The sequence below is a fragment of the Diabrotica virgifera genome, chromosome 7 (genome assembly GCF_917563875.1).
Source record: "Diabrotica virgifera virgifera chromosome 7, PGI_DIABVI_V3a".
Classification (NCBI taxonomy): domain Eukaryota; kingdom Metazoa; phylum Arthropoda; class Insecta; order Coleoptera; family Chrysomelidae; genus Diabrotica; species Diabrotica virgifera.
In genome coordinates, this window is record NC_065449.1 from 61756450 (window position 1) to 61817397 (window position 60948).

General features: G+C 31.1%; 1 protein-coding gene across 1 annotated transcript; it reads right to left on the reverse strand.

Moving 5' to 3' along the window:
* Nucleotides 1-35657: 35657 nt before the first annotated feature.
* Nucleotides 35658-47747, reverse strand: LOC114328725 (endoglucanase). Its single transcript, XM_028277667.2, has 3 exons — nt 47580-47747; nt 43184-43501; nt 35658-36097 (listed from the first exon to the last, which is right to left on the reverse strand). The coding sequence occupies exons 1-3, from the start codon at nt 47617-47619 to the stop codon at nt 35715-35717; spliced, it is 741 nt and encodes a 246-aa protein (XP_028133468.2). The 5' UTR covers nt 47620-47747; the 3' UTR covers nt 35658-35714.
* Nucleotides 47748-60948: the final 13201 nt, after the last annotated feature.

Here is a 60948-nt window from a genome sequence, read left to right on the forward strand (position 1 = left end):
AACCCATGGAAATACATCCATATAAATAAATCATACCTACTGCTAAATGTATGTCTGCCTTGTGTGTCTCCGCAAATCAATTCATTTTTGCAACTGCTCTAAATATTTAGAAATTTAGAAGTGGGTAGTTTTTTACAATAATTTAAAAAATATGTTTTAAGACTGATGTCCCTCTAGTACCCTTAAATGGTTTATTTTAAGCCCAATAAATTATAGTTAAATGTATAGTACATACAGTAGGAAAAATGAAAGAATACCCATGAACGAACATATAAAACACGATGTATTTTCCTGTCACCGTGTCACACCAAAAATTGACCACCGCAAGTACATGTAATAATTATTGTTACATGTACTTGCACTGGACAATTTTCTTTGTGACAAGGTGAGAGGAAAATACAGCGTGTTTTATATGTTCGTTCATGGGTATTCTTTCATTTTTCCGACTGTATCTTCGTTACATAATGCATTTAATTACAATCTTAAAAATCAAAACATCTTACCCACTATAACTGCAGCAATGCTGAATTTGCAAAATACCTGTTTATTTCGTCTTCCAAGCCAGCTATAATTAGTTGCCAGTTTATTTGTAATTAAGGTACCCATACACCTTTTAACAAAAGTTTATCTCTGCTTAACTCTGTCATATCCATAGTTTTATTATCTAAACTAGTATTATCACTTTTCTCTGAAATATTAAAACTAGATATTTTTTACATATTAATTTCCTTAAATCGTTTCAAATGCTTTGTAGCATTTTTGTAATGTTTACTATTTGATGACATGTCTAAACTTTAAAATAGATACCTAAATGAATTAATTGCTAAAATTACCTATTTATTCACCAATATGAAAAAAAAATCATATTTGAAGTACAAAAACAAGCAAAACTTAAAGTTTGCCAAATAGTTTTGTTTTAAATATAGTTATTTTTTATTTAATAATTTATTTATCTAACTTCCTCACCCACAAAATACATTTTTCAGTATGACTATATAAGTTAAAATACACTCGACTGAATAAGATAACAGGAAACCACACTATATAAGCACGAACACCAAAAATAAGTAAAAACTATCTAAATGAAACTGTCTCGCAATGAATTATCACATCAAAACTGTACTCGAGGTGGAAAATTCCTAACCAAATAAATTAGGTTAGATTAACATAACATAATAAATATGCTTTATCTCTTCTTTCTCATGGTACATACTTAAGACGTAATAGTACGTACTCTTCTGTACATACTGGTATGTACCCCGGTGTACGTACTTAAAACGTACATTTTACATCATGTACGTACAGCACCAAAATTGTACGTACTCAAAACGTACTGTGCTGTTTGGGATACTTGACGACGGGATATTATCAAAAATTATCGGGTATAATATCACAAGAGAGTGAGAATAAATTGAAAATAATGCGACAGTTTTCCGACAATTTGTTGTCTGGCAATAGACACGAGAACCCGCAGGGCTCGAGTGGCTATTGCCCAATGACAACAAATTTGAGTAAAAATGAAGCATTATTTTCTTATTTATTCTTACTGTCGTGTGATATTCGTAAGATTATTTTTTAATACGTATATTATGGATATTTTCTAAAATGTGACAGTTGTCAAAACTAGGAAACTGGTTGCCATTAAACAGAAACAATCTAGTTGAAAAATTCTATCGTTAATTTTCTACAGTAGATAATTCTCAGTATAATTTTAATCTGATTGGACAGAATTAAACACGTGATCAAATATCTTACTATACGATTGGAAGTTAAAATAATTAAAAAATAATCAGTTTAATTTTTATTTCTGTAGCTTTCTATTGGTCAGAATCTCCTATGAGTGAAATAATCAAATAAATATGAACAAATCCTTTACATTATACGGGAATTCTGATGTAGATACAATAATTTACGACTAAAAAGTAGGTAGGTATAAACAAAAATAAAAAATTTAAAACTAAGGAAAAATAATATTTTTATATTTAAATAGAAGCAATTAACCACACAGTTTCATCACTCACATTTATCTTTTATTATAACATTTTGTATATTAATTGTATATTGTTTTGTTTTTGTTTGATTTATTTTTTAATGTCAACGGAATTTAAAACTGGCTTTACGTTTCGTTAAGCAGTTACAAAAACTCCCTAATGATTGTCAACGATGGATAATCTGCGAGGGTACAGAAAGAAAAAGAAGCATAGCTTCTTGACACAACGCCCTATGTTACGCTTATCACTGTAATGATGTTCCTCTGAGACATTCCTTGCTCTACAAGGTCAATATTATTCCCCCTTTGTAGCTACGTCCGTTAACCCCACATAAGACAATATTTTCGTTTTTGAAGGCAAAAATTAGTTTATTTATTTTCTGTTTTATCTGATTGTCTTATTATTTTATTTTCAATAAAATCTTTAATTCTTCCTCAAAGTTTTATTCTGAAGTGCAAGATAGTGATTTTAAAAATAAATATTTTCAATAGTATTTCAATTTCATCATCGAAGCGGATTAAGATATCTTTTTATGGATTTAGTCCAAATCTGTGTGAAATGGTTAACGAAAATAGATTCCTAAAACGTGACTACAATCGCTTTGGAAAATTACTAGCCACTTTTGTTTCTAATACTTCAATAAGACTTCGTTAAATCACCGATTGTTCTGATAAATCGATCCGTGCCAACCGCAAACCGAAAATTCTAGAACCCTTTACGGTTTGGGAATCTTGATTATCTGACCCTCTAAAATAATTATTGACTTCGTTGGCCTAGATTCTCACTTCGATCTGTATATTGTGTATAAGCTTATTTCACAGCTATGGATTTATTTTTATTAATAAAAGACCTTATCTACGTCCCAATTTATACAAAGTTATCAGCACAATATTTATCAAACATAAATAATTGTTTCGTTACAGTAAATGACATTTACAGAAATAAAAACACAACCATGATATTTTCTATTGTATTTTTCTAATTACACTCCGCCAAAAAAGTATCGCATCACCTTAAAAATGGAAAATTTTTAATGTCTCATATTTCCTAAACCTGTTGTTAGATTTTAGTGATTTTTTTGATATGTTATAGCTTTATTCTTCAAGAATATCGGTGTAATAATATTGTTGCTAAACAGATAAGTGTCATTGTATACCGGGTGTATCAATGATAGTGTGTTTCTTCCTCAAAGTTTGGAACACCCTGTGGAATATTCTAGCTTATATAAAATATTGAAATTAAAACAACTCAACTGTAACTTTAGGCCATCTTAATATTTTGCTTTTTGATTCATTCGCTTATGTTGGATAATAAAAAAGTTAGGTACTTTTACATCTAGCAACGTTCTTCATCAATATAGGGTGTTTCTAAATAAGTGCGACAAACTTTAAAGGGTAATTCTGCATGAAAAAATAATGACAGTTTGCTTTATACAAAAATGTCTGCAAATGCTTCGTTTCCGAATTTATTTATTTTTCTAAAACCGGAATGAAATTTGGTAGTTTTTAAGAGGTAGTTATTACGCATTTTTTGGCATAAAATTAAGAATTTTATATTCACCATTGACGTGCATACGGGTAATATGACCGGGTAATATGACCCGTATGCACGCCAATGTTAAATATAAAGTTCTGAATTGTACGTCAAAAAATGCGCAATAACTACCTCTTAAAACCTACCAAATTTCATTTGCATATCTCAACCGGTTTTAGAGCAATAAATAAATCGTCAGTTTGTAAGAAAAAATTCAACATCATTTTGTAAACGGTCATTATTTTTTCATGCAGAATTACCCCTTAAAGTTTGTCGCACTTATTTAGAAACACCCTGTATTGATGAAGAACGTTGCTAGATGTTAAAGACCCTAACTTTTTTATTATCGAATATAAGCAAATGAATCAAAAAGCAAAATGTTTAGATGGGTTAAGGTTACAGTTGAGTTTTAATTTAAATATTTTATATATACTAGAATATTCCACAGGGTGTTCCAAACTTTGAGGAAAAATCACACTATCATTGATACACCTGGTATACAATGAAATTTATCTGTTTAGCAACAATATTACTACACCGATATTCTTGAAGAATAAAGCTATAACATATTAAAAAATTCACTAAAACCGACCAACAGGTTTCGGAAATATGAGACATTAAATATGTCCCATTTTAAGGTGATGCGATACTTTTTTGGCGGAGTGTATAAACAGCAGTTGTTGACATACGTTGAATAAATAACTTGGCTTATTATCTGTTTACTAGCCATTCATTTCCAATTAGTTGGAGTTCTTACAGACCGTGTATTTCAATACTAAGTTTACCTACGATTTTATCCATTAAGCCTTTTTGTATATGGGGGTCCTACAGCAACTGCCGCATCCCATATTTCGATATCCACCTTTCTCGGTCCGTCCATTCCTCCTCATTTATCCATTTATCTGATTACTTTCTCCATTATAATGCTGCTCTTCCTCTCCTTCTATTCCGTGGAATATAGTTTAAGGGCCGTTTTGGCCATCGTTCATCATTCATTCGCATTACATACCCGTACCATAAAAGCTCTTTGGATTCTATTGTATCTAAGGTATTTTAAATCCTTTCTGTTCTTCTTCTTGTTTCTTCATTTGGGATTTGATCAAGTTTGGATATCCGACACACTCTTCTTAGATAGTCCATTGCTACTACTTCCAGTTTTTTCTTCTCTTTCAGACATTTGCCAACATTCAGAACCGAACGTCAAAACTGGTTCTACAACCGACTTGTAAATTGTCATTTTGGTCTGTAAACCAATTTTAGGAGTAGTCTAGTAAAATAAAATTACACTACATGCAAATCAAAATGTAAATTCGTACAGGTTGAAACAAATTTTATACCAAAGTTTAGGTGGGTACAAAAAATATTTTCAAAAAAGTATCCAAATCATACAAATGGATCATTGCTTAAATAATTAAACAGGGGTCATTTTTGCAAAAAAATATTTTTTTAACTGCTGAAGTCATTAAATTACTAATGAAGGTCAATAGGATCATTTTCTTCAAAGGTGAAGGGTAAGTCTTTCACATAAGACTTACTAAATTAAATAATATTTTTTGAGATATTGAATTTGTTTATTAAATGTTACTGTATTTTCAATTGCAAAAACTCGGTTCTTGCCAAAGAAATATTCACCTGTATTAAATCTTATTATTTTATTTTTATGTATATTTTCGATAAATGTATTGACAAATTCATATTTCAATTAAACTTCCCCCTAAAATGGCATTTGAAAATTATTCAAATTTGTTTATAATTTTTTTTTAATAACGTCGCGGGGATTAAATATTTTGAAATGCCGTTTAGATAATTGGGTTCCTGGGAATTTTTCACTAATTAACAATTTTTTTTGTTTTTTTTTCCTCTTCTTTTTTTTTTCTTTGAGTTATATTACTACAGGCCCTTTTAGGGTTAAGTTTCATTAATAATTTCGAATCTCTAAGTTGTAGATTCTGGACCTAAAAATATTAAGATTGGTCTAAAATCACTTAAATAAAATGTGGCTACTTACTGTACTATAAAGTACTTAAGTACTTTCAAACTATTTGACGTATCCTTATCATACTTGGCAGAAAGTGTGGGTACTATACAGTCTATTAAATTGTGATAAATAACAGTTTTTAGCTACTACCAGAGGCGTACGACAGGGGATAGTGAATGGTTGACCCTTCCCAAATTCTACGCCACTGAGGGAATTACTATTTTAGCGGAATTTTTAGCGTCTCCAATACTTTCTATGTAAATAATATGCTTCTTACTGGTAACGATTAAGTCATTAGTTTTCGAGATATTGGACGTTAAAAATGAAACGGCATAGTTATTTTGATTCATTCATTCATTCATTCATTTTAAACTTCCAATATCTCGCAAACTGATCGATACCAATAAAGTTATTTACATACAAAGTATTGGAGAATCGAAAAATTTCGCTAAAATAGTAATTCACTCAGTGGCGTAGAATTTGAAAAGGGTCAATTATTCACTATCCCCTGTCGTACGCCTCTGGCACTAGCTAGAAACGTTTATTAATCACAATTTAGTAGGGTGTATAATAGCCACACTTTGTGCCAAGTATGATAGAGATGCGTCAAATAGTTTTAAAGTACTTGGTAACAATAATTTTTAAATTTTTATCTCAGTAACTCAGTAAGTAGCCACATTTTATTTAACCCTTAAACGCCCAAGGGTGGGTAAAAAATGTCCACCTAATGCGTATTCCCTTGTAACATATTTATTACGTGTTTAAAAATTTTCCAAAAATTATTTATTGTTAAAAGACAGCCTTTTATCGAAATTTAAATTGGTTCTACCGATATTTTTGAAAATAAAAGTAATATCTTGAGTTAAATATGGGTGGGCATAAAAAGTACACACTTGGTAAAACTTGTTACTAAAGGTTCCTATTTAATTTCTCGTTGGTACGAACATAATCCATATAATTATGGACGTATTATTACATAATCCACATAATTCTCCGCCAATGAAGAGGCTGAAAGGAAGAATGTGGAGAAAATCGACAAATCTGAATTACTGGCTTTTACTGGTATGATAATTTTGATGTACATTTTAATTTTGTTTTAAGGTTTGTAAATTGTTTATATAAATATTTTAGCAGATGCTGGGTTTATTAAGCATAAGATTCTTAAGTTTAATCCATTTCCAACAACTCTCAGTAAATATAGTAGCTATTTTCGAGGTGGACATTTTTTACCCACACTTGGGCGTACATGGAAACTAAAAAAGGTTGGGCGTTTAAGGGTTAAGAGATTTTACTTAAATCTTAATATTTTTAGGTCTAGAATCTACAACTCAGAGATTCGACATTCTTAATGAAATTTAACCCTAAAAGGGCCCGTAGTAATATAACTCCAAGAAAAAAAAATTTTTGTTAATTAGTAAAAAAATCCCAGGAACCCAATTATTGAAACGGCATTTCAAAATACTTAATCGCCGCGACGTTATTAAAAAAACAAGTTATAAACAAATTTGAATAATTTTCAAATGCCATTTTAGGCGGGTGTTTAACTGAAATTTGAATTTATCAATATGTTTATCGAAAATAGACATAAAAATAAAAATAATGAGATCTTATGCAGGTGAATATTTCTTTGGCAACAACCGCGTTTTTGCAATTGAAAGTATAGTAACATTTAAAAAACAAATTCAATATCTCAAAAAATATTAAATATTTTTCGACCAATTTTTTTTTGCTTAACAGTGGTAACATTTTCTACGCAACTTTGTCTGCAAAATAAGACATTTTGTAGTGCTTATTCAAAACGCTAAAAATAATTTTTTGAAAACTTGTTTTTAAAGTTTTACATACAATTATTTAAATAAATAGGAGGTCAAATTTAATTTAGTAAGTCTTATGTGAAAATTTTACCCTTCAACTTTGCAGAAAAAAATCCCGTAGATAGACCTTCATTAATAAGTGAATGACCTCAGCAGTTAAAAAAGTATTTTTTTGCAAAAATGACCCCTTTTGAATTATTTAAACAATGAGCCCCTTGTATGATTTGGATACTTCCTCGAAAATATCTTTTATACCCACCTAAACTTTGATATAAAATTTGTTTCAACCTGTACGAATTTAAATTTTGACTTTTTTATTTCATTAGGCTAGAGACCAAAGTAATGAGTTTAGTGTTTTATACCACATTTTGACTCTGTTGTATTTCCCGCTGGATGTCCCGTTTTGATGATCTTTCTCTCGCTATCACTGTCCCTAGGTATTTAAATTCTTCGCATTTTTTTAAAACTCTAATCGAGATAGGTTGTGGGTCTCTTTCTTCTTCAAAAAATAAAAAGCTTGTCTTGTAAAAGGTATATTTAAAATCCCTAAAAGGGTTATATCACAACAGAACGTTTTGGAATTAATATTCCATCATCAGTGTTATCACAAGCTTACATGTTTGAAACCTTTTACAAGATTAGATTTTTATTTTTTGTGATTTATGGTATACAGCCCGTTACAGGAATTTTTCCTTGAGATATTTCTTTTTTCTTCCCTTATTTTAAGATATTCTATTTTGTTTATATTGATTATAAGTCCCCAATTTTCGTATTCGTCGGTTAACTTTCGAATCATATAAGTAATCCATGTCTTCTTTATAATTTACCATAAATGAATAAATAAATTTTATTACAATACTAAAATGAGGGTGTTGCTGTCAAGAAAACTCAAAAATTACTCCTGAGTTTCGACCAACCCTATACCAAATTTAAACTTTTTTAAAAAACTTGATATTTCAATAGTTTTCAAAAGGAAATATCGAGAAGAATCCAAAAAATGTAAAAATATACAGGGTGTTCCATTAAAAAGATAAGTTTGTTTCGCCCTGTATATTTAAAAGTATTTTTAAATTAGTGTCCTATCTATGCCGCTATTTTTATATAAATAATTTTTTTCTCTCTTAGGACAAACGAATAATTGAACTTCCTCGCACTATTGCCGCACCCTGTATGTATCAAAAACTGTTAACGTGTTACGGCGGCATTTTTTATTTAAAATTTAGTTACTTTATTTTGTTTATTCTATTTTTTTTTTTTAATTAAAGCTCGTATTATAACAGTATTTGAATTCAGTATTATGTAATAATATAACAAATAAACAAACAAAAATGTAAACAAAGAATCTAACAGAGCCTATTCGTCGTATATTTAAAAATAATTCTCTACTATACAAAGTAGTAAGTAAATAGTATGAACTATTTTCATTTCGCACCATTTACCATTTATTAATAGCACTTGGCTATGCTAATTCACAAGGACTGCTGTCCCTGTTCACTGCAGTATCCTCCCTTCTCTGGGTTGGGCTGTTTCAATAGGTAATTTAAAAGCAGATTGCTGCGATCGCTGCGGGTTTTGTATATATTTTGCTTTTTCGTAGTAGAATGATGTACAAATACGATATTAAAATACTTGTTATTTTGGTTACAATTTAAGGGGAAACAAGTTAGCTAGTATTTTGTTTATACAGAACTATCTACATACAGGGTGTTTCATTAATAATTGGAAATATTTTAACTGTAGATTTACGGGCTCAAAATATTAAGATTTAACCCAAATCAATTAAATAAAATGTTTCTTCTAAATGAGTTACACGGTGTCTTATTTAAAACTTGAAAAATTATTTGTACTCAGTACTTTAAAACTGTTTGACATATCCTTGTCATACTTGGCATGAAGTGTAGGTACTGTTCGCCCTACTAAATTATGTTAAAAAACGTTTCTGTCTACTACCAGAGGCGTACGACGGGGGAAAGTCATTGGTTGACCCTTCCCAAATTCTACGCCACTGGCAGAATTATATCATTTACATAGGAGTATATCATTTATATAGGAAGTATTGGAGAATCCAAAAATTGCACAAAAATATAAATTCCGCCAGTGGGGTAAAATTTGGGAAGGGTCAACCATTGACTTTCCCCCGTCGTACGCCTCTGGTAGTAGCCAGAAACGTTTGTTAAACATAATTTAGTAGGGTGTACAGTACCTAGACTTTCTGCCAAGTAGGCCAAGGATATATCAAATTGTTTTAAAATACCTACTGGGTACAAATTTTTTTAAAGTTTTAAATAAAACACCCTGTAACTCAGCAAGTAACTTAATTAAGTGATTTGGGTTAAATCTTAATATTTGGAGCCTAAGAATCTACAGTTAAAATATTTCCAATTATTAATGAAACACCCTGTGCACACAGTAGGGATGGGAAAACCCTAAGACCGTTTGTTGATTCCACAATAATCGGTTTTTCGGTTTGTTTTTTTTTTTTGTCCCGGTTATGACCGGTTTTATTAAGTAATCACCGGTGAAAAACTGGATTATTGAAGAATTGAAGTTACCTCTGAGAAAAATGATGAATGAAAAATGGTGAAATTTTTTGTCCCCGCGGGCGCTAAGAGAATTTTTAAGATGACCAAAACCGAAACCGATTTGACAATACCTACTGATGACTCATTTCTATTTTTGATCATAATTGGCTAGTTCCAACTTACAGTTCCCCTTCTCCGTCCCACTGTGCAGTACGTTGACGCCGTTTACATCTTCTTCTTTTTGATATTCCTATCCGTAACGAATGATGACGATCATCATGGCAATCTTAATGTAATCTGCAGAAGCGCGGAGACGCTGCACATTATGTTGTGTTGAACCAGGTTCTGAGATTTTTTAACCAGGATGTTCTTCATCTTCCCGAACCCCGCTTTTTCCCTCGCAGATACAATTATTTGGGATGTGAACTAAATGAACAATGGGACCGCAGTATTATGCAATCGAAAACTCGGAATAGAAATTAGAACTAGAATATAAAGATGCTATGTATTCTCTGTTCTTTTATGTGGAATTGAAGCCTGGACAATTACGGATGCAACTGAAAAAATATTTGACAGCTTTTGATGTGATATTATCGAATAATGTGGAAAATATCATGTACACAACACGTAACAAACACGGAAATATTAAGAAAGATGAAAAAAGAAAAAGATGAAAAAAAAAAGAAACAAATACCTACTGAACACTATGAAGGAAAGAAAAAGGAGCTACTTCGGTCACATACTAAGAATGAAAAATATGAGTTGGTGCGATTACCCAAGTAGCAATTTTTCGACGCATTGGTTGTCAGTACAAACAAATGCACTGTCTACAACGTTGTCCGAGAGCATTTTCAGTTGTTTCGGCCAACGTTCCCTACCCCGACTGGCATTACGATGTTACAGCCCTGTAGTTATACCACAGTTATACGGGCAACCAATTTATTACCATTGTGACAACTACAACTACATATCACAGTTCAGTTTTTTCAACGTTTGCGGCAACTTCTAGAGGAGAAAAAGAATTTACTTTATAACCTTATTTTTTTATTATTATATATTTTATTTTGATGGAAATTTTCGATTTATTTAACAACCTGTTTATTTGTTTTTTATAGCTGGTTTCCATTCCATTGTTTTATCAGTAGATTTGAGATTTGATAACCTAATGTATCTGCTTTGGTAGACAGGGTTGCCAGGTCAGTTTTTACTCTTTCAGTAGTTTTGTTTTCACAAAATCAGTAGATTCTTTTTAGGCCATGTAAATACGGTAATACAGTGATATGATACATACGGTAATACGGTAATAAATCAAAAACTAAAATATACTTAAGGATTTTTGGGATATATTTGGGATTTTTTATGATAAAAACAACAGCTAACTTAAGGGGATAGGCGCAAAATGTCGTCTGTTAAAATGTTCAATGTATTTTAAATGTTTTCATTTTTTGCGAATCCTTAGAAAACTAATATGTAAGTATTTTTTAAAAATTTAAACGCACAGAGAAAGATTACGTTATTACCGAGGACCGAAAGTCCCTGAAAACTTCTATAATGTTTATTTTAATACGTTACAGGGGTGAAAAAAAGAAAAAATTTAGTGTGACTTTTAATTACAAATATCTCGTTCAAAAGAAACGTTTTGGTTTTTCTAAATAATGCAGTCTTTCATTCTGCTCTTAAATTTTTCAAAAATACTTATTACAGTTCCCTCATGATTCGAAAAAAATGGATCAAATTCTGTTGAAATATACCAAAAATCTACTAAAAAATATTGCCTACTAGAATTTTTTTTAAAATATCAAAAATCTACCAAAAAAGTAGAAATCTACTAAATGTGGCAACGCTGTTAATGATAATGATACACTTTTGACACTGGTCACATGACCTCTGTGACCCAATAAGAGGGTGCGTTCTAAAATGGTTTTGATAGTCGGCGCGGCCGGGTTTGGTTGGCGATTGGACTTCTAAGTTGTCTTATCCGTCTAAGGTTGGTAATAAGGTGTTTTTTTAGTAATATCGGTAATTTTGTTTAATGCGCCATTTTGGTTTTACTTGAGATTTTTGGGATGTAAAGAAAATGAAAACACAGAATATAAAAAATGCAGGCATTTTCTGATACCTTTAAAAGCACCATCAATACATTAAATTTATACAGAACATCTTTAACATAAATTTTGACTTTTATATTAAAATTTGATTTTTTAAATTTGCATATTTTTTATCAAAAATGTCATAAAAAAAGGAGCGCGTGTGTTTTTTAAAGGTGAAATATCCATATTTGACGGTAATCTGAGATGCGTTTATAAATTTCACACCAGGTAATAAGTCCTTTATGTATTTATATCAATTTAAATACCCAATACGATGTCAAAACAGTTTACTTGTTGGTTTTCGCATTCACCATACAGGTGTTTTAATATAGGTAAAAAAACATAACTAGTCTGACTCCTTGAGCAACCATTGCACCCATTTTTATAGTCGCTTCAGTTGTCTTATGCAACGTTTACGAAACGATGTTGCTTAAACAGGAGGTTGCCTAGGCAACGTCAAGACAACTCAAAAATCGTCCACCAAATCAGTACAGAATAGGGTCGTCTTCTAGGCAATAACAACGTTGTAAGAAAACATTGCCACGCGGTAGACAACGTTGTCACGTCGACAAATTGCTACTTGGGTAGTTATACAAGGGGAAGTGGAAGGAAAAAGAGGACCGGGGAGACGACGCACGTCCTGGTTGAAAACTTTAAAGCAGTGCAGTGGCAAAACATGATGATCACCAATATCCTTAAAAGATGACGCACATAAAGAATAAGAAGATTAATATATTATATTTATTGTTTTATACTTTTTGGGTAATTTTCTGGCTTTTCATCTTTGGTCCGTTTATATATCGATTCATTATTTTTGTATCGATATATTCTTTCGACAATGTCGATATTGATAATATTGATATCGATTCGAATGAAGTATCGCAAACTAAAAGCAATGAAAATGTAACATTATAACCTATTGGTTATTGGTTATTATAACCTATTGGCGTTTTGTCAACAACCGCCCTCCCTAATACAGGGGCAATAATTATCTAATAGTTTCTCAAACTCATAAATAAATCGTTCAAATAAACTTAACAGTAAAAGTTAGCACCACTAAAAATTATGCTCATTTTAAAGATTGATTTTCTCGTGGAAAGGTTAACAGACTTTGATAATTTTTTTTAATATTTCAGATTTTTCTTTGTTATTTACACTGGGCAAAAGTTTACTCAAACTTCTCTTTTTGGGCTTATACCGGCTGGAAGAAAAAAAATTTATTAGGTAAGTTTGATATACCCTTTAGGGAGGACAAAGTACAAGGGTGGATATGGATATACATTGGAATCATATTGTAGTCTAATGTTTTGTGAACTTTTGTTTTTAATTTCCCTGATATCTTTAATAACAAAATACACCACAGCGGAAGGTCATAATGGTTATGTTGTATGAGGCACAAATCGTTTCATTCTAGCTCAAATATCGACCAATAATAGTCCGTGCTTTCATCATTGGTATCGAGACTTTGAACGTTAAAAACGCCATATCGCTACCTTTTGTTACATATTACATATTTGCGGATGTATTTGATGGATTTCACTTAATTGCAAATGGACACGTTGCAGTGAGTCCATTTTGTATTATTATAACAAATTATAACAAATTTGTGTATACATTTTCGCAGAATTTTTAAAATAATCTTTTTTGAGAACAGTTTCCAAATATAAATCGAAACATTAAACTTTAGTTAATTAAAAATGTAATTTAACTGTCAAACTAACGTCAGAACGTGTATGTATCGATCTGTAGATTGGTGCCGAAATTTGTAATTATTACTGTAAATACTAGTTATCACTAATAACAATTGTGTTACCTGTTAATCATCAAGAGCGAGCTGTAACTTCGGTCAGTAAGAGATGTTTTACTTAATAATCTTCTAACTTAAACACATTCAGTGTCAAACCGTCAATAGTTTTTCACTGTTGCTATCCCGTCCCAACGGACGCCAACGGTTAGGCAACCAGTATTACAGTGATGTATCCAAGGTTACCACTTATTTCCAGACATCCAAAGCGTTAATATAAACAAATTCAAGTTACTTTTGACTACATGAGTAACAATTTAAATCAATGTTCCCCCACTGTTAGCAACACCATGTCTGGATCCAATTCTTCCAGTAATCTTACTAGTTCATATGCAACTGCTACTATGAGTAAACAACGTCCGAAGTATCCCAAGAAGACCAAAGCAATTTTATAATTAGTTGTACGTCTCTATAGTATCCAATGATTGTATGTCCAATTTTTTTTCTTCATAATTTTTACCTAATGTTATTAAAGATTTAGAAATTAACTGTTATAATATTTAGTTTTAAGTGCTTATTGTAATTAATTATTGTATAACCAATATTGTTTGTGTCAATGGCCATTACTGCCGAGACACATAAATTTAAATAAAAAAAATGTAATTTTCATTACAGTCAATAAATGTGTGTTAATCCTATATTAACATAATATTTAAATTAGAGGCCACAAGAAAGTACTTTCAGAATCTTAAGGCTATGGGTACATAATTCACAAATATTTTACGTGTATCCCTACTTTATCTGTCTTTACACGGCAAATTACGTGTAATAAAATTCACACTGGTATGGATATGTAAACAATACTAGAATGTCATTCTACTTGAAAATGTCATCATTAATTTAAAGAGATGGCTTTTGAATGTTTTTGGATAACTGTTATTTTTATAATTGCAAATTATTAATTCAGTTAAAAAATGTGATAATTTTTTCACTAACTATGTATAGTATCTTCCTCTATTTATAGCAGTTGTTATGTAATGTTATATGTAGTTATGTCAGTTCATATTTTTATTAGTTGTCAAAATATATTTATCGAAATGTTCTACTTATTCAATCTGCAGATATAACAAATTGGCGACGAGGTAAATCATTGAATAACCAGATTTTTAAACTACATATCAAACATGGATCCAGATCAATTTAAACAATTTATGATGGTAAACCAGGAAATTTTAAATCAACTGCATAAAAGTTTGGCAAGTACTTCAAATTCAAATAATACTAATAATTTTATACCTCTATTCGAAAATTTTGATGAACAAAAAGAAAACTTCAAAATTTACATAGAACGTTTCGAAAACTACCTTAAAATCAAACACGTTTTCGATGACAAGAAATTTGCTTTAGACTTACTATTGAATTCTATTGGCTCTGCAACTTTTTCAATGCTTTCATCTTTAGTTGCACCTAATAAAATTAGAGATTTTGATTACAACACCATTGTAAAGAAACTTGATAATCGCCTGAATCCAAAGAAAACTATTTTAGTGTTGCAGCATAAATTTCTTTCCTTATATCAACAAGAAAATCAGTCAATTTCCGAATATACTACTGCTCTAAAACAAGCTACTCTTGAATGTGAATTTATCTCTACGTGCGAATGTCAGGCAAACATTTCTGAACATTTTTTACGAGCTCAGTTTATTCGAGGCATCAATGATAACTTAATTAGAGAACGTCTGCTGGAATCCAATGAAAAATCATTTGAAAAATTAGAAGAAAAGGCTTTAATCTTAGAATCTTCAATTATCGACAGTAAAGAATTTTCATCAAGTAACAATTCTTTAAATATCAACCAAATCAATCAATCTAGACAGAGACCAAATTCAGCGTCTTATAATAGGAAGCGTTCCCAGTCTAGATCAAGAATCAATTTTCAAGAGTTGGGGATAGACAATCGACGTTTACGATGTGGTTAGCAACATCTTGTTAAAAACTGTAAAATCAATCCTAAACGACTTTTTTGCAAAGGTTGTAAAAAATATGGTCACGTCATTTTAGTCTGTATTTCAACGCTTTTAGCAAACAAAGATAAAACTAACTCGACCCATCATCTAATTAATGAATATCAACCATCAACCAGCGAAACAGAACCAGAGGATACTTTTGGCATTAATAAAATTGTAGATATTTATGAAAATCAATCTTACACGGATGCTCAAAAGTTTTATGTGACAGTCCTTATTAAAAACAAACCGGCAACATTTGAAGTTGATTCTGGAGCAGGAATTACACTCATCTCAGAATCAAAATTTAAAGAACTAGATCTTGATTTACCACTTCAAAAATCCGATATTGCCTTTAGATCATATACAAAAAACGTATTTTATCCCCTAGGGAAAGCAAAAACATCAATACAATATCAAAATAAAATTTCAACAGAAGAATTTTACGTAGTTCCTGATGAATTAGACTCCTTATTAGGGCGTGTATGGATAAGACATTTAAACATTAACCTTCAAGACATCGATAGCTCAACATGAATCAGACAAATCAAAAATATACCGGCTAATGAAGAAGAATTTGTTCAAAAATATTCAGACATATTTGAAGAATCAATTGGACTTGTATCAAATTTTAAAGTAAATTTTCAACTGCGTAAAAATGCCAAGACAGTCTATTTTAAAGAACGAGATGTACCGTATGCACTTAGAGAGAAAGTTGAGAAAGAACTTGACAACTTAGAAGCTCAAGGAATTATATCGAAAGTCAACCATAGTGATTGGGGTTCACCACTGGTTGTTATTCCAAAAGCTGGTGGAGGTGTGAGACTTTGTGTAGATTTCAAAATTGGTGTTAATGAGAGAATTGTGTCCGCAAACTATCCAATCAGAAAAATCGAAGATATATTGAACAGCTTAAAAGATTCACGATATTTTTGTCGATTGGATCTGTTCAAAGCATATCTTCATCTAGCAGTAGACGAAGAGAGCAGTATTATCCAAACTACATCAACACATCGAGGAACATATCGAATGCATCGACTGTCTTTTGGAATTAAAACGGCCCCTTCAGAGTTCAATCGAATTATTGATCAAATTCTATCCGGTCTATCAAAAACTCAATCATACTTTGATGACATAATTGTTGATGGATCCAGTAAACAAGAATGTCGACAAAATCTTGACGCATGCCTTCAACGACTAAAAATGTTCAATCTACACCTTAATCGCAAAAAGTGTGCTTTTTTCGAAACCAGTACAGAATATCTTGGTCATCTTATCAAGCACAACGAAATATTAAAGTCTCCAAAAAAGATTCAAGCTATTCTCGACATGCCACGTCCCACAGATGTGGATGGAGTTCGAAGGTTTCTTGGTATGGTAATGTATTATATCCGATTCATTCCTAATGCTTCAACTAAAACGTACCCTCTACGGAAACTTTTACAGAAAAGAGCAAAATTTATTTGGAATAATTCATGTGAAACAGCTTTCAACAAATTAAAACAGGAAATTGCGAGTGATCAAGTTCTAATTCCATATGACCCAAGTTTGCCCGTAGTATTGGCTTGTGATGCAAGTCCAACCGGTGTTGCAGGGATACTGTCTCATGTTATTGATGGAATCGAAAGGCCTATCGCATTTGCTTCAAGATCTCTTACCAAATGTGAACAAAATTATAGTCAGTTAGAGAAGCACTTGCAATTATGTTTTCAGTAAATCACTTCTTCATGTATCTTTTTGGGCGTAAGTTTAAACTCATCACTGATAACAGCCCTCTAACGAGAATTTTTCATCAAAATTCAAAATTACCTTCAATGACTTCTGCTAGACTACTTCGATATGCATCATTTTTATCAGGATTTGATTACGAAGTCGAATACAGAAAATCTTCTGATCACGTTAACGTCGACTGTTTTTCTAGAGCTTCTATCAATCAACCTTCATCTTCTTTAGAAAAAATTCTCAACGAAGAAATTAAATCTATCTGTCATGAGTCAATAAAAGAAATTTCAACATACGCTCTAACCTATCAAAATATCAAAGATGCCACAGACCAAGATCCTATTTGATCAAGAATTAAATCTGATTTAAAATCACAAAATCAAAATGAACATGATTTTATTTTAGAAGACGAGATCCTTTTTAAAGGTCAGAGAATTGTTATTCCAACTCAACTCCAACGACTGGTCCTATCGGAACTCCACAGAACTCACATAGGTATTACAAAGATGAAACAACTTGCAAGAAAGTATTGCTATTGGAAAAACATTGACAAAGACATTGAAATTATGGTCGTCATGTCAACCTTGCGCTGAAATTCGAAAATCACCTTCAAAAGCTCCACTGCACCACTGGGATACTCCAACAGAAAATTGGGACCGCATCCATATTGATTATGCGGGTCCATTCCAAGGTTTTTATTTTTTTTTGTTGTGGTTGACGCTAAATCACGCTGGGCTGAAATCAAAATTCTTAGGGATGCGCCAACATCAGAAAAAACCATCGATCTTCTGTTAGAGATATGTTCTACTCACGGATATCCTCAGGTTATGGTGTCAGACAACGCTACAATTTTTGTAAGTGATCAATTTAAAAAAAATTCAAAAACTCATGGTATTTTTCAAAAGTTTATTGCTCCTGGTCATCCTGCTACAAACGGCTTAGCTGAACGGAACGTTCAAACCCTAAAAATGAGACTAAAAGCTATGTCTACTGATCGTTTACCCATGAATAAGAAAGTACAAGAAATTCTTTTAAAATATAGAGCGACACCACTTTCCTGTGGAAAATCACCAGCTGAAATGTACCTGAACAGATGTTTAAGAATCAAACTCGACGCACTACGTCCACCAAAACTTAGAAGATCATCAAATCAACCCAATGGTGCAAGACAATTAAATGTGGGGGAGAGAGTACAAGTACGGTATTACCAAGGTAACCAGGAACTTTGGAAATTTGGCACAATTGTTAAAAAGTATGGATTGTTACATTACGAAGTCCAACTTGATGATGGGTATTGTTTAAAACGTCACATTGACCAAATTCGTAAAACCATGGTACCTAAAAAGAATGTAACCTTTGTAAACGAACCAGAAGTAATTCATTATGAGCCACAGTATCAAGAACTCCCCCTGCATCTTCTGCCATCTATCCAACCTCCAGTCCATTTACATCCAAATCCAATCAACGAAAATGTAGATCCAATGATAGAACCTGATCATCCCGATAATGAACTGGTACCCATGAATGAACCTGCTGCGGTACCCATTAATGAACCTTCTGCGGTACCCATTAATGAACCTGCTGTTGAAGAACGTAATGATCTTCCACAGTTAAGAAGATCTGAACGGATTCGACTTTTCAAGTCAAGATTTTAGATTTAGGTTTTTAATTCTTTTCTATTTTTTTAAGTTCAAAATAGCGTGGGAGATTATAGTATCCTCCTCTATTTATAGCAGTTGTTATGTAATGTTATATGTAGTTATGTCAGTTCATATTTTTATTAGTTGTCAAAATATATTTATAGAAATGTTCTACTTATTCAATCTGCAGATAAAACACTATGTATTCAGTGATTGTAATAATTTATTTGTACAACAAAAACTAATACTCAATCGGGAAAAGAGGAAAAGTGTTAAAGTGATTTTTTAATAATATATTTTTATGGAACGCTTACAATTTTGAACATCTGTAACAACAAAATACTTGGATCACAGAATATATTATTATCCTGATGTATTTTCTGCTTGGATCTTCCACAAATAATGCACAATAAATAACTTTTTATTAAGTTCACGTATTAAATCAATTATTTATCAAATACACTATATATCAATAATATTTAATCAATAACTTAAAATATTCCCGATCAATGTCAAATATTTAAAATTGTCGTGATTGTCACTGATTGTCAGTCTCTGACTGACAATACAGCTGGCAACATTATATTCGGCTGAGTGCGTTGTAAGACAGAGATAGATTTGGAAAATATTACCACGGCATTGTGTTCATTTTTTTCGAATCCTGAAAAAACCAATAAATATTTTTGAAAAATTTAAACGCAGAATGAAAGACTAAATTATTACCGAGGGCTGAAAGTCCCTTAGAATAAATAAAAAGTTTATTTTGAATGAGATATTTGAAATTAAAAATCACACTAAATTTTTTCTCAGTTTTTCACCCCTGTAGCTTATTAGAATAAACATTACAGAAGTTATCAGGGACTTTCTGCCCTCGCTAATAAGGTAATCTTTCATTCTGCGTTTAAATTTTTCAAAAATACTTATGAGTTTTCTCAGGATTCGAAAAAAATGAATCCCCATTTGAATAGCATTGCAGCCGAAAATACGTACCGATCCTCTTAATAACTGTTAGATGTGGATAACTGCTTGTTTTTCCAGTATCGATTCAATTAATGAAAGTTGGCTATAAACATTGCGCAAATACGTCTCTATCTTCTGTCTTTCTTAAAAGCGTCTGCGTGTTTAAACCGGTTCAATCGCGAATGTTTTTCAGAGAGGATATTTGTCGTCTGCCAGGACCTGTATAAATTGTGTATAAATTGTGTATAGTTGTGTCATCAGCATTTCATCCTATACATTATAAATAAGCAGCCTACCATAGATTGACAAAAATTCCCATGTCAAGAATATCTTCGAGACAGAATTAAACATCATTACGCAAATAGTAGTAATCAATGGGTATAACGAACAAATAATTAACAAAATTTTAAACCTAAAACTGCATCAGAAAGTCATGTAATTAGTCTTCCCACCACCAAAGAAAAAACCAAGTACTTTCTGCTACATAACATATTCAGGCAATTTAATCAACAAAAATAGCTAAACACATATAAAAGAAAGGAATAACACCAGCTTTCAGAATAAACAACAACTTGGGCAAATACATTAAGGCTATGGGTACATAATTCACAAATATTTTACGGCTATCCCTACTTTTTCTGTCTTTACACGGCAAATTACGTGTAGTAAAAGTCTCACTGGTATGGGCACTGCGGATGTAAACATAAGGTTGACAGTGACATTGTCATTAGAAAGGTAGAGATGGCTATTTCGGTTTCGTTCAGTTTTTGAATGTTCTTGGATAACCTTTACTCGTATAAAGGATAGGATTATTTTTTCACTAATTATGTATTCAGTGGTTGCCATTATTTATATACTATACAAATAGTCGAAAAAGAAAAAAAGTTTATTAGCGGAAACAGAAGACCAACTTAAGATATGAATGAACATATTATCAGAAGAAAGTCACAGGCTGTTAAAGTTATTCTTCAGAGTTCCCAAAGCCGGCGTTATCGAAATACCTCCCACTTTTTCAGGTAATAATGTTCATACATGAAATACCTCCCAGGTACAACCAAATGCCTCCGTTTCGCTAATCACTTAGACTGATATTTTGTCTATTTAATCTCTGTATAATGACAAAATGTTGCCGAATCTTAATTTAAATAGGTAGTATCTATCTATTTTGATTTTTCTAATTCTTAATGCAGTGTACATAAAATTTGTTTCTACATAAATATTTCATAGTATGACATATTACTTTTTAGAAAAGAAAGTTGTTACCCGACAATCTAGTATCCAGCTTTTCTGGGTAATTCCAATTCCGATTCTAATCTCTCTTATATTCATTATACCATTTTCCATACATTTTCCAAATAAGTTTTTTGTGATGTTATTTTTAATAAATCTATAAAATACTTATTATGTTTTTCCATTTTTTGTTAAATTATTAATAACAAAAAATAATGGTTATTATAAAATATATTATAATGGTTATAAAACTAATTACATATGTATAAGTTAGTTGAAATTTATAAATACCGCCTAGTGTCAATAATGTTTAATACAATAAAGGTTGAAAATAAAATAAATTAAATAACAAAATACCAATTTTGCCAAAAATTTACAAAGGGACGAAGATGTGGCAACGTCTCACCTTCACATAAAGATTAGAAGCATTTAATTTATTTAAAGTTTGGGAGGCAATTCCTGTATGACTATTTTAGCGACAGATAAGAAATTCTTTTTCGGGAGGCATTTCATATGCGGCCCCCAAAGCTTCATATACCTGGACAGAGAGCTAAATACTCAACTAGACCACTGAAAAGAAATCATAAGACGCATTGAAATAGCAAGGTCTGGTTTCATGAACATGCGTAAAATGCTCTGTAACCCCAAGCTATCAGTCATAATAAGATTAAGAACACTAAAGTGTTATGTGTGAATGTGTGGTCTCTATTACTATATGATTGCGAGACCTGAACATTAAAACAGTATGCCGTTAACAAATTGAATTTATTCGAAATGTGGATGAACCGCCGAATGTTAAGAATAAGCTGGGCCAGCAGAACCACGAATGAAAAATTTCTGAAAATAATAAACACACGTCCTCATCTGGTCAATACTATAAAAATTGGATAGACCTCATATCTAGGACACATAATGCGCCATAGGGAATTTGAGCAGCTCCGGGTAATATTAAATGGCAAGATCGAAGGTAAAAGGGGTTAAAGAAGAAAGAAAAAATCTTGGCTCCGAAACATCAGAGATTGGACCCACACAACAGGAAATGACTTAATTCATCAAGCCCAGAATAGAGATAAATTTGCCATATTGACCGCCAACCTCAATAGAGAAGTCACTTAGGAAAAGGAGCCGAAAATATCATTTTATTATTTTTCTTCGAGAAAAAAAAGCGTTAAGACTCTCCGTAAAAAGCGAAGCCTTTAATTGTAAAATCTTAAAATCATCTTTATTAAAATATGAAGCCAACATTTAATAATTCACTCAAGAAAATGGGCGGAATGCATAAAACGTAGTAGTTGCTATTGCTTCAGCAAATAGTCACTACTTTGTAGCATTTTCTTTTACATAAAAGTAGGTGCGTTTATTGAGAAGAACTTACTACACAACAGAAGTACCTACTACTGACCAGAAGTATCTACTAAAAAGCGTAGTGCCAGCCATGTCTGCATTACACCAATCGTGATGGAATTAGTTTTCCATGTACTTGTGATTTGTGAATTCACATTTTTACGTACCAAATTATTAGAATTGTACATGAGTAAAAATGAGTGACTCAGATCCGAAGCGACAAAACAGTTACGCGAGGATAAAAATGAACAATTGTTATTTGTTAATCTTTTTCACAATTATTAAATTTTATTTGATAAAAGAATGACCCAAAAATTAAGAATCTTCTTCTTAGTTTGTAAATTTTTCTATGAAACACATTCATAAATGCTGTCATATTGTAACAAAACAATACCTACGCCGAAGACGTCCACCCACCAACTTCACTTAAACTGAAGCAAAACACTACTAAACAAGCACATATGTATTTCAAAAGCGTAGTACATTCTTCTATGTAGGCTGGTAAATAATAGCAAATACTACGGAGAAAAGCAAATGCTTTTTAAGTGTAGTGAAATCTTCAAAAATGTAGTACGTACTTGAAGCATTAGCATTTACTACATTTTATGCCACCATGGGCACTTTACTTTATAGCTAAACTCGTACCTATTTACGGTTATCGGTTATTTACTCTTATAAAATAATACTTTTATTTGAACTTTAATGACTTGAAATACTTGGATTTTTCATAAATAATATATAAAGAATAAATAACTCTTTATTAATTGTACGCCTTAAATCAATTATTATTTTTCAAATACACTATCAATACGATTTAATAAACAACTCTTTGATTGATTTTATTATCATCGTAAAAGCGTTAAGAAGCAGTAGCAGAATGAACTGCTGTATCAGAATAGCGGATCGGACACATCTCTACTTGTCACTGTCTTGAGTCTTGTCATAACATTATATTCGAATGAGTGCGTTGTATGACAAAGATAGCGAATGTTCTATTTCCACGGACATAGTGTCCATTTTTTTCGAATCCTGAAAAAACTAATAAATATTTTTAAAAAATTTAAACACAAAATGAAAGACTAAATTATTATCGAGGGCCGAAAGTCCCTTAGAATATATAAGATGTTTCTTTCGAAAGAGATATTTGAAATTAAAAATCACACTACATTTTCTCTTAGTTTTTCACCCCTGTAACTTATTAAAATATACATTATAGAAGTTCTCAGGGACTTTCGGCCCTCGCTAATAACGTAATCTTTCATTCTGCGTGTAAATTTTTGAAAAGTACTTATTAGTTTTCTCAGGATTCGAAAAAAATGAATCCCCATTTGAATAGCATTGCAGCCGAAAATACGTACCGATCCTCTTAAGAACAATAAGAGCCAAAAAAAAGCAATTACCGATTAGTGTATAAAAACTGACATGTGGGGCCTGTCCAAAAACTTACATCGGACAAACTGGCAGAACCTTTGACAAACGTATAGCAAAACACAAAAGATCTGTCAAACTAAATATAACATATATATAAAATATAATATAAACATATTCAAACTAAAGACCTTAAGCTCTCTTTATTAGAATCTATGAAAATGAATAAATTAAGAAACATAGATATAGCTCCGAATGACCAACTTGAGAAAAACACTCCCCACTCCTCAATCTTTTCAGCTAGAGACTTCAAGTGTAGACACCTAGTAAAATAAATTACTTCAGAAAGACAATCTACCGAAATAGCTGAAGTGACATTAAATTATAATAAATTTGTGGAAGCATTGAAAACAAAGTTTTTTAGTGTAGTTGTTAGATAAAATGAATTTCCATCAAGTAACGGTCAAATCCATCAATCAATTCTCTACAATTATATTACTGTACTGTCCTATAGTGAGGTATGTTTAGTGATGTGAGTAGGGAATATTTTCAAGCGAATATTCGCGAGCATTGGAAAGTTTCCGAGAATATTTCCAAGGACTTTCAAGAATGTTTCCGAGAGCTTTCAATAATACTTCCGAGAACTTTTCATAACATTTCCGAGAACTTTCCATAACATTCCCGAGAACTTTTGAGAATATTTCCAAGGGCCTTATTTGGGCATAAGAGTCAGTGACGTAATTTGAATTTACATGTAAATAGCGCTACTTAGTTCACACGGCCGACGATCCTATGCCACTGCCAAGTACAAAAGGAAAATTGTTTGAAAATTACCTTCATTATTTTTATAGTAAAAATGCCTAAAGCTATATTAAAATCACAATAAATATGCACTAAAAATAAACAATCCAAGAGACATTAAATGTTACGAGGAGTACTCCCGAATCATGATTTACAATGTATACATTTTTCAAATCATGATTTGGGATTAACAATGTACACACAACGCAAAAGTCTAAAGATATTTTAATAATTTGACAATACCAATGACAGAAATTTCATGACCATATAAATTTGCTTGTACTATAATTGTTGAAATAGACACTAACTTCTTATCAAAAAAAATTGTAGAATTGATAGCAACACGTATAGTCCTGTCGCCAGGGGGGGTACAACGGCCTCCTTAATTCAGATGGACTTACCCAAGTTTTTTTTATATATTTTGACCCGCAGAATACGAATTTTTTGGGTAACAGTTGATCCGGATGTCGATAAGATTGTTATAGACAAAGAACTTGAGGAATTACATAACAGCGATTTCTCGCAAAACAAAATATCTTTTTGTATTTCTTGGGTCATTTTAAGCAAAAAATATTCCTACAAGTTTTTTCGTAGAATGCATAGTTTTCGAGATAACCGCGGTTAAACTTTCAAAAAATCGAAAAATTGTAATTTTTGAACCCTCATAACTTTTGATTAAAAAATAAAGTAACAATTCTGCTTACCGCATTTGAAAGTTTAAGTCAAATTATATCGGTTTTGATTATTTGCATTGCTATAAATTTATTATTTTATTGTTAATATTGTTAATATAAAGCTATAAACACCTAGTATGTGAGTGATGTTTTCTATGATTTCTCATTTAAAATCGAACGAGTAGGTAGAGTAGCTACAAGTGCAAGCGAGGCAATTTCTACGTAGCATGCGTTAAAACGTATGTATTAGGCACGGGAAACACTATGTGTTTAAAGATTAGTTTAACTATAAAAAAATTAATTTTTAGCAATGCAAATGATCAAAACCGATATAATTTGACTTAAACTTTCAAATGCGGTAAGCAGAATTGCTACTTTATTTTTTAGTCAAAAGTTATTCGGGTTCATAAATTGCAATTTTTCGATTTTTTGAAAGTTCAACCGCGGTTACCTCGAAAACTATGCATTCTACGAAAAAACTTGTAGGAATATTTTTTGCTTAAAATGAACCAAAAAATACAAAAAGATGTTTTGTTTTGCGAGAAATCTCTGTTATGTAATTCCTCAAGTTCTTTGTCTATAACAATCTTATCGACATCCGGATCAACTGTTACCCAAAAAATTCGTATTCTACGGGTCAAAATATATAAAAAAAACTTGGGTAAGTCCATCTGAATTAAGGAGGCCGTTGTACCCCCCCTGGCGACAGGACTAGTATTTTAGAATGTTTTTTATAAGGGACAAAAAATCGACATTTTTATATTTTGTTTATTTTTAATTTTAGTAACTTTATACCATTCTTGCTTAATAGGTGAGTTAAAGATATTGTCTTTTTACCATGCAACGACAACATTTAACGTTGGACGAGATGAATAGAGCCGTGGGCCTCCTTCAAGCTGGTATGCGACAAACTCAAGTTGAGCGTCTCCTAGCTGAGTGTCTCCTAAAGCGTCGTAAGTCGTTTGTGGCGTCGGTTTAGAGACACTGGTAGTCCAGCCGAACAACATCCAGAACGTGGTCGCTCTACAACCGTCGCTCAAGACCGATATTTAATTTTAAATGCCAGAAGACCGCCAACAATCAAAGCACCCGAGCTGGTTAATTAATTACAGCTTGCACATAATGTAACAATTAGCCGCAGTACTGTGAGGAATCGTCTCCATGAAGCCAATCTTCGTAGTCGGCGACCACTGAGATGTCCACCTCTATCTAGAGGCAATCGCGCTGCAAGATTAACCTGGTGTCAAGAGTTTCAGAATTGGACTGGCAATGACTGGGCCACAGTTTTAATTAGTGACGAGTCTAGATATGGATTTCATCCAGATTCTCGTCGGACAAGAGTTTGGAGACGACCCGGAAATGGAGAACGATTACGACATCTTCAAGAATTGTATGCATACAGAGGTGGTATGGGGCGGAATCATGATTGACGGAAGAACTGACCTCATTTTCCCTCGTGGCTTTCTCAGAAGTCAGCAATATTTGGACACAATTCTTGAACCTGTTGTGCGCCCGTTTGCTGCTGCTGTTGGAGAAAATTTCTACTTTATGCATGATAACGTTCGACCATATGTTGCGCATATTGTAACAAACTGGTTGGATAACGAGGGTATTGAGGTATTGCCGTGGCCAGCACAATCACCAGACTTGAATCCCATTGAGCATGTATGGGACATGCTCCAACGAAGAATTACTCCACATATGGCCAATTTCTACAATGAGTTTCAACTAAAAGAGCTTCTGAGGGAACAATGGACACAACTACTTCAAGCAGACATTAACAATGTGATTCGGAGCATGAACAGTAGATGTAGAGCTGTGATAAACCAACGTGGTGGCCATACTTTATTTTAGTGGTGGCCATAAGTTTATATTTCGTATTTTTGACATTTGATGTTGGTATGTGAAACATGAGTGATTTGCAATATATTTTTTTTTTATGTTCACATTTTCTTTTTTTCCAATTTATGGTTTGTGACATATTAAACAACAATTTAAACTACAAATTGTGTTTTACTTTTTTAAGTTGATTACAGATAAACAAAATACGTCTATTTATAAAAATATCCCTAGATTTTTGCGTTGTGTGTACATACATTTTAAATCATGATTTGGGAGTAATTTTGAGAGTGAAGAGCATATTAGCTATGCAGTGTATAGACAGGATATTAACCAATCATCCCAAGTTTATTGACAAAAAAAGGGAACATTTTTACAGAACTAGCAAAGTTCTGTGCAAAAGCAGACCTTTGGTCAACGGATATTATTTGGCTTTGAGCACGATCAGTAGATTGTATAAACTGGTGACAAGGAATGTGCACCAAAACTCCTTTAAAAGATTTGGCAATTACAATACTGGGGTTACCAGCTTCCTACGCCGAAACAGAGCGTAATTATAGCACATACTTTTTCATAGATAATAATAGGAGAACTAGACTATAGATAGAGCAGGAAAGTTACTATATAATAGCTCATAATGAATAACTCCTAAAAGATCATAAACATGGAAAAATGGTATGTGATGAGAGTCTTTCTATAACTCATCTGTTGGAACTAGGGCAAGACTCTAAATCCATATCAGAAAATGAACGATTAAGCGAGATAGAGAGAGACTCTTCATAGCCGTTGCCGCCCAAAATCCCGACACGCCAGAATCCCGACAGGCCAAAATCCCGACATGCATTAATTCTCGCATATGTAAAAATTCCGACTTTTGTTTAATACTTTTAATACAAAATACTTTTGTTTAGTAACAAAAAATAAAAAACAGATGGCCATAAACAAAAAACAAGAAATAAATGTAATTATATGTTAAAAAGAAACTTATCGGGAAACTGGCCTGTCGGGATTTTGGCCTGTCGGGATTCTGGCGTGTCGGCATTTTGGCCGTCGGGATTATGGCTGTCGGGATTTTGGCTGTCGGGATTTTGGAGTAGACACCTTCATAGCATTCTCTTCATAATGCAGAGTTCAGCTTGTGCGAAGAAAATTTCTCTGGCTCATAAGAATAGACTCTTACTTATTTATATACTTTATAATTCCTAAGAATGTTGTAGTGTTTTTTTTATTATTAGTTAAGAAAAAAGTAAGTTCCTATATAATCAATATTGGGTTGTTTATTTTATGTTACCATTTTTATTTTAATATTTTTTAAATAAAATAACTTTTATAGTTTTAATTATGTATAATGACTAATAACTAATATTAAATAATAAGTTTCTTATTTATTATTATTATAAGTTTATTATTAGGTAATAAGTTCAATAAAATACTAATATTCAGAGTATTTTTTTTTTAATTAAGTTACATAAATTTTAAAAGCATTTTTGGACATTTAATTATTAACAGATTTTCCTGTAGCCGTAATACCACAGCAATAAGTAAAGCTAACTACTAATTTGTATAATTTAGTACAATAATTTTAATAAAAACGTAATATTTCCATAAGTTTCCTAAAGTTTCCAGTATTCCCGGAATGTTTCCGGAAACTTTCCGGCGTTCGAATCTTCCCGGAAATTTTACATCACTAGGTATGTTTCATATCAAAACTTTTGTGCAAAAATTTCTAAATATATGTACTAAATTATAATCAAACACTGGAAACATTATCTTTCAAAAAGTTTCAAAACCAATCCTGAAAATCAAAGTACAACAACCATTATCTTTCGGAAGTAGGTAACACAAACAGAGGTAGGTAGTCGAAAGGTTCAATCTAAACTTAAACTTTTAGGATCAGGGTGTAAGGTTAAATAATTTGAAAGTTTCAATCAACTGTTAATGGGAGTTTTGAGAATCGGGACGTGTGAAATGTTTACCTTATAAAATACCAGATAAAGGTAAAGTTATGCAAGGGTAAAATTTAAGGTTCATTAGATTCATTACTTCAACGTTATCGAACCCTTTTGCACCTTTTCCCTGTAACTACCTGGAGTCTCAATATTATATACTGATGGCCAAAAAATGCAGCACCTAGAAGGACATATATTTTTTAAATATTTATTTATGGAAACATAAATAATAATATCAATGGGAAAGTCCCCGTAGCTGGCTGTATACCATAGTTAAAAAACCATACAGAAGTAAAAACTTCTTTTGTATATTGGTATAAAAAGTTTTATTAAAAAACATAAAAGTCCTCCAAAAGGATTTGCAAAACGTTTTCAATCTGAATCAGATCATCCTCAGTGCGTTCTGCTTCGTAAAAGAAACTAGCAACTTTTTGAAAAAGGTTACATCGATATTAATGGTTAACATAATACTTAAATGATATTTGTAGCGACTCCAAGTCGATGTTACAAGATGAAATGTGCTAGAAGTGCTCAAAGGGCAACATGGTTCCCTGCTCGTTAAGAACTTGTGGTTCTTGCCAGTTCAATGGACACAGACCAACAAAAGTCTTTTGTTGGTCTGTGTCCATTGAACTGGCAAGAACCACAAGTTCTTAACGAGCAGGGAACCATGTTGCCCTTTGAGCACTCCTAGCACATTTCATCTTGTAACATCGACTTGGAGTCGCTACAAATATCATTTAAGTATTATGTTAACCATTAATATCGATGTAACCTTTTTCAAAAAGTTGCTAGTTTCTTTTACGAAGCAGAACGCACTGAGGATGATCTGATTCAGATTGAAAAGGTTTGGCAAATCCTTTTGGAGGACTTTTATGTTTTTTAATAAAACTTTTTATACCAATATACAAAAGAAGTTTTTACTTCTGTATGGTTTGATAAATAATAATATTCTTATTATTTAATGACATAAAAAAATTTGCAACGTCCTTTCCGTCAAAAAATTAATAATGAACGGCTCCTCTTTGACTTTCTATACACTCAGTTCCTCTATGGGCATTGATCGAATTAAGAGGTCTATATCATAGGTATATGTATTGCTAAATACCCATCCAGATTCTTCTTACGGCATGCAGCAGGTCTTATAAGTTTGTTCTAGGACGTAACAATCGATTTAGGTTTCGACCTAAGATATCCCACACATGTTCGATGGGTTACAAATCTGCTGATCTTGATGGCCACTCTACTGAGTGTATGTACTGTTATGCTCTACTTTATCTATTTATTTACGTTGATTAGCAAATTCTTAATTTAATTGATTATTCAATTATTTTATTTACTGCCTATGTAAAAACAAAACTAAATTGAAATTAAATTTTCCAATCAATTTTATTCTCAGGGCTAATTTTGTATTTGATACAATACCTGTGATCTGTGGCTTCTAGTATTTCTAGTTGCTTACTTAAGTACTCAAAATACTCAAGTAGGTAACACAAACAGAGGTAGGTAGTCGAAAGGTTCAATCTAAACTTAAACTTTTAGGATCAGGGTGTAAGGTTAAATAATTTGAAAGTTTCAATCAACTGTTAATGGAAGTTTTGAGAATCGGGACGTGTGAAATGTTTACCTTATAAAATACCAGATAAAGGTAAAGTTATGCAAGGGTAAGATTTAAGGTTCATTAGATTCATTACTTCAACGTTATCGAACCCTTTTGCACCTTTCCCTGTAAGTACCTGGAGTCTCAATATTATATATCATATATCAAATTATATATTATATATCAAAATCATATAAATGTAATCTATTAGTCGAGGAAATGAAGCTGAAAAAATTTTTTCGTCCAGCATCGATTTGTACAAAAATTTGGGATTAGGCTCATTACACCCTCTAGATCATTTTCTATATTGAGCCGTTGTACGCTTTTGGTTTTTAAGGGTGAAAACTACCCCTAATTGAAAAAATTATAAAATAACATTTTAAACTTTAATATTGTCAACATTTGGTTCTTATTAGTTACATAATGATTGTTTTATGCTTTAAGATATACTATCATAATATTTCAACCCTTAAAACCATCGATGTTGGAGCTATATATAAAAAATTTACTTACCTAAAAGAATAATTTCGGCTTGCATCGATTTACATAAAGATTTGGGATAAGGATCGTCTCACCATGTACTTCATATTCTATATCATGCTTAAGGGCGTGGATTATTTTTAGGGGTGTAAACTACTCCTTATTGTCAAAAATTATATAAAAACATTGTAAACTATAATATGGGTAAAATTTGGTTTTGATTGGATAAATAATGATTGTTTTATACTTTAGGATATAATGTCATAATATTTCAACCCTTAAAAAGCAAACTTAATAACATTACAGTTTTTATAAGTAGATATTTTAATAGATCTATACAGAAAAAAAGTAGAATTAAAGAATTACAAAAACATTTATTTACACAAAAATACGAATTTACAAATATGTACAAATACAAATATAAATAGTTTTTTAGTCATTTTCCAGTATACGAACCGGTTCTGTGGTATTATACATACATTGAAAATTATCCATAAGCGGACTATTCGAATTTTTCCAAAAAAGAAATTCGTTTTATAAACATAGATAATTCATTTTTGGCGATAAAAAGTTTTTTCAAAAATGACTTTGTAGGATTTTTGAAGAGTTATAAACTATATAAACTAAATTCCGTAAGATCCCTTAGTTTTTAAATAGGGTGAGTTTAAAATCTCGAATAAGGGGGTGTTGCTCGTAAATAGAGGTTTTAAACAGCTATATCTCGCTAACTGTTCACTGTAATGAAAATCTATGCAGAAATTTTAACTATTAAAAAAGCTACAATTTAGTAATCCATCCTTTTTTCGTATCTCCAGTATTTTCGGAGATATTTTGAAGTAAAAAGTGAAAATGGGAAATTGCAAAAAATTAATTTTTATTTAAACTCCAATTTTTCTAAAATTAGACCTTTTAAATAGGTCAAAATTCTTGAGTGTATTGATAATACAAATATAAAAGGAATTGTAAAAAGGTGAAGACCAATTTTTAATTAGGAGGGTAGTTAGGCGGTTGTTTTCACTGATTTTTTCACAGAGAAAAGCAAGTACCGATGTTTTTTTGATCATAAGTCGCTTAATTTTTAGGCTAGAAACTTTTTATTATTATTTTTTGAAAGGTCTAACTATATGATTTAAAAAAGATTATCTTAGTTTTCCTCAAAAAATGCAAAGTTTTTCCGTTATTTGACTTTGAATATTTCAAATTATGCATTTAACGAAAAAGCTAACTTTTAACATGCCGTATCTCGGTTCGTATTAGTCTTAAAGGTATTACAGAAAAAGAATTTAGTTTGTGTTACTAAAAGATACAATTTTGATATCACATTTTTTTTTATTAAATGCATATTTTTCGGGGTATTCTCAAAAAACCCTCTAAAAAAGTCGATTTTTGCGTCGAAAAACTGTTACTTTCAAGCGCGAATAACTCTAAAAATATTAGTTTTACGAAGAAAATGTAAAAAACATTTTTTCCTTAGAATTACTTTTTACATCGATTTGCACGGTTAAGATGTAATAAAAAATTACTGCCCCCGAGATGGGGTGGCAACCACCCCCAAGGTTTTAGCGTACAGCGGCATGATATAGAAAATGATCCTCGGACTATTCGCTACCTTCTTTGAAAATTTCAAGTAAATCCATGCTGGACGAAAAAATTGCGAGCCAAAATACTTCATTTCCTCGACTATATTGTTTTTATCAAATAAGCCGTGTACATATGATTCAAAAAATACTAAAATTTAACTTTGTTGCAACAATTTCTAACTTAATAAATTAAACTCTAACTCTGATATCTCCTTGTTTTGACAAAAAAAAAATTATTTAATTAATTTATTATTTACTCATACTAAATTTAGTGAATTATACTTTTCTTCTTTTGAATTGATTTCTCAAATTTGAAATGACTAACTGCGTTAAAAAAAATGTTCAATAAACAAATAAGCAAATATGGTTTTGATATAAACAAATTTTCTTCATTCCGACAAATGATTTCACTAACCTTTTTGTTTCTTCACTTCCTCGTTTTCTGGATTGCGCCGTCCTTGATTCCCCCAACACGTACTCTCTGGATGTTGCGAAAAAGTCCCTCACGTAAAAACTGCTTCCAAGAAAAACACACAGGACTTGCTCGAATTCTATTTCTGAGTTTTCCTTGCTCGATATCTTGTGCACAAAAGGATAATAATCAGCTATTCGCTCTAGACAAAACAAAGGAATTTCCCTCGGACCAGGAAAAATAACTCTTCAACCGGTCGACAATTTGGTTTCAACTTGATTCTGCTCGCAAAGGCTGATCACACCACTCTACACTTATTACTCACTTTTAAAAACTCGACTGCCTTCTATCGATGTTCCTTACACAGTGCCCCTTATTCCTCCTCAAATCCAGACTCCAACATTCATTATCCCTACTCCCGATATTTTCCATCCAATCAACAACAACCTCTCTCAAACCATTCATTTCTTAATAAACCAAATATTCTTCCACATAACTTTTCCAATTTGTCAAATTTCAAGAAATATCATAATTAGTTCTTTTCTACTTTCTACTTTTACATCTAAAAACTAATACAATTTGTTTACCAAATCAAAAACCTTCCCGGAAAGATCTTAAAAACGTTATTGTTCCGCGTCAACGCTCTGTCCACTTTCTAATCACCGAATTGCTTGTTAATGTCCCGTCCATTTCGTCGAATCATTATCACTAACCGTTTTCATTTTTCTGAAACACTTGTTTAATAGCAAAATTAAATTCTATACAATTTTGGTCATATACAGGGTGATGAAAAAACTATGATCTTATGGGTTTTGATATAATAATTTTTTTGAATTTCTTCAGAGTGTCTGTGTTTTGACTATAGAGTGTCTTTTTACCAGGTTTTTGTATGAACTCCATGGTTTCACGGGCAATATGGGGTCTTCGTTACCATGTTGAAAGATCGTATTTGGAATGGTTTGTAGATAGGGATGTAAAACCGGTTGCAGTACTTTACCAATACGTATGTGTGTGTTGACAACCTGGTGTATTGTAACCAACTCCTCCACCAGGAATTTGTAAATCGAAATGGTGGGCAACAGTATCATCTCCTGTGTTAATGCTTTGAACCATTACCATTCACACCTTTATCAACAGTGCTAAAGGTAAACGCGTTTTGAAATAGCTCGGTGATATCACTCAAATTTTGGGCTATTACAAGCAAAATTCTCAAAAGTGATGTCAAGTGAAAACAGGTGGCCGTAATGCATGGAAAGAGCCAAAAATAAGGATTAGAGAATTATATTATTGTAAGTTTGCGTACCATATCACATTTAAACTAAAAGGTTAAATATAAACAGTCACAAAAACCATATCCAGATATATAAGACCATGTCCCATATCCAATACAAGCCCATGCCTAGATATATAAGACCATAATACGGCTAGAAGTCGCGTATGGAAGCGAAACATGGACGCTAACAAAAAGGAAATAAATAAATTGGTGGTGTGGGAATGTAAAATCCTTCGAATGATATATGGCCCTTGCAGAGACAGCGCGACAAACAAATGGAGGCGCAGATACAGTAACAAGTTAGTCTCTATTCTTAAAGGAAAATCTAGTTAGATATATAAAGGCAAATCGACTCAGATGGGCAGGACATGTGATACGCAGTAACGATAATCGCCTTATAAAGAATGGCTTCTGGTAAAGGCCAGATGAAAAAAAGGTCTGTAGGACGGCCTAGAAAAAGGTGGAAAGATGTAGTTAGTCAAAGAAAATCTGGAGAAAATGAGAGTTAAATGGGCGAAAAATTAAGTCAGCTCTTAAGATAAACAGAGAATATGTCTTCTGCAGCTAGAAACCCAGAGAAAAATGAGAAATTGATGAGACATAAAGGAAAATTAAAAGACTACAAAGAAGAAAGAATTTACATAAACAATGATTTGTCAATAACTGAGAAAAAAATGCAAGAACAAATAAAGCAGAAAGCATAAGAGGGCATAAGAGAAGATAAAAGGGTAAATAGTGGGTTTCGGAAGGTCACAATAGATGGCAGAGTATGGAGATGTTACCGAACAAAAGGAAAGCTGGACCCACAAGCAAACTAGAGCTGAGCAGTATGGATGGATCAAAAGGTAGTGAAAATATGGCAATGAATGAGGAAATGGCGAGATTATTATTGTAGGAAGCAGAAAAATAAGGAGGAATAAGCGTTATCCAAACTCAATCCGGATAGGTTTCTCGAAAGTATCTGGAAGCGTGTAATAAGCCTGGGAACAATCGGGATAATTAATTGGAGAACTGTGAATGTGGACAGAAGAAAATGGAAGAAAACGGTGGTGAAATTCTAAGCCATAGGTATGTATAGGTTTTCATATTTAAAGTGAAAACAAATAAAGCAGTTAACATTTTTTAATAAATTCCAACAAAAAAATCAAATACACAATTATTATTTTAAAGATCTCCACAGCCTGTGATGGACACTAACTGTGATGGACATTTAACTTCCTGGAAAGATACGTCTGGATTCGAAACTCCTTGCATGAATTGGAATCTAAATTTACAACCTGCCTGTAGTTGCCATGGTAATTGATTACATTCTTGCTCCGAATGAACTCCACCATAACGGTCACCCCATCCATTCTCAGGAGCATTCCACTGGATCCGACAACCTTGTGTATTGTAACCAACTCCTCCACCAGGAATTTGTAAATCGAAATGATGGGCCACAGCATCAGCTCCTGTGTTAATGGTTTGAACCAACATCTGTTTTCCTTGAAGTTTACCTTTGAAACTTAAAAGGTAACAATGGCAACAATGTTCAACGTCAGCTCCACCTAAATAAAAACAAAATAATATAATCTTTTTATTTTGCACTTTTTAATGGGTAATAAAACTTTCAGTAGAATCGAATTTCTATTGCTGTTAATCTTGATCATTGCCTACATAATCAAGATATTTTATGAAATTACCAAAGCTTATTGTTTAGAGAAGAAATATTAACAGAACAAGAAAATTGAGCCCTAAATGAAAACAATGATGTTAGGAGGATAAGTTGGAAGAAAAGACAGTGATGTTAGGAAACCAGTTAGAAAGACTAACAAAAGAGGAAGTTGGGGAAATTATAAATAACACCAATAATGGTAAAGCCCCAAAATAATACGATATCAATATGGAGGTTATAAAATATCATGGAAAAGAAAATTTATATACAAGTTAATAACAGACATATGAGACGAAGAAAAAATGCCGAAATAATGGTGCTATGACGAATATCATAGAGCAGTTATCAATGCAGATGTATTAAGGGAAAGTCTACAACAGATGCCATACATACGGTTAAACAAATTATGGAGAAAGCTCACGGATATAAAAATAGAAGTTAAACTGCTTTTTATAGATTTTCGGCAAGCATTTCATACAATAAAACCATCAAAATTAATAGTAGCTATAAACGAAATGGCAACACAAAACAAATTAAGACGATTAATAAAAGTTACAATGAGCAGAACTGTAGTGAGGATAAAAACTAAGTAAGAGACACAAAAGGATTTGTCATACATAAATGTCATACATAAAAATTTTGCTAACAACAGAAAATAAAAAACAATGTAAAGAGTATTAAAACAAATGGTAACAAAAGGAAAAGTAACGCTATTAAAAAATTAATAAAGAAAAACAAAAATAATGAGATTCGATAAAACCTTTGAAAACAAAAAGCCAGCCAATGGGAGCAAGAATAGGATAATACCTCCGAATTCTATCCTACTGCATCGATTTTCATTTGGATTTGGAGAGAACCTAGTTCTAAGCAAAACTGTTCTATATTATTTTTTGTAAACTCAATACTTATGAGTTATTCGTGGTTGAAAATTGGCCATTTTCATTGAAACATAACAAACACCTTTTTGAACGGTTTTTTTGCGAATACCTTAAAAACTATGCATCTAACTAAAAAAACTGTATATAACATTTTTGTAGAATATAAAAACAAAAAAGAGATTCGTCCCTTCATAAATCTTGTAGTTATAATAAAAAAGGGATATGGTAGGTGAAAAAAGTATGTTTTTTGGTGCATGCTGAAATTGGTATATTCAACTTGAAATAATAGAGAAACGGTCGATTTTAGGTGTATAATGTTTCCAATTCCTTTTGTAGTGCTTGGAAAGACCTTTAAAATGAGCAATCTTAAAGGTCAATTACATTTAAACTAAGCGAGATATGCTGCAAAAAATTTGATGACTAATGTATTTTAAGAAAAAATGAGAAGTATATGTAACCCCCATCCACCAGAATTTAAATGCATCGTTTTCCTTGTACAATACCTTTGATTATATTGTTATTTCTATGTTCAAAATGTTAAATAGGTTCAAAATGAATGGTTTTTGAAAAAAATAAGATTTAATTATAGAGCGCATTTTTAAATTTTCTTAAAAATCTTCCTTTTTCTCCATGTAACTTGAAAAATATAAGAGAAATAGTAATGAAAAATAAAAACGAATTGTTTATCTAAAAAACCCTACATTTTTGTGTGGTATCTTTATTTCGTATCTCTTATCATTTTTCAGTTACATGGAGAAAAGGAAGATTTTTAAGAAAATTTAAAAATGCGCTCTATAATTTCATTTTATGTTTTTCAAAAACCATTCATTTTAAACTAGTCCAACTTTTCAAACAAAGAAATACCACTATAATAAAAAGTATTCTAAAAGGAGAACGATGCATTTAAATTCTGATGGATGTGGGGTTAAATATACTTCTGAGTTCTTCTTAAAATACATTAGTCATCAATTATATGCAGAAAATCGCGCTTAGTTTGAATACAATCATCATTAGTCCTGTCGCCAGTGGGGGTACAACGGCCTCCTTAATTCAGATGGAATTACCCAAGTTTTTTTTATGTATTTTGACCCGTAGAACACGAATTTTTTGGGTAACAGTCGATCCGGGTGTCGATAAGATTGTTATAAACAAAGAACTTGAGGAATCACATAACAGCGATTTTTCGCAAAACAAAATATTTTTTTGTATTCTAAGCAAAAAATGTTTTTACAAACTTTTTTATAGGATGTTTTCGACATAAACGCGGTTGAACTTTAAAAAAATCGAAAAATTGCAATTTTGGAACCCGAATAACTTTTGATTGAAAAATAAAAGAGCAATTCTGCTTACCGCATTTGACAGTTCAAGTCAAATTCTATCGGTTTTGATTACTTTCATGGCTAAAAATTAATTTTTTTATTGTTAAACAAAGCTATAAACACATAGCGATTGAATCATGTTTTCAATGTATTTCTCATTTGAAATCGAACGAGTAGGCGCGCATACTAACAATTTCTACGTAGATTACGTATAGTCCGTCCGCTATAACTTGTCCCATGCGGTACGATTCATTTTCAATCAAATTAAGTCAAAACAGAAAGTGAAACGTACGCCGATGTGTGTAGTATATAGTATATAGTATACAGTATACAAAATGTATATACACATCGACGGTCGTTTCAATTTATGTTTTGACTTAATTTGATTGAAAATGAATCGTATCTCATGGGAAAAGTTATAGCGGACGGACTATACATTAAAACGCATGCATTGGTCACGGGAAACAATATGTGTTTATGGCTTTGTTTAACAAATAAAAACTTAATTTTTAGCAATCCAGATAATCAAAACCGATATAATTTGACTTGAACTTTCAAATGCAGTAAGCAGAATTGCTATTTTATTTTTTAATCAAAAGTTATTCGAGTTCAAAAATTGCAGTTTCGATTTTTCGAAAGTTCAACCGCGTTATCTCGAAAACTATGCATCCTACGAAAAACCTTGTAGGATCATTTTTTGCTGAGAATCACCCAAAATATACAAAAAAATGTTTTGTTTTGCGAAAAATCGCTGTTATGTAATTTCTCAGGTTATTTGTTTATAACAACCTTATCGACATCCGGATCAACTGTTACCCAAAAAATTCGTGTTCTACGGTTCAAAATACATAAAAAAAATTTGGTAAGTCTATCTGAATTAAGGAGGCCGTTGTACCTCCCCTGGCGACAGGACTACATTTAACACTGCTCATTTTAAAGGTCTTTTCAAGCACTAAAAAAGGAATTGGTAGCATTATACACCTAAAATCGACCGTTTCTCTATTATTTCAAGTTGAAAACACCAATTTGAGCATGCACCAAAAAACGTACTCTTTGACCTACCATATCTTTTTTTTATTATAACTAGAAAATTTATGAAGGAACGAGTCGCTTTGTTTATTTTTTTAAGCTACAAAAATGGTATATACAGTTTTTATAGGTAGATACATAGTTATTAAGGTATTCGCAAAAAACCGTTCGAAAAGGTGTTTTATTTCAATGAAAATGGCCAATTTTCAACTACGAATAACTCAAAAAGTATTGAGTTCTCAAGAAAAAATTATAGAACAGTTTTTGCTTATAATTAGGTTCTATAGCCACTTTCGTGGCTACTTTAACCAAAAAATTGTCCACTCCCGAGAAGGGGTGGGAAGGGATAGACTTTGTTTCTTGAGTTATTGCCTAATTACTGTGAAAATAGAAAGTAAATCGATGTAGTAGGATGGAATTCGGAGCCAAATACCCTCGTTGACTGCCCTAATAACAGGAGAACTCATTTTTGAAGAAATCAAAAAAGTTAAGTATTTGACAATATTAATAAAAAACAAAGGAGAAACAGAAATCAAAGAAAGGATAATCACAGCAAATAAGATGTACCATGCAAATAAAATGTTATTAAAAAATCAATTACTAAGAAAAAATAGAAAATAAAAGTATATAAATCGATAATTCCACCGACGATGATGTATGTATGCTGTTGAAACCCTTAGCATGACAAAAAAGCGAGGAAAACACATTAGAATACAAGGTAGAAAAGGACTAAGAGCAATATTAGTACTAATTAAAGTAAATGAAAATTAATTTGGTCAAAGAACGAACCTTGAGCTACGGAAAGAAATTACGGAAAATGGCTAAGATATAAAATATGGAGATCAGGATCATCTACGTCGATATTTTCAATATTGGAATGGACACCCACCACTGGCAAAAAAAGACCAAGATCTACATGGTTACAAGAAGTAATAAATAACCTTAACAGGGAGGCAATACGACAATAAAAAGAAAATACCAGAGACAGGAAACAATGGAGAAAAATAACAGAAAATGCCGAAAAATATGTGTATATAATTTTTTTCTTATTGACGTTAATCATCTGAGTAACCAAAGACTCAATCTGCATTAATTATTTTTATGGGAAATAAGCCACATAGTCCTGTCGCCAGGGGGGGTACAACGGCCTCGTTAATTCAGATGGACTTACCCAAGTTTTTTTTATGTATTTTGACCCGTAGAACCCGAATTTTTTGGGTAACAGTTGATCCGGATGTCGATAAGATTGTTATAGACCAAGAACTTGAGGAATCAAATAACAGCGATTTTTGGCAAAACAAAACAATATTTTGTATTTTTTGGGTCATTTTAAGCAAAAAATATTTCTACAAGTTTTTTAGTAGGATGCACAGTTTTCGAGATAAACGCGGTTGAACTTTCAAAAAATCGAAAAACTGCAATTTTTAAACCCGAATAACTTTTGATTAAAAAATAAAATAGCAATTCTGCTTAGCGCCTTTGAAAGTTCAAGTCAAATTATGTCGGTTTTGATTATTTGCATTGCTAAAAATTTATTGTGTTATTGTTAAACAAAGCTACAAACAACTAGTGCGTGAGTGATGTTTCTATGATTTCTCATTTAAAATCGAACGAGTAGGTAGAATAGGTACTAGTGCAATCAAGACTATTTCTACGTTACATGCGTTAAAACGCATGTAAAAGCACGGGAAACCCTACGTGTTTATAGCTTTGTTAAACAATAAAAAAATAAATTTTTACCAACGAAAATAATCAAAACCGATATAATTTGACTTAAACTTTCAAATGCGGTAAGCAGACTTGCTATTTTATTTTTTAATCAAAAGTTATTCGGGTTCAAAAATTGCAATTTTTCGATTTTTTTAAAGTTCAACCGCGTTTATCTCGAAAACTGTGCATCCTACGAAAAAACTTGTAGAAATATTTTTTACTTAAAATGGCCCAAAAAATACAAAATATTGTTTTGTTTTGCCAAAAATCGCTGTTATTTGATTCCTCAAGTTCTTGGTCTATAACAATCTTATCGACATCCGGATCAACTGTTACCCAAAAAATTCGTGTTCTACGGGTCAAAATACATAAAAAAAACTTGAGTAAGTCCATCTGAATTAACGAGGCCGTTGTACCCCCCCCTGGCGACAGGACTAACAATTAAAATGAAAAAAATAATTTTATTAACGTTTCGACGCCCAAATCGGGTGCCGCTGTCAAAATACAAAATATCAGTAATATTTTCAGTAATATCAGTCAGAAAAAGCTGGAATATTTTGAGATGTGGCTTTTTAGGAGAATTTTAAAAATACCGCGGACCGATCATATGATGAACAAAATGATGTTGCACAGAATGAAAAGAGACAGAGAAATTTTGACCACCATTGAAAGGCGAATGTTTGGAGCTCATACTTAGAAAGGATAATTACTAGTTGTTGCAGCTGAGAATGAAGGGTGAAAATCGAAGGAAAAATGGTCCTGGTAGGCGACAAATATCCTTGCTGAAAAACATTCGCGACTGGACCGGGTTAAACACACAGACGCTTTTAAGGAAAGCAGAAGATAGATACGAATTTGCAATGGTTTTAACCAAGAAGACCAGATAAAGGCCGACGTATAATACAAAATTTATACTGGAATTAATCAGCCACAATAAGAACGAATTTTGGAGGTGAACCAACGGAAGCGATTCAGATTCTACGAGGCGTTAGACAAGGTTGTATATTTTCACCTATATTATTTAACCTATATTCAGAGGAAATATTTAGTGAAGCTTTGGAAAATTGCGAACATGGAATACTTCTAAATGGAGAACGTCTAAATAATATTCGCTATGCAGACGACACCGTGATTGTTGCAGACAGTTTGAACATTTTACAGCAACTAATAAACAAAGTAAATGAAGTAAGTGAAAGATTTAGACTTCAAGTAAATATATCAAAAACTAAAGTTATGATCATCAGCAAAAATAAAATTAGAGACTCCCAACTACTTATCAATAATACACTAGTGGACCGAGTAAAACAGTATAACTATCTTGGAACAATAGTAAACGGACAATGGGATCACTCACAAGAAATAAAATGTAAAATAGAGAAGGCTAGGAGTGCATTCAATAACATGCCCAAACTCTTTAAAAGCCACAACCTTAATCTGGAGATAAAAATAAGGCTCCTACGATGTTATATCTTCTCAATATTGTATTACGAAGTTGAGTCCTGGACACTCACTGAAGCAATGGAGAAAAAACTTGAAGCCTTTGAGATGTGGCTATACAGGTGAATCCTAAGGAAATCATGGACGGAGAAGATAACCAACGAGACCGTATTACGAAGAGTGGGCAAAGAAAGGGAGGTGATGTATAACATTAAAAGGAGAATGTTAGAATATCTCGGGCACATAATGAGAAACGGCACTAAATACAGATTACTGAAGTTAATCCTTCAAGGTAAAGTATTCGGAAAGCGAGGAATTGGGAGCAAAAGAATATCATGGTTAAAGAACATGAGGAATGGTTCTCCACAAAAACAACTAATCTATTTAAAGCATCAGTTAATAAAATAATTATAGTCAGAATGATCACCACTATTCGAAACGAAGAGGCACTAAAAGAAGAAGAATAACCAAGAAAGAAGATTCACATTTCCCCTTCAAATTATAAGCCACTTATTTTATTCTGTTCTAAAACAGCTTTCTGATTTAGTCTCAAAACATTAATAATATAAATGTTCATTATACAAATTTATAAATTTATATATGTACCTTGAAAAGATACACCGGCAAATCCATAAGCAAGAGTGGAATTAACTACGAATGGTGAATTATTGTTACAAACATATGCATTTCCGGGATGGTCAGGATAACAGACCGAATTTCCATTATTCTCCCTTGTACTATAGGTTGCTCCATTCTTTTGGCAAGATTTCACTGGTTGACGATTTTTGGTATGAACGTTAGCATCCCAACTGCAAGATACAACACAACAATCCCAGTATCTGGTAGTTATGGCATCGCCTCTAAGACCCCCAGGTATTGCCACGATGTCTGGTGATGATTCTTTGGAAGATGCTGTGACTATGGCTGTAGAAAATATTTTAAATTTTAAATTTTAAATTTTAAATTTTAAATTTTAAATTTTAAATTTTAAATTTTAAATTTTAAATTTTAAATTTTAAATTTTAAATTTTAAATTTTAAATTTTAAATTTTAAATTTTAAATTTTAAATTTTAAATTTTAAATTTTAAATTTTAAATTTTAAATTTTAAATTTTAAATTTTAAATTTTAAATTTTAAATTTTAAATTTTAAATTTTAAATTTTAAATTTTAAATTTTAAATTTTAAATTTTAAATTTTAAATTTTAAATTTTAAATTTTAAATTTTAAATTTTAAATTTTAAATTTTAAATTTTAAATTTTAAATTTTAAATTTTAAATTTTAAATTTTAAATTTTAAATTTTAAATTTTAAATTTTAAATTTTAAATTTTAAATTTTAAATTTTAAATTTTAAATTTTAAATTTTAAATTTTAAATTTTAAATTTTAAATTTTAAATTTTAAATTTTAAATTTTAAATTTTAAATTTTAAATTTTAAATTTTAAATTTTAAATTTTAAATTTTAAATTTTAAATTTTAAATTTTAAATTTTAAATTTTAAATTTTAAATTTTAAATTTTAAATTTTAAATTTTAAGTTTTAAATTTTAAATTTTAAATTTTAAATTTTAAATTTTAAATTTTAAATTTTAAATTTTAAATTTTAAATTTTAAATTTTATTTACACTTTTAAGCAAATATTTAATTATATAACAATTTTAAAGAAAGTACACCTCTCACATCTTATGGAAATATAATATCACTCAAACTCACTAAAATTTAAATGAATAGATTCGTCTCGAAATTCCGATCGTTTTATAGCATTGCACCCACTCTGAATTTTGCTTAGTTACGGCTTAAATTGGTATAAATAAATCAAAAATCAAGTGAATTTGTACATAAGATAGATAGAGAAAAAAGATTTTATAATTCGATATGTAATTTATTAAAAAATCTTCTGCATGTATTGTTCTTTTAGATAATAAATGACAACGACCTAAGTTCTAATCGACTAAGCTAACTCTGGGTTTAAGCTGTTTTAAATAGCACCTAGACTAACAGTTCTTACGAATGGCATTTTTATGAGCTTCAAAAATATGATTTTGATAATTTACTTAGAATTTGCTTCGTTATTAATCAAAATTAAGAGTTGGAGCAATTATATGAAATGATCGCAAATCCGAGGCGAATCTATTCATGTAAATTTTATTGAATTTGAGTGAATTTATATTTTTTTCCATGTGTGCGGTGTCCTTTATTAAATTACTTCGATTAACTCAGACAAAAAATTTTAGCATTTTCTTAAATTTTTTTAAGAGTGAAAAATAATGTTTAAAAAGTGTTACTACTATAAAAAGGTATGTGGTATTTATAATTATAAAGATATTAAATAAATCTACCAAAGTTCCTCAAAGTAATTAAAAAATAAAAAACAACTATCCATAATTAACTTATACACTATTTGAATTTTATAGAATTAAAAGAATCCTCTTTTGGCCACTTTTGGTGCGTAGATATAAATATGTATATTGTCTGGTATTAGCTAAACTTTAAGTCAACAACATAAGATGATGGTACTCAAAGCAAGCACTATCAAAAGAAAAAGAATGTGTGTACTTTGTACGCACGTAAGAAGTTAAACTTCTATTATATGATTTCAACGAAATCAATATACTTTTAACAGTTTCTCTACTACTTTCCAAAAATTTTTATTAAAACAATACCAAAAATTTTAAAAATAAAAGAATAAAACACACACAAACACATTGAAAAATGCCACAAATGATTTCTGAACAATAATTGTTGCCAAAAATTTTAATTAAATACGTATTTTCTGAAAATAATTATATAATAATATACTTACAATCATAAAATCTATAAAAAAAATAAAAAAATGATATAACTTGCATTGGGCTTGAACCTACTTCCCGTGTATCCCACTGTACGAGAGTCGAAGCGATTTCAAATTGCACCACCTTCGCGTATACGTCATGTCGGAATATACACAAACTGAACAACTTTTTGACATTTTGTTTATATGAATTTTTATTAGTTTGATTTTTGTCGAATTAAAATACAACAATATATAGAGTAAGAAAACGATACATTAGATGAAAATTTTTAGAAAGTTTGTTCGTAATCAGATTATGTAATTAAAGCATTGCCTACTAGGGGTATAGCATAGCAAGTACTAGGTAAGTACATTATTTTTTTTACATTTTCCAAATAGATATGAAGATAATTTTTTATTGGAATACAACTGAAACATTTAGAATTACGTACCTGTGGCTTTTCAAAACTATTTAAAAAGTCACTATGATTATAAATTTGATTTTATTTCTGTCCTCACAACAATAAAAACCAATATATTATACAACATTTTTGTTTACCGATAACCTCCATATTGAACAATTATTGACAGATCATTTCAACCCCCAATCAGAGCCCGTATAAAGACTAATACCAAACTGTCGGTGTGCGCATGCGCGCAGATCAATATAAATTCACCCTCAATCTCAATCGCGCCTAAAGAAGTATAACTTCGAAAAATTCAAAATATCTTAAAAGACCACAAACAAGGCTTTTTCAGGGCAAAAATATTCTTTAAACGGGTATTGGGGTAAGTCTAGGGGTGCCAACAATTGATGCCAAAATAAGAGAGCATAATAATATGTTAAGAAGATGGTTTGGTCAAGTTCAACGTTCAACATTGAGACGTTAATCACTTAATACGAAAAATTGCTGATTTGCTGGGCCCTTGAATGAGTCGGAGAGGAAGACCAAAGAAGAGCTGGGGGAGACGCTCAGACAGAACATATCGGTAAAGGTAATTGATATTGATATGAACTAAGGTAGAAACTTATGAGAAATGTAATTAGAAAAGCCGACCCTGCATAGGGATAAGGGCACAATGTGGCATCTGTCATCTGTTAACCTTCCGATGACCAACCTTTTTTTGTTACACGGATGACCAAGGGGGGGGGGGGGGAAGTGACCCCAGGTCAAAAATGAAAATTAACAAAAAAATAAAGTTTCTTTTTTTTTAATTTTTAATTTATTATTTTGGCATCGGCTTTATGTCATTCAGCCAGTCACAACATGAGTATTAGTGTCATGTGTAGTGTGTATGTTGAGTAAGTGTCTTGTTACTTTGCAAAGTCGACGTCACTAGCGTAAAACTACTTGCAATTACACATAATAGACGCTATTTTACTAAACATCAACTTCAGAATATATTTTTTATTCGTAAAATATAGGGATTTTTTTTTATTTCAAAATATAAGGATATCTATAATGATATTAAAGTCAAATAAAAAAATAATGAGTTAAAAATTAAAAATGCTTTAGAATTTATTAAAGAAAAACATACGCTGGGGTCACAATTTCCCCCGCTTGGTCATCTGAATTTTATTGACAAAATGAAAGAGCATCGTTAAAAATGTTTAAGGTACGTTTAGTACCCAACATAGATAATCATCAGGCAGAACACATTGCACATTGCTGAATTGTAAATAATAGTAGAGGAAGGCCAGAGAATATAAGTTTAATTAGACTAATTGTTAGATAGTAAAAAAAACACGAAGATTAAACAATGAAATAAAAATTTGATAAAGATAAATATTGAATAAAAACAATTTTTTAAATTTTGACAATTTTTTATGGGCCGCTTAGCGCAGGTGGTAGTGTGCTTGCCTCGCATGCCGGTGGTCCGGAGTTCAAATCCTACCGCCGAGAAGAACAACTAGACATTTTTAAAATGTCTATAGGCCCCAGGTCGACTCAGCCTGAATAAAACGAGTACCTTGGGTAAAACCAGGGGTAATAATAGGCGGTTGAAGCGTAGCACTGGCCCAATTACCTTCCTTGTATACCGTTGGCCCTAGATATAGCAGACTACCCTGCTATACTCCCAAAGCCGTGTGCGGTATAAAACGGGAGACTATTATTATTATAAACAATTTTTTGCTTACTAAGTTACACAATAATTCACTGATTGAGTCTTTATTTACAAATAAGAACAACTAAATCACTAGAATTTAGTATATTCTTATACAAAACTTACCAATGGAAACCAAAAAAATATTCACTATACCGGTATACATTATTATTTAAATTATATTTATAACACTTTTACATGCACAAACCAACATTTATTATTGCTTTCCAACTTATGAAGATTTACACATAATTTGGATCTTTTAATAGTATTGCGCACACCACTTGAGAAACTCCTACAAAAATATCTAAAAGTGGATAGATAATAGCGACGGTATTATACATGCAAAGAATTGACGTAGCTGTTTGTTGAAATTTTAAATTAGAATTATTTAATCTTAAAACTATTTTAAAAAATTTTAGAAATATTTTAAAATTCTCTTTTAATAATTCTTTATTATTAAAATATTATAATAATTATTATTAGACTTAGGCAAATATGCAAATTGCATATTTTGCATATAATGCTTAAAAAATGCAAAAATTTCCAATTTTGCATATTTTTATATAAGTGTGCATAAAGTGCATATAATTTTAAATTTTGGTTGTAATCATACATATATTTTTATATTACTGTAACAAGTAGTTTGGAAATCTCAATATTTAATTTTATTATATAATCTCTTGGTACATATTCAAATTTTGGGTACCTGAATGTAGTAACTAATAAAAGAGCGGCTTATTATTATGTACACAGTTTTGTCACGTTTTGGTTACCAAGGTTCCAAAATCAGCCAGTTTATATCTCTATGTAAAATTTTTTATTTTGACGGCCTATTTCGCTTTTGTTGTAAAATAAGCCGTGAACACGTGTCTTCGTAATTGTGAATAATTTGTGTGCTTTGAAAATGCCGCAAATAAACAGTTCAGTGTCGTGGTATCATTCATAAAATCAAACTACAGTTTTGTTCAGAAAACTATTACTCAATTAGAATCCTCCAAATAATTATCATTGTTAGACAGTACATTTTAAATACAATAGTTTGAATCATTGTTTCAAAACGTTGAAAGTAATACATATTGCATAGGAAATTTTTCAAAAATTTAAAGCAACCATGGAAAAAAACAGTGGTTATTTCCAGATTCTTTCTCAAGTGGTTCAAGTACTAGCTGGGACCTTTTTCGAAGCACTTAATTTAAAACCAACTATTATCGTAAATTTGAACAATGCCCCAATTACATCAGTTAATCCCGAAAGAAGTTTTTCGATGTAATTAGATAGAAGCCATAAGTATTTGTTAGAAAATTTTGAACAGCATTTGATAATTATTTATTGTTACCACAATTCGAAATAATATCAATTATTTATTTGTTAAAATACTTAAATATTTAATTAATTAGCTTAGATAGATGAATATATACATGTTAATTATTACACCATGTGGAGAAATTGTAAATATGTTTGTAAATAAAAAAATACTGTAAGTATTTTTTTTTAATTACATGCATATTTTTGGATAAAATACTGCATATTTATGCGCATATTTCATACCTTTTTATTTGCATATTTTCCTAAGTCTAATTATTATACTAATATGTAGATTAAATATTTCCATAGCCACAATAACTACAGCTAAAAACAGCTCTAAAACACCTTATTTGATACGGCTATGTACAGATAATGATAATTATAATCTATCTTAGACAAGGCGAAAACGGCGGGTTCGTTGGGAAAAATATTACCATGATATTTTTTTGCATAATTACATTCGCGAGACATCCCAGAATAAGGATCAAGAAGTCGCCCACGTGAAAAGTGGGCCACATTTAAAAAAAAAATTTTTAATCAAATTGCAAAAATTAATGTTTTTGACCTGGACAATTTTTTGTAGGTTTTTTGGACCATTATGGATAAAAAAGCTTTCTCATAATTTTTCTCTAAAGTTGATCGTTTTCGAGTTATAAGCAGTTTAAAATTACAAAAGAATGTGTGTGTACTTTGTACGCACGTAAGAAGTTATACTTCTATTATATGATTTAAACGAAATTAATATACTTTTTATTTATATTTTGTTTAAATATTAAACTAATTTATACTTACTACTTCTCAAACATTTTTATTAGAACAGTGCCAAAAATTAAAATAATAAAAGAATAAAACACACACAAACACATTAAACAAGCCACAAATGATGTCTGAACATTAATTGTCGAAAATTTTTTTAACTAAATACGTATTTTCTGAAAATACAATTATATAATAAATATACTTACAATCATAAAATGTATTAAAAAAAAACAAAAAAGAAAGTTTCTATTGGGACTCGAACCAGCGCTGATAAGAGCGGTTGGTATTGGAATTCATTCGCCTTCTCCGCTTAGCCACGAACACCATGTGTCATTATTTACGAAGATCGACTAACTAAACGGATTAAACTTGTGATATTTTGATATTTTGAAAATTGATCAAATTATTTTAATTTTGAATTGAAATGATTTAGAGTTGAAAAAATACAACAAAACATGGAGTAAAAAAACAATATATTAGGTGAATATTGATAGAAATTTTGATGGTAATCAAATTATATAAATAAAAGTATTACATACTATGTATTTTGGCAGATCAAATAGGTAGGTTTATACCCATGATACATTAACAATTATTACGTACCTGTTGCTTTTAAAAACTATTTAAAAGTCACTACAATATTATAAACTTTTTTGTTTCTCTCCTCACAACAATAAAACTAATATATTATACATTTGTTTACCTTTACCTTTACCTCCAAACCACAGCTGCCATATCGGATAATTTTTGACATGTCATTTGAACATCCAATCAGAACAAAGGTATAATGCGCATGTGCCGGGCTGATAAGTTTTAACGTATAAAAAAATCACCCTCTATCGCCGGTAAAGAAGTATAACTTCAAAAAAAAACGAAAAATGGTGATTTTCAAGGCTTAATAACTCGGTTAAAAGTTATTACTGTGAAAGTCAGAAAATGAATAAATCAAAATTTAATATGTACCTACAAGTTCCTGAAGAAATTTTTGTCACTGTTTTATTACTAAGCTGTTATTTTTAAGTAATAATATTGAGTGCCATGCACGTGGTAACCTGCCGTAAATGCTGAGTGCGAGAGAGATGCCACTCCGGCAGTCCAATTGTACATCTTACTTGCACTCACATTTACGGCCGCCTATCACGTGCGTGGCGCTCATTATTATTACTTAAAAATAACAGCTTAGTAATAAAATAATGAAAAAAATGTTTTCAGGATCTTGTAGGGGGCATTAAACTTAGATTTAGTCACTTTCTGACTTTCATAATAATAATTTTTAACCGAGTTATTAAGCCTTGAAAATCGTCATTTTTCGTTTTTTTCAATTTTAAATTGCTTATAACTCGAAAACGATCAACTTTAGGGAAAAATTATTTTTTTATCCAGAATGTTCCAAAAACCCTACAAAAAAATTGTCCGAGACAAAAATATTGATTTTTGCAATTTGATTAAAAAAAATTGTTAAAAAAAATTGAATCACTTTTCACGTGGGGGACTTCTTGAACCTTATTCTGGGATGTCTCACGAATGTGATTATGCAAAAAAATATCGTGGGGATATTTTTCCTAACGGACCCGCCGTTTTCGCCTTGTCTATCTAGTCCCATTCGGTTTACATGTTCATTCCAGTTGTTTTCTTGTTTTTATCCACCTGTTAATATTTTAAATTTTCATATGCCCGCTATTGATAATACTTTTATTTCGATATTGTTGATTTGTTGTTTCGTCTTTCTTGTATCGGTCCTTGTCTGTGCTGCATATGTTAGGAATGGTGTTACTGTTGTCTTGTATACTTTTATTTTGCTTTCCGTGGTCAGATATTTGTTTCGCCATATGGTTTCTTAAAGGCAAACACTTATTCTTGCTGCTTTTGCTGCTTGAAAATGGCAGGATAACTTTTTTGTTTAGAATGACCCAAAAACTTTCTGCCACAAATTTCACCTAGCACCCTTCAGATGTGCTTAAAGGGGATAATTTTTTAAAGGACTCCGCAAAGAAACCATATCAGCATTTTCGTTAATACGGGAGCTGTGTCACAATACGGAATAACAATTTCCTATTACAAACTTTATCAAAAAAGTTGATCCTATAATAAAAGTTTTGTTAACAATAAACGATACATCTACCCTGAGCCAATTTCCGCACCATTCGTGTATATTACAACAATTTTACCCTATCCAATTTCTGGGATTATAATTGTTAACAGACCCTTTTAAATGGAAAGCGGCTTTGTCGGACATACGCGTTAAATACACATGTGCGAATATGAAGGAAAATCCACTTGTGCTACATTTATAAACGAATATTTTTTGTTTGCTTATGTATCATATAGGTACGCATTCAAAAATGTTTGTAATCCATGGAAATTTTGGAGGATTAAATTTGTAAAGTGTTGTATAACGCGAGAATTTTTAAAAATAATTTTCTATTATTAAATTTAGTCCAAGTTTGACATTTATTTTGGTATTTTGTTTTTAATAATTCTTGGGTAAGCTTAATTTTCAAAAAATAAAACTAAAATATTTAGCCATAAAAACCTAATAATACAAAAATTACGTAATATACAATAATACTAATACGTAATATACAAAAATAACAAGATAATCCAATATTTTGTATAATCAGTACAGTAGTGCAGTCACTGAAGGTTTTCGCCTCCGATTTGGTTGAACCTTCATCGATTTTCATGAAAATTGGTGAATAATTAGAGGATACATCAAGAAACAAAGGTGACATAACGCAAAATTGCGCTTTTACCCTGGGGGTGGATGCCGCCCCTTTTCGGGGGTGAAAATTCTTTTATTGAAAATAATACCATAAGTCGATAGAGGCACAAATTCCAAGCAAAATTTGTTATAAAAAGTTATTAATATAAATTAACACTTTTTGAGTTACTAAAGATCAAACATTTTATTTTTTCGTAAAAAAATGCATGTTTTAAAGTGGTTTTTCACTTATAACTCAAAAACTGTAAGATTTTACAAAAAGTTATTATTACCAAAATTGAAGATAATAAAAAATTAAATACACTTCTCACTTAAAGAACTACACTAGTGTTATTTCAAAGTAGTTGTGGGTAATTGAATGTATATTTTTTTCGGCGAGTACTCAAATCTAAGTATTCAAGCTTAAATAACGGGAAAACGATGCATTTTATAAAATATACCTTCTAATCACTTGTCAAAGTACATTGCAATACCTATCAAATGAGCTATAAAAGAAGTTAATAGCATCAAAATTAAGCAAGTTATGATGAAAATCAGAGAACTCTTTTGAATTTTTTAGGAAAAAGTGAAAACTAAAACATATGCCATTTCCACAAAAATTAAAATTTACAGTAATCCTTGCAATAATTTCTTTATGTTAGTATAAGTAATTATTTCAACAATTTTCATCGGTTTAGAATGTATATTTTTGAAAAAAGATATAATTTATAAAAATCAGAATTTTTAAAATTATCGTTATTTTCATATTCTCTTGATAATAACTCCAAAAATACTCAATATACGTAAAAACTATTTATAACCAAATTTTAGTTTTTTTTTGTATCAAATATTTTACCTGTTTTACTATTTCTGTAGGGTAAAAAATAATCGAGATAGAAACGTTTAAAGCTTAAATTTTGCGGCGATAAACCGGGGCCGTTTAACCTTTTATTTTTAAAAAAGTAAGGGTTTTAAGATATTCAATTTAACGTGGTTTAATAGCCTTTGGAATTAACATTTAAATGTTTTTTAATCATAAGAATTAACTGAGGTATTTACAAAAAACATAACATTTTTTGGAAAAATTTTTAAAGGATAAATTTTGAAAAATTTTTGGAGCATAAATTTTAATGCTATTGACTCGTTTGGGAGTTCATTTAATAGATATTTCTAAGTACTTTGACACATATTTAATAAGTTTATGTTATAAGATGCATCATTTTCCCGTTATTTATGAGTACTTAGATTTGTGTACTCGCCGAAAAAATATACATTAATTTACATACCTATAACTCACTTTAAATTAACATTAAAAGGTTTTTCAAGTAAGGAGTTTATTTCGTTTTTTATAAGCTGCTTCAAATTTGGTGATAATAACTTTTTTGTAAAAACTTATAGTTTTTGAGTTATTTGTAAAAAATCGGTTAAAAACATGCATTTTTCTCACAAAAAATTAAAATCCTTGATCTTCAATAACTCGAAACAGTTTTGATTTTTTCTAATAACTGTATATAAAAAATTTTGCTTAAAATTTGTCCCTCTATCGAATTGTGGGATTATTCTTAATAAAATAATTTTCACCCACGGGAAGGGGTGGCATCCACCCCCAGGGTAAAAGTGCAAGTTGGCACCATGTCACCTTTGTTCCTTAAGATATCCTCTAATCACTCACCAATTTTCATGCAAATCTATGGAGGTTCAACGAAATCGGAGGTAATAGCTCATATCCACCTTCAGTAACTACACTACATGGTTTCAAAGATAATAATCACATTCCACTTAAAATAAAATTTCTGGAATTAAAATGATCCTGTATAGAACTATTTCTTCTACAATTCAATCATTCCACAGTGTATCACATACGAGCAATAAAAGAAATGCCTATGCAAGGTATTACAAATTTTAATATGATCATCAACCAAGTAGAACAAGCAATTGGACTTTGTAAGTTTTAGCTTTTCACCCTTCGTAACCGGAAGTAAAACCGATATGTCGACATGTAAACTCTTCGTGTAACTTTACATCGATTGATATACGATTTCACTAATTTTGAGTAATTTTTGCCAAACTTCCGGTCATAAATTTGTAACCGGAAACGATATCAAAACCGGAACTAAATATTCGAGGTTAATTTTTCAATATTCGATGATTGATATATTGATTACATGTACTATTTCTGCGACTATAATATAGCACTTCCGATTACACCTTTTTAACCGGAAATGATAGATAAACCTGGAGTATATTTTATTCTCGTCTTGCTAAGGCGCGTCGAGTAATATATTGCTTGTATTATTTCGGAGACTTTAAAACAGTACTTCCGGTTGAAACTCTAAAACCGGAAGTTCTAGATCAAATTTCTCATCTTTTATACCATCATTGGGTTATATTCTTTCATTCGATACCTCACTTGTCCTTCTATCTGTTTTAATACCGGAGTACGTAGAGTACGTATTTATTACAGATAACGATACAGATATATTCGCAGACAGATACACGGACGGGCAGACAGGCATGAAATCGGAAGTATATATTTGTTTTGGTCTTCATAATATGCGTAAAATAATATATCGCTTGTACTATTTTGGCGGCAAATTTCTCACCTCTAATAGCATCCTTGGCTTATAAGCTTTTATTAGATACCTCATTTTTGTCACTCTTTCTGGTCTAATGACGGAGGAGTTGTGTTTACAAATCTCTGGGACAATAAGACAAGGATAATTAATGGTTTTCACATTTTTTAAAAATGGGTGAAAACAAAAAAATTTTTCTCCTGCACTTTTTAATATAATCTAATTTTTCTGGTAAATAGGGAGAAGTGTACTTTTGAAGAGTGTAAATTAAATAATTCCTAGCTGAGCGCTTTCGGCTTATAAAACCATCTTCAGAGCTATGCTACAATAAAAAGGTCTCTAATGAATAATTTATTTTAGAATTCAAAAGTTTAGTTTACGTCAAAAGGTTCAAAATACCACTATAAAGAGGGATGGATCCCATGTACGATATAAAAATACTTATATTTTCTTATGCAGTTCTTATGCAAAAACTGCATAAGAAAATAAAACTGCATAAGAAAATCAAACTGAATAAGAAAAATAGAAGTATTTTTATATCGTACATGGGATCCATCTCTCTTCATAGTGGTATTTTGAATCTTTTGACGTAAGTTAAATTTTGAATTCTAAAATCAATTATTCATTAGAGACCTTCTTATTGTAGCATAGCTCTGAAGATGGCTTTATAAGCCGAAAGCGCTCAGCTAGGAATTATTTAATTTACACACTTCAAAAGTACACTTTTCCCTATTTACCTGTATTCATAAGTGTGTACAAAACTATTTCAGTCTTTACATTTACTAATTTTTCTATTCTCATACTATAATATGAATGCCTCAGAAGTTAAACGGTGTAAGTCACATTCTCCCTAAAAAATGACATAAGATATAGCACATATTATTATATATAATAATATTATTATTTCCTTTTTTGTATTTATGAATATTTTACCCATATTATGATAAATAAAGGCGGTATATTTGTTTTTAATAACTACTTATATTTCTGCAACTACTTGCAGAAACATCTTATAGTCTAATATCCGAATAAGAGGTCGAAATTTACCCATCTGCTTGCCGGATGAATCATTTTTTTTATTAAATTTCATACATAGACAAACACGACCAGCATGGGTTGCCTATAAAAAACGTGTCATAGCTATCCTAAAGGGGGGCCGTAGTGGTTGAAATCAACATTTCAAGCACATTTTTGTGATTTTTTTTTTAAAGTTTAATAAAATTATTTTATTTTTAAATTAAATAAGCGTATTCAGTATAATTCAAAGAATACTCAAAAAAAATCAAGGAAAAATATTGAAAAATAAGCCAAAGGTGGCAAACTTTTAAAGACGCCTCGAAAAAAAAAATTGATTTTGCGGTGGACACCCGAACTTATCATTGGATCCTGGTAAACAAAAAATTCAAAAAGATTTTATTAGCTTATATCATTTGGGTTAAATTGTTTTAAAATTATCAGTAGTAATTGCAAAAGTGCGCCAAAATTATCGAATTTTTCGCGAGTGACATTTTGACAGTTTTAATTTCACGACCTGAAGGGGAGTGAAATTATGTCAAAGTGTCACGAGGGCAAAAAGTCGATAATAATTTTAGAGATCGAGTGCAATTTGTTGCGATTATTTAATGAATACAACTGTTCAAAACCAAAATGATATTGTAATTTATTTATGTAAGTACAAATTAGTACAATTAAACACACAGTTGTTATAAATCTTTGACGGTTGAAAGTCATCACTTTTATAATTTTTAAAACATTAATTGTCATTACTTACTGTCACTGAATGAATTTTTTCGTAGCAACGAAGGGCATCTGACGTAATATACTTGACGACGGGATATTATCAAAAATTATCAGTTTAATTTTTATTTGTGTAGCTTTCTATTGGTCAGAATCTCCTATGAATAAAATAATCTGAGAAATCTCCGGTTTTTGTTCCTCTATACAGATTTATATTGTCGCTAATAAACAAAACAAGTGTAAATCTGTAACAAAATGGGCGCTATTAAGGTGTAGCAAACTAATGCCTACACAAAATGAAGAAAGGCCGCGTTGCTCCAAATCGGAAGATATATGGGGTGGTGAATCAATTTTTCTAACTCAGAATGAAAAATAAAATTGGAGAAACAGAAAGAAAATTATAATATGGTAGCTATAGTAGGAAAAATTAAAGAATACCCATGAACGAACATATAAAACACGCTGTATTTTCCTGTCACCGTGTCACACTATAAATTGGCCAGCGCAAGTACATGTAATAATTATTGTTACATGTACTTGCACTCGAAAATTTTCTTTGTGACACGGTGACAGGAAAATACAGCGTGTTTTATATGTTAGTTCATGGGTATTCTTTCATTTTTCCGACTGTACTAGAGCTAATCCAGAAATATAGGATAAATGAAAGGAAGAACATGAGTTAAGAAGAATTTGCCAAAAAGAGAGTCACTTTGCATTTTTTTCTTCAATATGAATATTTCTATGTCTTTACTATTTTAAACACAAAGAAATAGGTATAAATATTATTTTTAAAAAAATTTTTAAAGTTCTGCTGATTCTAAATAAATAGTATAAGAGCTGTGAGACATTTTTGAGTAGGTATTTTAGGCAACCTGAAAATTTTTCAGGTGACTTTTCTATGATAGCCTAATACAAAAATGCCGGTCTGGCTGGAGGGTAGCGGTTATTTTCCCCAAAAATCCACCCCAAAGTTAAAAAAAGGGCAAAAATTGGTATTACAAAAAATACCATTGACGTGACTTTAAAGTAAATTTAAATATTCAAATATAAAGAAAATAAACAGACCAGGCGATTTGAGGGCGATTTTAACTCTGCAAGATACTTGCATGGGCGTCCCAGGATTATTTTCAGGGGATGCATCTGAACTTCACAAGATTTCATCTGAATCTGTACATACTATTAACGAGTATAAAATATACAACTATACATGCATAGCTATGTACACTCCTTCCGGGCAGGGAGGTGCAATTGTTATTTTGACAGGGTATTTTTTAATATTAAAAATAAATATTCTAAAAAAGACAGGTTTTTTTTGGTGAAATTTTCCAACTGCCATGTGATCAAACAAATTACGGGTGCATATAAATGAAAAGCGCTATAGGTAAGCACCAGTGTGAGAAAGAGCGTATACCGATAGCTGTTTGCGTCCTCTGTTCTAACTGAGCGAGTCCGTTCGCTCGAGAAAAATCACGTGACCTAGCGATAACCATGTTGTTGTAACTTTTCTTAATTAAAGGAAAATAATACGTACTATACAATACAGTGATGAGCAAGCTAATAACCGGCAAAATAGCTCAAAAGGTTGAAAACATAACACATTGCGAAACAAAAAGAGTTTCATTTCTTTTTGTTTCGAGATGTATTATGTTTTCCATCTTTTGAGCTGTTTTGCCGGTTATTAGCGCGCTCATCACTGTAGATTTTGCAAATATGATAGAAAAAAAAAACAAATGTATTATTATAAATATATAGGTAGAAAAGTATTAAACTATAGACTAAATTAATTCTGTGTCTTGTACTTCTTCTTCAAACTCCTCATCTGAGCTTAAATATTCATTCTCTTTTTCTTTGTTAGACTCCCCTCAAGACTCAGATTCGTCTTCTACCTAATCTGTAAATAGTTATAATATGTATTTAGAGTTAATTAAAAGATTATTAGTGATTAATTAATTGAGTTGCTACGTATTCTTTCTTTTAAAACCAATACTTAATACTTTTCCTTATATAACCAATCACATCAGGTTTTTTATTTCTTAGTATATGACCAAAGTAGCTCATTTTTTTCCTTCATAGTGTTGAGTATTTCTTGTCTAATTTTCATCTTTCTTAATGTTTCCGCGTTTGTTACGTGTTGTGTACATTATTTTTTTACATTATTCGATAACACCACATCTCAACAATGGCAAGTCTTTCTTCAGATGCGCCCGTGGTTGTGCAGGCTTCGACTCCGTACAAAATGACAGAGAATACGTAGCAAATCAATTAATTAATCAGTAATTAATTTTTAATAAATTCTAAATGCATATTACAACTATCTACAGTTCATGTAGAAGAATAATCTGAGGCTCGAGGGGAGTCTGACGAAGAAGAAAAGAATGAATATTTAAGCTCAGATGAGGAGTTTGAAGAAGAAGTACAAGATTCGGACACAGAATTTATTTAGTTTATAGTTTTATAATTTTCTACCTATATATTTATAATAATAAATTTGTCATTTCCTATCATATTTGCAAAATATATTGTATAGTACGTATTATTTTCCTTTAATTAAGGAAAAGTTACTTAAAAAACTATAATATATAACAATTACTCTAACGTTTCGAGGCACAACAACATGGGTATCACCAGGTCACGTGATTTTTCTCGAGCGAACGGACTCACTTCGCTAGAACAGAGGACGCAAACAGCTATCGGTATACGCTCTTTCTCACACTGCTGCTTACCTATAGCGCTTTTCATTTATATGAACCCGTAATTTGTTTGATCACATGGCAGTTGGAAAATTTCACCAAAAAGCTGCCATTTTTAGAATATTTATTTTTAATATTAAAAAATACCCTGTCAAAATAACAATTGTACCTCCCTGTCCAGAAGGAATATACATAGCTATGCATGTATAGTTGTATATTTTATACATGTTAATAGTATGTACAGATTCAGATAAAATCTTCTGAAGTTAATATGCATCCCCTGAAAATAATCCTGGGACGCCCATGCAAGTATCTTGCAGAGCTAAAATCGCCCTCAAATCGCCTGGCTTGTTTATTTTCCTAATATTTGAATATTTAAATTTACTTTAAAGTCACGTCAATGATATTTTTTGTAATAACAATTTTTACCCTTTTTTTAACTTTGGGGGGGATTTTTGGGGAAAATAACCGCTACCCTCCAGCCAGACCGGCATTTTTGTATTAGGCTATTATGGAAGAGTCACCTGAAAAATTTTCAGCTTGCCTAAAATACCTACTCAAAAATGTCTCACAGCTCTTGGACCAAAAGTAATTCCATTAAAATTCAACTTGACAGTAAAATTTAGGTAATATATCGTTGTCACGCAGCTTTTTCAGCTGTCATGATAAATTGGATAAAAACAGGTTATTTTTCCTTCGTAAAGTAAATAGACTACTATTGCAAAGTCAAAATCGCGTATTGCATCAGACAGTCTGAAAGTAGGAACATAATTCAAACATAAAACATTTTAGCACAGTGCCATCCCTAGGACTTTTCTTCAATTTTGAAATAAGAGATTAGATCATACAAATCATTACATATACAATAAACATAACTAATAATAAAAATATACTATATCTAAATATGAGAGACATGGTGCAGTGTTTTACAAGGCTTGCGGACGCGGCAAGTGCATTAGGACTTGTGGTAAACGAGGAAAAAACCAAATATGTAAGTTTCTAAAAACTTCCGAAATAATAAACAGATAATTCAAATTAACAACCATGTCTTTGAGCAAGTCAAGAAATTCAAATATCTTAGATCAGCTAGTAAACTCAATAAACACGACAAACGACGAAGTAAAAGATCGCATAGCAATAGAAAACAGAACCGTTTACGGTCTCCAGCAACATTTAAAAAATACAAATATGTACAGTGATGAGTGCACTAATAACCGGCAAAATAACGCAAAAGATGGAAAACATATTAAGTGGTGAGATAAAAAGAAATAAAACTAGTAGAAAAACTACAAACTTACATTATATTTATAGCTTCCCCCATTTAGACGTATCAGAGGAAAATGTCAACTAAAATTGTCAGTGTAACAGTGCTAGTTGTCAAACTCGTCCGATACGTCTAAAGGTGGGAAACAATAAATATAATGCAAATTTATAAGTTTTTATCGCTAAATTTCCCAACTCTACTAGTTTCATTTCTTTTTACCTCACCACTTAATATGTTTTTCATCTCTTGCGTTATTTTGCAATTATTAGCGCCCTCATCGTCATCACTGTATAAAACGTTCAGTAAAGCTCAATATACATATATTCTTTTTCTCATAAGCATCTTTCAGTGCGTCACAGTTTTTCGATTTCTTTTTAACGCATTAAATTGTATGTGACAGAAAAAAAGGCACGTCTGTGATTAGAGACATTTATAACATTTATTTTAGTTGTCGATAGATGGC

Coding starts and splice junctions, on each gene's coding strand:
- LOC114328725 (XM_028277667.2), bottom strand. CDS start 47,619: ATGTATACCGGTATAGTGAATATTTTTTTGGTTTCCATTG. Junction 43,502..47,579: donor TATTTTTTTGGTTTCCATTG/GTAAGTTTTGTA, acceptor TATTTTCTACAG/CCATAGTCACAGCATCTTCC. Junction 36,098..43,183: donor TGCCGGTGTATCTTTTCAAG/GTACATATATAA, acceptor GTTTTTATTTAG/GTGGAGCTGACGTTGAACAT.